This window comes from Lytechinus pictus, chromosome 4, assembly GCF_037042905.1.
Source record: "Lytechinus pictus isolate F3 Inbred chromosome 4, Lp3.0, whole genome shotgun sequence".
NCBI classification, from domain to species: Eukaryota; Metazoa; Echinodermata; class Echinoidea; order Temnopleuroida; family Toxopneustidae; genus Lytechinus; species Lytechinus pictus.
In genome coordinates, this window is record NC_087248.1 from 21,192,628 (window position 1) to 21,264,716 (window position 72,089).

The 72,089-nt window shown below is 37.1% G+C and overlaps 3 protein-coding genes across 3 annotated transcripts in view; 1 reads left to right on the forward strand and 2 right to left on the reverse strand.

The window, feature by feature from the left end:
* Positions 1-2,680, reverse strand: part of LOC129259375 (uncharacterized) — a 31,764-nt gene extending 29,084 nt beyond the window's left edge. The window contains exons 1-2 of the mRNA XM_064097985.1: positions 2,669-2,680; positions 2,255-2,350 (exon numbers count right to left, since the gene is read on the reverse strand). Coding sequence (XP_063954055.1) covers positions 2,255-2,350; positions 2,669-2,680 — 108 coding nt within the window. The remainder of the gene's footprint in view (positions 1-2,254; positions 2,351-2,668) is intronic.
* Positions 2,681-14,504: 11,824 nt separating this feature from the next.
* Positions 14,505-29,329, reverse strand: LOC135153894 (uncharacterized). Its single transcript, XM_064098626.1, has 5 exons — positions 28,918-29,329; positions 24,446-24,591; positions 22,052-22,182; positions 16,155-16,281; positions 14,505-15,206 (listed from the first exon to the last, which is right to left on the reverse strand). Exons 2-5 carry the CDS (start codon positions 24,572-24,574, stop codon positions 15,042-15,044), a joined length of 552 nt encoding a protein of 183 aa, XP_063954696.1. The 5' UTR covers positions 24,575-24,591; positions 28,918-29,329; the 3' UTR covers positions 14,505-15,041.
* Positions 29,330-32,565: 3,236 nt separating this feature from the next.
* On the forward strand, positions 32,566-37,232 carry LOC129258832 (uncharacterized). The gene is made up of 2 exons (XM_064098627.1): positions 32,566-33,160; positions 35,114-37,232. Exons 1-2 carry the CDS (start codon positions 32,833-32,835, stop codon positions 35,677-35,679), a joined length of 894 nt encoding a protein of 297 aa, XP_063954697.1. The 5' UTR covers positions 32,566-32,832; the 3' UTR covers positions 35,680-37,232.
* The last annotated feature ends 34,857 nt before the right edge of the window (positions 37,233-72,089 follow it).

The window sequence follows — 72,089 nt, forward strand, 5'->3', positions numbered from 1 at the left end:
ATCTTTGCAATTCATTACAAGTAGATGCTTCAATCAGCAGTGGACAGATATCCAGTTCTAACTGGACTTGACCACTTTACCTTTTATAAAGGGTTTAGAACTATTACATAGTCTTTATTAAAGTTCAATGACCTTTTCAATGCTGATGCAATGAATACGCTGTAGGCAAGTAGACCCGCCTTTATCTATTTGTTGAATCTGTGGGTCTCAAGAAATCTGATCAAGGGGGAAATTTGTATGAGGATGTGAACAGCACTATGCAATGCATATTCTAGTCTCAAAAATTGCATTTGACTTGGAATATTATTCACCTAACAAGTATGTATTATAACTGAACACGATGAACACATCCATCTAAAAAATAACTCAAATTTGATAAGCACTATACAGCAAAAAAAAAAATATCTTCTCACAAAGTCCAGGGGCAGCTGGATTTTTTTTAAAGTGCATTTACATGTATGTGGGGGGGGGGGGGGAAATAATCAGATGGTCATTTTTATGTTTTTGTACATCATTGTAATAACTGTGTGAGGGTGGAGGTGGGGGGGGGTTGAAGATAAAGGTTAAAAATATTATTCCACTTTCCCCATTGGAAAGATATTCTTGATCAAACTGTCTATCCCGAGCTCGTGCTCTCACATCCACTCATCTTGACGTCAGAGCAATCTGGGTTTAGGGATACTTTACACACTCTTGAATATTGATTCCCATTCCTTAATGTTGACACAGCATGCATGCATGCATCTACAGTGTCCTCATCAAACACAGTTTGGGTGTTTCTTATCAAGAGATTCGGGATCAAGGCATGTACATACATGTAGTGTACAGTTCAGAGCTGCCAACATTGGGATGATAGAATACAGTAGATTTCGCGGAGGTATGATTTTGTGAGGGAGCGGCGGAACGTTGTCCCACGGATGGGACTTTTGGGTAGCAAAACACATTAAGAAACAACATTTGATAGTAACCGACAGCTGTCTAAACCATAAAAAAAAATCTGATAGATTAAATGCACATTAGAGAGAATTCATGAATTGTCATTGACTAAATATACACTTCAGGCAATGCAGTAGATTTTTAAATAATTCATAAAAGAATGCATTCAACATGAAAATACCTTTAATTGGCCAGAGGGGGAAAGGGCTGCAGAAGTGGTAAACATGGTAAATGAGCTTTATATGTGGACTGTTTAAAGTCTCTGAGGGATTCCTGTGAAAATTGTCGCACAGTCCCATTCTGCTTGAAAATTATCTTTATATTTTGACAAGTATTTTGTCGTCTAGGTCTTGGATGACTCCATCTCCATGATCTCCATGGTCACTGGCGATGCGATTGTAGTGTGGATGAATTGGGACGGGGCGTGCTTCGCACAGCTCAGCCAGCCAGCGCCAGGCTAGCTCACTCACGAAAGAGAAAATGTTCGAATCCGATCAACCCAAGTGAAAGTAGGCGAAAAAATCTCCACTTAGCTTCTAATTCTTCAGGATTGTCAATAAAATTATTCCTGAAATTGAAAGTCGAGGTGTAAAAGTAATCCACTTGTTAATCCCATCGTTGATCCACAGTTTCAGCTCGAATAAGGCTCACGCAAGCTTACTAAAAATGCCTCGCAGTGCCCGTGAACTTTAATTCTCGGAGCTTCCTGGCGCAGCGCGGCCGGCTGGAGCCGCGCCGGGGCGCATCGGGGGCCATGTGCATGGAGTACCGCTGAAGAGTTTTCATCACACACATTGCAGAACCCGGAAATAAAATGGCATGTTAGACTACTTCACCAGTCGTTCAGTAAAATTATCTTCATTTACATGGGAAATCAATGTACGATTATACAAAAACTGGTAGAAGTTACTGGGTAAAATGAAAATGTGATAAGGAGGTTCCACGTGGGTGTTAGGGAGTTGAACATGCTAGACTCGTTAAACAGTCGTTTGTATGAATTTTACAATTTAACAGCTAAAAATCCTGATTATCCGGGAGATTTTGGCATGGGGTCGGGAGAATGGGAGATTGGATCGCAATCCAGTATTCTCCCGCAGGATCCGGGAGACTTGGAAGCTCTGACAGTTGCATACAGGCATGGCTAAATTATTAAAGTGAGGGAGGGGAGGTGCCCAAAATCACTTGGTACAAAAAAAGGATATTGGAGGGGTGGGGTCCACTGTATACAAATTAATGTTCTGTTTTGATGATAATCCTTTATATCAGGCACATCTTTAAAATTGTCATTCCGAATGATTTTCATGAATATTCCACATACCTTGTAAACGATGGACTTTGAGGAGAGAGAACAGATGTAGAAACGTAGATCCTTACTTGGAATGGTATGGGTAGCCCTTTTTCTCAAGGCAAAAACCTGTGGGGAAAAATAAGGACAAAGTTTTTTGTTTGAATAAAGAAAATGTAATATTAATCTGTATAGAAACATGATCAAAACATTCACTGCATGTGTGATTGCACTACGTGGCCTATTTGGACCAGAATACAGTTGGAGAAAATTGACAATTAAATGTTTCCATTTTAAAAATCATGTACAATGAAACCAAAATAAGAATTAAGTACACAGGTGTACATGTACAGGTAAAACATTATTTTATACAATACATGTTGGCCATGCATTTACAATTATTAAGAAAAAGAATATGAATATCTAATCATGCTTTTCATAACATACAGTGTATATCATTTTTATATTTTTGTTATATTTTTTCTTTTTATTCTACATTACATTCCAAGCATTGCCCTATTCCCAAGTACACAGAAAAACACATGCACTTAATTCAATAGCACATTTACATTTATTTATTTATTATCTTTTATTTATTCATAAATAATCACACGTACATCTTCTCAGATAACTGCATTTTCTCAAATTGATGAAGTATGCTGATTCTTTATTGTTACTTACTTTATTATGTTTATGTGACCTAAATAAAAAAAATGTATCGAATTGTTTTTATCACTTCTGTTTTTCTATAACATGGCTCTCATGTAGGACATCTTGGACTCTGTCTTTGACATATTTACGTTGACGTTTATCTTTTATAATTTGACCTTTATTACTGCATGTACATGTACAGTACATGTATCAAAGTCCTCATTATTCAATGAACAAAGAATTCCAGCATGCGCTTCTATCATGATACCCCTGGCTACTAGTCAATATCACAACAGATACTTCATAGTAGAGCGGATTAGCTCCAAAAATCACAACAATTGTGCAAATTTTGACTAAAGCATGAAACTTTCACAAGTATTAGTATATGCCGTAAGATTTATTTTAAAGGTGGGAGGTAAATTTCAAAGTGCCATTTTCGGCCGTTGCCATGGCAACGGATTAATTTCTCAAAAATGATATACATTCCCATGTAAATGGTAAATAAACATGACATAGATGACCAAAATGATAATTTTCAAGTTCCCAATTGAATATATATAAAATTTAGAAACATTCAAAATTAACAAGATAGTTCCAATTGGTCCGTTGCCATGGCAACGGCTTGTTTTTCCCCAGAAAAATAAAAAAACTGATTAAAAAAACGTTGTAGAATAGGATTTATCTTTAATTTCCCCTAATTTTACAGTGTAAAACAACGATATTTTGGTTGCTCAATGTATAAACTACATCTCAAGCCATTGCCATGGCAACCAAATAACATCTAATTTACAAAAATAACATGGTAAACTAGACAATGGACAGGTGGAAAATACAACTGGAAATGACTTAATCTGTATGCTTAAGTTTTGACCCCCTCATTTAAACAAAAAATACAGAATGTGTTCTGCAGGAGTTCTTTATAAAGATAAAACATTATGTTGCCTTGGTAATGCTTGAATTAAATAAAAAAAAACGAATGTTGCAAAGATCCCGTTGCCATGGCAACAGCATATTTCCCTCTAGAAAGGTAAAAATATTGATAAAAATATAGAATACATGTATGATCATCATTCCATTTTCAATATTTTTAAGGAACTAATCAAAATATGATTGTGACTACATTTATAAATATAACATCTTAAGCCATTGCCATGGCAACCAGATAACATCTAATTTAAAAAACAACAGCAGGGATGACAAGGTTATGGATAGGTGAAAAGTACAATGAAAATTAACTTATGTATATGCATAAGGTTTGACCTACTCAATTAATTTAGGGGAAATAATACAGTGAGTGTTCTGCATGAACTAATTGGAATGATACAGATTGATGTTGCCTTGGTAATACTTGAATTCAACGATAAATATCAATGTTGCAAATTGCCTGTTGCCATAGCAACGGATCATTTAGTACCAGTTTTTATTAAAAAAGGACTATAGAATCTGGTTTTTCTTGCATTTCCCCCAATCTTAGTGTGTTAAACATAGATATGTTTGATGCAAATTGTTTAAATAAAATCTAATGCTATTGCCATGGCAACCAAATAATATCTAATTCACAAAAAAATAATAATTTGGATGACAAGATTATGGACAGGTGGAAAATACAAATATCACTCAATATGCGAAAGGTTTGGCTAGTCATTTAATTTTAAACAAAAAATTCACTAAGTATTCTGCATGAGTTCATTAGAATAATAAATTGATGTTGCCTTGGTAATTCTTGAATTAAATGATAAATATTAATAATTCAAATGTTCTGTTGCCATGGCAACAGCTCATTTCCTCCAGAAAAGTATCAGCAGCTTTGATAAATAAAAACATGATAAAATCTGATTTTTCTTTCATTTCCCTTAAGTTAAGGTTGTTAGAAAATATATGTTTGCGGTTAATATGTAGATAACATCTTCAGCCATTGCCTTGGCAACCAATCAAGATGTAATTTATAAATACAAAAAAAAATTACTGTTGAAATGATAATGGTCAGGTGGGATGTAAAATAAAGGTTTACTTTTAAAAGCTCCATAATGTTTGACCAGTCATTAAAGGGGAATGAAACCTTTGGAACAAGTAGGCTTGTGTCGAAACAGAAAAATCAAAGAATAAGAACAAAGAAAGTTTGAGAAAAATCAGACAAATAATAAGAAAGTTATGAGCATTTGAATATTGCAATCTCTAATGCTATGGAGATCCTCCCATTGGCAACGCTACAAGGATGTGTGATGTCACACTTGAACAACTTTCCCTTTGATGGACCCTGAAAATGTGTCTTTTTGCTTTTTCGTATGGTGAAACAAACTCTTTATCCATGATGTATTCTTTAAAAATCTGTATAACATGCCCTCCTATAGAAAGAATACATGTTCTACTGATAGATGTAATAAAAGAGGCAATTTAAGTGAAATATATACTAAAGTAATGGGGAGAGTTGTTCAAGAGTGACATCACACATCTTTGTCGCATTGCCAATGTGAGGATCTCCATAGCATTAGTGATCGCAATATTCAAAAGCTCATAACTTTCTCATTATTTGTCCGATTTTTCTCAAACTTTCATTGATCTGTTTCTTAGATTTTTCTGTTTTCACACAAGCTATCTTGTTCCAAAGGTTTCATTCTCCTTTAAGTTTTGAACAAAAATTACAGTAAGTGTTCTGCATGAGTACAATATCATGATAAAAACTGATGCTGCCTTGGTAATGGTTGAATTTAATATCATTTTTTTGCAAATGTGTAACGGATCGTTTTTCCCCCAGAAAATACCATCTTTGATAAAAAAAATACCTAGTAGAATCTTATTTTTCATTCATTTCCACTAAGGTTAGGGTGTCAAACATACACGTACATGTTTGTTGTTAAATGTATAAATAACATTTTAAGGCCTTGAAATGGCAATAACATAACATTTCATTTACAAAAAAAACATAGCTGACAAGATAATGGACCGAAGGAAAATACAATAAAATTAACTGAATATGCGTAAGGTTTGACCTACTCTTTTAATTTTGAACAAAAGTTACATTAAGTGTTATGCATGATTTCATTAGGATGACAAAAATTACTTTTGTTTTGGTAATGCTTGAACATAATGATGAATATCAATGTTACAAATGGCTCCAGAAAAGTACAAATTTTGATAAAAATATGTTTATTTATTTCCTTTTCCCTTATAGGAGGTTGCTGAACATAAATATGCTACATGATAAGCACCATCTTATTTCATTATACATGGCATCGAAATAAGACCTACAAAAATCACATCAGACTTTTCAATTTTTGGGCTCAAATAAATTCCCGAAACTCTAATTTTGATGCTGGACAATTACGTTCAAAGTATTCGCAGGCGGCCATTTTGAAGAGAGCATTTTGGGGTGATTTGTGTTTTAAAGCTGTTCATCATATCAATATCTAAGGGGATTATAGGGGTTGATGAATCAAAATCGTAAGTCTATTTGAGGAGTAGACATGGTCTTGATATCCTAATCAAGGTAAATACAGTAAATCAACTTTTACATGGAGATCATGAAATCATGAAATCCTTCCTTGTTCGACTTTTTTAGCATACTTGGCTTGAAATATGATAGCAAAGCACTATTAAGCATCATCTGCCAGGATACACTCTTTAATTCCTGCATACAAATATCAGAAAATCGTTACTTTGTGAAAATTCCCATAATTTCTTTAAAAATTCATGAAAATTGCCGAAAATTAAAAAAAAAATCCCACAAAAGTCACGTTTATTCCCATGGAAAGTTTCCATCAAGAAAATTCCCGGGAATTTGCAACCCGTCTCCCCCCCCCCTCCCAAAAAAGAAAAAAAATCATTATCAAGAAAGAATACAGAGAAAGTGAAAGAGAGATGGATAAAATATGATTATTTTACGAATAATATACCAAAAAGGAAAAATTTGGAAATGTTTGCTCTGTCGCTGGCTCGGTGAGAACATTTTAAAGTAAATTTTGCTTGATATGTCATATCTGGCCCCCTCAAAATTGCACTGCTGATTTTGAAGAAGAAAATTTTGTAATACTGTGATAATTTTTAAAGTAACATATGAATCTATTCAACGCCAAGTGTAATCTATTCACTGGTTATTTTTCATGAAAAGTAGACAAATAAAATAAAAAATACCTTTACTGGTTGAAAGGTTAAAAATAATTTAAGCAAGGGTATTCCAAGATGGTGCCCTCAGTGGGTGCCATAGGATAAAAATCCACAATTCATCCATTACTTGATAAAATGGCTTTAATTTGGTTTCTATTCATTGGTTTTAAGGATCAAGTAGTACATTGGACCAAGTTACAGGGAAAGCCAGTGGTCTGGAATGTCCAAAAATCCAAGATGGCTTCAAAAAATTGAATCTAAAATGGTTGCTTATACCTAAAGCGGACATAGCTCATTTCATATTGGCCTGGAGGATAATATTTTGGTGTCTAAATCATTGGTTTCAAGAGTAAATCATTGGTTTCAAGAGTCTAACAATATTAGTACAAGTTACAATGACAGTCAGGTGTATTCGAAAATCCAATATGGCTTCCAAAAACTATTCTAAAATGGCTGCTGATACTTAAAAGTGGAATAACTCCTTTTATATTCACCTGTGAGATATGATTTTGGTGTCTAAACCATAGTTTCAAAAGTGAAATAATAAATTAGGACATAGTTTGTTCAATATCTGTCTGGGGAATATGATTTTGATGTCTAAACCATCATCATAAAACCATGGTTTAATGCATTAGAACAAGTTACAAGGACAACCAATGGACTGGTATGTTAAAAAAATCCAAGATGGCCTCCAAAATGGGGTCTAAATTGACTGTTGTTACTTCGAAATGGACATATAATTCATTAATAATGCACATTGGGGGTAGGATTTTGGTGTCTACACTAGTGTTTCAGGGGTCAACTAATACTGTACATTGTGTCAAGTTGAATGGACAGTCAGGTGTCAATATTGTGTCCAAAAATTCAAAGATTGTTTGAAAAATGGGGGTTTTAATGTTACTTAAAAGTGGACATAGTACATTAAAAAATACTCCTGGGGATGTTATTTTGGTGTCTACATTAGAATTTCAAGGATCAAATGATACGTTGGGACTGGTTACAATGATGTATAGATGTCCATTTTGCCTGAAAATCCAAGATGGCATCAATGAATGGGTTAAAAAATGACGACTGTTACGTTGAAGTGGATATGATATCCACTTGTGAGAATCTACCTTGGATTTTGGACAAAATTGAAAATTAACCATCCTTGTTACTTGTCCTAATGTAATAGTGGACCCTTCATACCACAGTGTAGACACCAAAGATGTTTCTCACAGGTTGTATGAACTCTGATAATTTTTTAGTGATAGAAGTCATTTTAGATTCCATTTTGGTCACCCTCTTGGATTTTTAGGCAATTTGGACAACTGGATATCATTGTAACAAGTAACACCAAAATCATTTTTCCTTGGTTGACTTTCAATGAACTATGTCAATTTTTAAGCAACAGACTCCAATTAAACCCCGATTGTTTGAAGCCATCTTAGATGTTTAGACATATTGGATTACTCACTGTCCTTGTAACTTGTTCCATGTCATGATGTATTTACTGACTTTTAAAACCATGGTTTAGATATCAAAATAATATGCCCTTGGCAGATATTACACGAAATATGTCAATTCTTTAGTAACAGGGCTATTCTATAATCCATTTTTTGAAGCCACCTTGGATTTTTGACATACTTGACCACTGAGTGTTCTTGTAACTTGTCCTAATGTATAGTTTGACACATTTCACCATGGCATAAACTTATTCCAGGCTATTAAACAATCTACGTTTTTTTAATGCAGCAACAACAATTTTAGACTGTATTTTCAAAGCCATCTTGGATTTTTTAAATATACTGGACAACTGACTGTCCGTGTAACTTGTCATAGTGTATTACTTGACCATTGAAACCATGGTCTAGACACCAAATCATATATCCCAGACGGATATGAAATAAGCTATGTCCATTTATATCTCAACAGCCATTTTAAACTCCATTTTTGGAAGCTGTCTCAGGGTCTTGGACACATCAGACCACTGGCTGTCCTTGTAACTAGTCACAATATACTACTTCACCCTTAAAACCATTGCATATAAACCACATTAAGCCACTGGAATTAGATGTAATTTGGTTGTCATGGCAATGACATAAGTTATTTGTATATCAACAGCAAACATAATGCTTTGCACTCTAAAATTAGGGGAAATTTATGACAAAATGCAGATTCTAAACTGTTTTTCGATCAAATTTGGTACTTTATTTGGGGAAAAAAGGAGTCATTGCCATGGCAACGGGCTATATGTAACAGTGATATTTATCATTAAATTCAAGCATTACCAAGGCAACCTCAAATTTTATCATTCTAATGAACTAATGCGAACCACTGTAATCTTTGTTCAAAATTAATTGACTGGGTCAAACCTTGAGTTAATGGATTGCATTTTCCACCTGTCCATTATCATGTCAACCATGTTATTTTTTTCAAATTAGATGTTATTTGGTTGCCATGACAATGGCTTGAACTATAATTTGAATGTTAACAGGAAACATATCCATTCTTACCCTAAAATTAGGGGAAATGAAAGGAAAAAATCAGATTCTACAGATTTTCTGATCAAAACTGGTACTTTTCTTGGGGAAATGAGTAGTTGCTATGGCAACAGGTCATTTGCAACGTTGATGTTTATCGAATTCAATTATTACCAAGGCAACTTCAATGTTTATCATTCTTAGAATGATAAATAGTTCATGCAGAACACTCATTGTATTGTTTCCCCTAGATTAATTGAGGTCAATCCTGATGCATACAGTGATGCACATCAAGTGAATTTTCATTGTATTTTTCACCTGTCCATATCCTTCTCATCCATGTTGTTTTTTTAATTAGATGTTATCTGGTTGCCATGGCAATGGTCTAAGATGTTATATTTATAAATTTAGTCACATATATATCTCGATTAGTACCTTAAAATTATTGAAAATGGAAAGATGATCATACATGTCTGTATTCTAAATTCTTATCAATATTTTTACCTTTCTAGAGGGAAATAAGCTGTTGCCATGGCAACGAGCCCTTTGTAACATTTTAAAAAGAATTTAATCCAAGTGTTACCAAGGCAACATAAGTTCATATCTTTTTAAAGAACTCCTGCAGAACATTTTAAGTACTTTTTGTTCAAATGAGGGGGTCAAAAGTTAAGCATACAGATTAAGTCAATTCTAATTGTATTTTCCACCTGTCCATTGTGTTGTCAACCATGTTATTTTTTTTTTCAAATTAGATTAATTTGGTTGCCATGACAATGGCTTCAGATATTGTTTGTATGTTAACAGCAAACATATCAATTCTTACCATTAAATTAGGGGAAATGAAAGAAAAATCAGAGTCCAAAGTCCTTTTTCTAATCAAAACTAGAACTTTTTTGCGTAAATGAGCCGTTGCTATGGCAACAGGTCATTTGCAACATTGATATTTATCGTTGAATTCAAGTGTTACTAAGGTAACATCAATGTTTATCATTCTAATTAGTTCATGAAGAACACTCACTGTATACTGTTTCCCCTAAATTAATTGAGTAGGTCAAAACTTATGCATAAAAGTTATTTTCATTGGATGTTTCACCTATCCATAACCCTGTCATCCCTGTCATTGATTTTTTTTAATTAGATGTTATTTGGTTGCCATGGCAATGGCTTAAGATGTTATATTTATAAATGTAGTCACAAACATATATTTTTATCAGTTCCTTAAAAATATTGAAAATGGAATGATGATCGTATTCTACATTTTTATCAATATTTTTACCTTTCTAGAGGGAAATATGCTGTTGCCATGGCAACGGGATCTTTGCAACATTTGTTTTTTTAATTTAATTCAAGCATTACCAAGGCAACATAATGTTTTATCTTTATAAAGAACTCCTGCAGAACACTTTCTGTATTTTTTGTTCAAATGAGGGGGTCAAAACTTAAGCATACAGATTAAGTCATTTCCAGTTGTATTTTCCACCTGTCCATTGTCTTGTTAACCATTTAATTTGTGTAAATTGATGTTATTTGGTTGCCATGGCAACGGCTTGAGATGTAGTTTATACATTGAGCAACCAAAATATCATTGTTCAACACTGTAAAATTCGGGAAAATTAAAGATAAATCCTATTCTACAACGTTTTTTTAATCAGTTTTTTTATTTTTCTGGGGAAAAACAAGTCGTTGCCATGGCAACGGACCAATTGGAACTATCTTGTTAATTTTGAATGTTTCTAAATTTTATATATATTCATTTGGGAGCTTAAAAATTATCATTTTGGTCATCTATATCATGTTTATTTAGCATTTACATGGGAATGTATGTCATTTTTGAGAAATTAATCCGTTGCCATGGCAACGGCCGAAAATGGCATTTTAAAATTTACCTCCCATCTTTAAAATAAATCTTAGGGCATATACTTATACTTGTGAAAGTTTCATGCTTTAGTCAAAATTTGCACAATTGTTCGGCTAATCCGCTCTACTATCATGAATGATGGGCAAAATATTGACTTAGATCCTGTCTTCATTACAATAATAATGACACATATGAATTATTTATCTATGCTAGAGGTGCTTCTGAGATAATACAGGTTTAAACTTTAAGGCCCGTATTCTGAAGTCGGGTTTAAATTAAACCCTGGTTTAAAGTTGTGGTTTAACTATGGATAGCCAATTGGGGCACAAATTCCTAACAGTACATATTCAGTTTATTACCCCATATGACAACCAAATTATTCATCATTGTTTGGGAATGATAACTGAAGTATTTTTCTTTATTATGAAAGCAAAAGGAAACAAAAAAGTAAACTTAAGAAATATACAATATAAACAGAAATCTTGAACTTTTGGCTCCCCATAATTTTAGCACAGAGTTAGACCGTGGTCTAAGTTAAACCTGACTTCAGAATATGGGCCTAAAGGTCAAGTCCACCCCAACAAAATGTTGATATGAATCAATAGAGAAAAATCAGACAAGCACAATGCTGAAAATTTCATCAAAATCGGATGTAAAATAAGAAAGTTATGACATTTCAAAGTTTCGCTTATTTTTAACAAAATAGTTATATGAACGAGCCAGTTACATCCAAATTAGAGAGTCGATGATGTCACTCACTCACTATTTCTTTAGTTTTTTATTGTTTGAATTATACAATATTTCAATTTTTACGAATTTGACGATTAGGACCTCCTTGCCTGAACCACAAAATGTTAAAATAATGGAATTCCACGTATTCAGGGAGGAATGAAACTTCATTTCACATGACAATGACGAGAAAATCAAAATATTTCAGAATTTATATAATAAAATACAAAAGAAATAGTGAGTGAGTGATGTCATCAGTTCCCTCATTTGCATACCGACCGGGATGTGCATATAACTCTTTTGTGAAATGAAGCGAAACTTTAAAATGTCATAACTTTCTTATTTTACATCCGATTTTGATGAAGTTTTCAGTGTTATGCTTGTTGAATTTTTCTCTTTTCATTCGAATCAAGTTTTTGTTGGGGTGGACTTGTCCTTTAACAATGAGTAATGAAACTGTTAAAGGGGAATGAATCCTTTGGAACGAGTAGGCTTGTGTTGAAACAGAAAAATCAAAGAATAAGATCAAAGAAAGTTTGAGAAAAATCGGACAAATAATGAGAAACTTATGAGCATTTGAATATTGCAATCACTATAAATGCTATGGAGATCCTCCCTTTGGCTATGCGACAAGGATGTGTGATGTCACATGTGAACAACTTTCCCTTTGATGAACTATAAAATACCTCAAAATGTCTCTTTCTGCTTTTTCTTATTGTGATACAAACTCTTTATCCATGGTGTATTCTTTAAGAATCTGTATTACATGCCCTCCTCTATAAAGAACACATGATCTACTGATAGATGTGATAAAAGAGGCAATTTAAGTGAAATATATACTTAAGTAATGGGGAGAGTTGTTCACAAGTGACATCACACAACTTTGTCGCATTGCCAATTTGAAGATCTCCATGGCATTAGTGATCGCAATATTCAAATGCTCATAACTTTCTCATTATTTGTCAGATTTTTCTCAAATTTTCGTTGATCTGTTTCTTTGATTTTTCTGTTTTCACACAAGCTATCTTGTTCCAAAAGTTTCATTCTCCTTTAGATATATGGTTCAGTATGAAATAGATAAGTTCAGAGTTAGACCACAGAAACAATCATATGGGGGGGGGGAGGGGGCGAGGGGTGGGCAAAAAGGGGACATTGAAGGGTGAAAGAAGGGAAATAAAAGATGTCAAAGTTATTTGGTATGTTCAGTGTTGCATCGCAGTAAACAGTGGCAAATAGGAGGGGGGGGGGGCTAAAGGGCACAAAGAGGGAAAATTGAGTAGAACTTTAAAGAAAAGAAAGGGGGTAAGAAATAGTTCACAGTTGGAACACAGTATCGGGTAGGGGGAGGGGTGGCAAGGAAGAAATAGACAAAGGAAGGGGGGAAGCAAAGCATGTATGTTGATATTGAAGATATCCTTACTGTATGTACATATAACTTGTATGTGTACTACACAAACATCTTTAGATTGTGATGCTAGTGATCACTGCTAAATATCAAATATTTGACTAACCTGATATTGATTTACTTTGTTTGAGAAGTCTGCCTTATAGTTATACATACATGTATGTTTAACCCATATTAAAACTACTTTTTCAAACAATCATAATCTGAAGAGTATGTGTTGTAGAATACAATTCTGATTGGAAAATCAGCCAAGAAACAAACTTTGGCAAAGTGTTATAGGGATGCCAGTTGGAATTGATCAGAGGGCCTGAAAATCACAGGCAATACAATATTTTGTACACAAAAATGATAAAACTATGGCCTGAAAATAAATTGCCAGATCCTGAATTCAGGCTTTTGCCTGAAAACTGGCATCCCTGGTGTTACAGTGAAATGGAGCATATGTTGAACAATGATAGCAAGAAACAATGATCGGTTATTGGCAATATGAGACTATTTGCAAACCTTCCAGAAAAGTTACACTCTGTAAGCACTCCATTAGAAATTAAAAAAGAAACTCTGATTGGTCACCAGTCAGGTTTGACATAATGCACATGCATCAATGATCTTGATCGGACAAGGGCCTTTTGCGATCGATTGCAAATCTTTGTGCTAGAAAACCCAACAGGCCCTCCCATCCCTGTTTTCTCTGACCCAAATAACAAATAAGGTCAACGGCACCATTCAAAACACATAACAGCCTTGGGGCTTTTCCTAAGGACCTACATGTAGTATTAAACAAGTTACTACTTCCTGTACATTCAAGTTCAGTATTACACTGACGAACGCTTATCTGGGACCTCTTACACCAATCTTAGCAATTGATCACAGGACTGCTCTTAAAATTTACTCCATTGAACGTAATGTGCAATCAGCTTTTAAATCAGTTGTACAATCAATGACAATGTTTTTTTTATACAAGACGGTGACCTATGCATCACTCCTACAGATGTAAATTCCATCAAGAAAAGGTATGTTTTCATTTATGTGTTTGTTTGTTCTTGTTATGTTTAACTTCCTTTTTTGCTTTGTTTTACATTGTTTGGTAGTTGGCTTTGATCCTGAAAGTTTATCGCTTTTCATCGGTTATGAGTAATTGAACAATGGCCTTGAAAAGGGCAAGTTCTTAAGATTGAAATGGTACAGGCAAATGATTTTCACATGAAAATAAAAGAACTGAACGAAATATTCAGCTTTACCGTTAGGAAATTCACTGTCCCTACAAAGGAATGAACTGCTTTATATGAGAAATTGTTGGATGGGAGGTTGAATAAATGTATCATTTCCAATACCGATTTTAGTAACTTATGATTTTTTGCTCCGCACCAGGCCAGCGCTGAAAATAGTCTGCACCATTGCGTTCAGTAACTATAGCAGAGCCGGCACTACTTTTACGATCACCCATTTAAAAACTTGGGCATGCGGGTCTGGTGCTGATAACAGCAGCATCAAAATAGCCCGCGCCATTCATAAACTCAAAGTTTTACGACTTTATTGCCCGAGACTGGTCCGGATCAGCGACTCACTAAAAATGGTATATGATCCCCCCCCCTTTCCCTCTCTTTATGCCTATCATTCAAACAAATCAACTTTTATCGCATTCATACTTACACGCTGTTCAAAAAGTTCCTTCTCCTGCTCGCCAGTCACGAAGACCTGACGTAGCAACGGTTCCCTCGCTCTGGCAGAGCGGCCGAGGACATTCGTATCATGTGGAACATTATGCCATGCTAGTACCTACATAAAGCAAAGAAAAATAGTCGATGGTTTAAGTTTTAATAGAAAAAAAGAAATCGGATTTATTCAGGGCACTGCGTGAGAAGAAAAAAAAGGAAGAAAATATCATATATATATATGTGACTGTTGGTTTTAGTTTTAATTGAATGCAGGGAATACAGGCATGATATTCCCCTGAAAAAAAAAATCTGAATAGTAGCCAAGGGTGGCTAAGTCCCCACCGAAGTCCAAGACGCCCCGGTCGGGGTTACAAGCTCTTGCATACAGCTGTAGTATAGAAATCGAAAGGGATTTTTCAAGGTGAGTCTGCTTAATAGATTTATTATCATTTGACTTTAAAAGGCAGTAAGAAACAGCATGAGAATGTTCTTGGGCAAATGAGTTCACTTAAAAAAAATTATTTAAAAAAAATTAAAAAAATAGAAAATAATAAAAAACAAATTCTGAAAAAAAGTTATTAAAAAAAAAATCGGAATTCTGATTTTAGTGGGAAGAATATCAATTATCATGCCTAGGAATAGAATGCATGAGGACTCAGGCCAATTTCACCCCTGATATGCTCAAAAGAGCCTTGAAAAATAAAGAATAGAGCCCTAGGAAAATGAAAAAAGAGCCAATAAGAACCCCCATTCACTGCTAATTTAAAGCTTAAATTCAATGTTGGAGAAAGACTGTTGTGAAAAGTACAACCCTGAAAAAATATGTATTTTGCCCGATTGACTGGTATCAGCATGAACATGTACACAACAGCATAAATATACTTCACATCCAGACAAATAATATAATACATGTTCCACAGAAAATTAAGAAAACTATAAATTAAAGTCCAAAATAATGGAGAAATTAGTTATCATCTACCCTTATAGTGGTGCAAATCATTCTTTAAAAGATCAATCTAGCCTTTTTTTGTGGGGGGGGGTTAATACTTAATACTGAAATTCCTTTTACCTTTAATTTACACTCAATGGCAAGTTCTTCAAACTTTTTCTCACAAAGGCTGGCAGTGTCTTGATCGAGGAAGAATATACCCGTTGCATAGCGACCAGGCTCTGGAAGCTCTACCTGCTGCTCGTCTCTGCATTAAAAAAATGAAGAAGCATTTTATATTTCCCCCTTTTTAAACATGAAGAAGTAAAAAGAGTCCATCCTTATTTTCACCATTTGGTTGGGAAAAGGAGGGGGGGGCGTTCAGGGCTAAAATATTATTTCTTGGTCTCAACTTATAGGAAGGGGGAGGGATAAACAATTAAGGCACCGAAAATGGAGTTTGATTATATAATGGCATACAGGGGGGGGGGGACTTTTTAACACATTGGAGGGGATGGAGAGGCCCAGAAGAAGAGGGCCGGAACGGATACCCCCTTTGAAACTCATGTACTGGGGAATTTGTGGAAATATTGAAAAAAGTATCCTGTGCACACTCCAGTATTTTGAGGGGGAGGGGCCGCGTACATGTATTGTAGGGCACAAGGAATTTTAATTTACATGTATGACGTATGGAGCTAATTTATCTGAGAAAAATTCCTATCAAAGGTCAAGTCCACCCCAGAAAATTGTTGATTTGAATCGATAGAGAAAAATCAAACAAACATAACGCTGCAAATTCCATCGAAATCGGATGTAAAATAAGAAAGTTATGACATTTTTAAGTTTCACTTATTTTTCACAAAACAGTTAAATGCACAACTCAGTGATATGCAAATGCGAGAGTCGATGATGTCCATCACTCACTATTTTTTTGTTTTTTATTGTTTGAATAATACAATATTTCAATTTTTACAGATTTGACAAGAAGGACCAACTTAACTTTGAAAAACCATAAACTGTTAACACAATGGTAATTCCACATGTTCAGGGAGAAATGAAACTTTGTTTCACTTGACAAGGGGAGAAAATTAGAATATTTCATATTTCATAAAATAAAATACAAAAGAAATAGTGAGTGGGTGACGTCATCAGTCTACCAATTTGCATACAGACCAAGATGTGCATATAACTGTTTTGTGAAATTAAGCGAAACTTTAAAATGTCATAACTTTCTTATTTTACATCCGATTTTGATGAAATTTTCAGTGTTTTGCTTGTTGGATTTTTCTCCTTTTTTTTCAAATCAACCTTTTGTTGGGGTGGACTTGTCCTTTAAAATTGCAAATGAGGGCCAACTCATTTGTACATGTTCATGGTTTGTACTACTATGGCTGCGTTTATGCGACCTCAAGCCAGAATCATGATTTGAATCATGATTTGAATCATGATTCAAAACACAAACATGAATCACAATATCACAGAATCAGCGTTTAGACGACCTTCATTCCAATGCTGTTTCTCCTCAGATTCGGGCCAATCCAGTGCGCATCACTAGTGCGCAGTTTGACAGAGGAAGTTTTTCGCACGTGTTTCGGCTCTCGAAAATTATTTTGCTTCCATCAGAATTTAGTCTATACCTCATTTTGTTTACTTCTATCATATAGGGTCCATATGCTTCTATTCATCTTGTTAGTTTATCCAAAATTGTGTTCGGAAGTGAATTTCAGCGTAGATCCAATTTAATATTGATACTGTATACTCAACAACAACTGAGATCATTGTCTGTCCAGTTAATTCATTTACTAGAACTTGAAGTTGAAGACATGACCAAAAAATGAAAAGTAGTGGACGATGCGATGACCAACACAGAACTTGAACAAGACAAGAAATGCATGCATCGTACATACAATGAGCATATAGAGCGCCTTGAGCTTGGCAAGAGTCAAACCGAAAGTAGCCCGACACAACAGTGAGGTAATATAATCATGATTGTAATCACGATATCGTTTATTCGAACATTTTCGTACGTGATTCTGCAGAAACGTCTTTCCAAACGCCCCTTTTTTCGTGTTTCATGTTTGTGATTCTAATCATGATTATATTCAATTTCGACTAAACGCAATCGTGATTCTGCAGAATCATGATTTGAATCATGATTCAAATCATGATTCTAGGGTAAAAAAGTGGCGGATAAACGCACCCTAGAACTACTGGAACCTTCAAAATCCCATTTCAAGTTTTTCCCTCAGGACAAAAAAATTGACCTCCGTTCATACTCTGTAAATGTACACATACATAGCACTAGAGCTTGAATGGAAATTTATTTGCATTTCACCTTCATGTATCATTCAAGACCCTAATGAATGACCAGCCTGGGTGATAGCATGGTGAGACATGGAAAGATGAAGAGAGAAAAGAAGAGAGAGGGAGAGATCAGAGGAAGAAAGGGGAGAGGGGGAAAAGAAGGAGAAAGAGAGGGGAGAGAAAGAAAGATAGAGAGGGAGAGAGGAGGATAGAGATAAAGAAAGAGGTAGAATCCCGGGGGGGGCACTCAGTATATAATGCATAGTGGGTATGTGCCGCGGAGGGGACCCCCATTTTTACACTCAAATTTCCGTTCCGAGGCATAGCATTTTTGTCTTATTGAGAAAAAGAACAAAGAAAGCCGCTCCAGTGCATAGCATTTTCTTCTTCTTGAGAAAAAAGAAGAAAAAAATCCGCTCCAGGGCTTCGCATATTTTCCGTTACGCCGTTCCGGTCGCAATTTTGGTGAAAAGCGGCCGCAGCTCGCTGTCCGACCATCGCCTCTGCGCTAGCGCGCCCGTCAGTCGTGCCGCCGGGCTACGTTCCATAGGGATGCATACGCACTCGCACGCAGGCGACCCGTTCCAAGGACCCCCGTTTTCACAAACATTTGTAGTTCCGAAGCCCGTTCCGAGGACCCTCCTTTTTACAATGAGCCCGCTCCAAGGCCCCCGTTTTTTGTCTCGCCCGCGGCACACCCCCACCACTTTTTTGGTCGAGTGCCCCCCCCGGGGGTAGAATGAAGCCAGGGAGTAGAGAGATAGGGTGACAAAGAGCAATAATATGGAAGAGAAGATATACATGTAGCTGAAATGGAGAAGAGGGGGTATTTTAATAGTTAATGTATGAAGAGGAAATATATAGATACATGTACATGTAGAAGTGAGCTAAAGAGGGGATGACAGGGGGAGGGAGAATACAGAAAAAAAGTAGAGAGATGGGGATAGATGAAGGGAAAGCAAATGGGATGGGTCTGAGGACAAACAAGATTTTACAGTAATAGTGAACAACACAAAAGAATGGGTATGATTAAGGGTATGAAGGGGGCATGGCCCACTGACTTTTATATACCCCCCCCCCCCCCATCCCGGGGAAGGATTAAAAGATGAATTAGGGGTAGGTCAGGGAAACTGGATAATACAGACAATTCACTGATTGCATAAATCAGTCATTTATCATGAATAAAAACTGCTTGTATGTAATTGGCAAACTTGAGTCTAATTCAGTGAATGGCCGACATTCAAAATCCTTCATGGGGTCCTTTTTGAGGGATCCCAATTTACAATGTTATTATCATTATTATTATTTTTTTTTTTTGGGGGGGGGGGTCCTATAGACTTGCTTTTTCTGGGGGAGAGGGGAGCCTGGGGGGGGTTATTACTACTTGGTATAAATGTATGATACATATGTGCCGCGGTTGAGACCCCCATTTTCAACCTAAATTTCTGTTCCAGAGCATCACCAATTCAGAAACTTCCAAAAAGCCATGTATATATTTCTATTTTCTCCTGTTCTGGAGACCCTCACATTTGTGATTTCACGTTCCAATGCACGCCCACTATGAACCACAGAGCCTGTCAGAGCAGCGAGCTCGATCGGTGCAGAGCCATAGCTGCGGGCACCCGAAGCTCCCCGCGCCCACAGCTAGCTTGCGCTCAAGCCCGATATGAATCCAGGACTGTATGAATCTAGCAAGATACGCGCACGTTTTTTCACGTAGCTGCTACCAATTACGCCTATGATCTACTGAGTTCTGGAGACCCCCCGGGGGGGCCACTTACATTGACGAGTGGATACCATGCTCGACCAGAAAAACACGTAAAAAGGATGTCTTTTTCAAGATAGGGCACGTTACGTACGTAACGTGATAAGGGTGTCAAAAACACAAAAATAATGCAAAAAGGGTATCTATTTCGCTAGGAAAGCTACTTGTTTAGGGTCAAATTTGCGGGGATGATAAAACAAAATTAAAATGTTTTATAAAGGATGTCCTTTTTGCCCCAACACTACGTGTTTAGAGTCCAATTAGCGCAAGGTGTGAAAGCTGGGGCCGTACTAAACCAAATGGTGTGTAAACTAAAGGTAAAACTGACGATCGACGGAACAAACAAAAAAATATCGCTGTACTTGTTTAGGGGTTCATTTCAGGGAATACTTGCCAAGAGTATTGTTTTGTTTCCAATACTTGTTAAGGGTAGGGTTTCAGACGCCAATACTTGTTAAGGGGTGCATTTTCAGAATATGGAAAATACGTGTTTAGGGTGCTTTTCGAGACCACATGGTCGCGCATGGTATCCACTCCGCTCGTCAATGGAAGTGGCCCCCCCCCGGGGGAGACCCCCTTTTTTATGTGGTCAGCTCAAGAGCATTGCATTTTTAGCAATAGTTGATCCAAGAGCCGTTCAAGAGACCCCCGTCTTAAGACTAAGATTTAGTTCCAGCACCCCCTATTTTCGACTTTGGCACGTCACATAGGTATCACGTTATAATTCGAGTACCCCCCCCCCCCCCAGAGGAGATGTTGAAAGCGACATGTTTATATATCACTGTTTTGAGTAGTGCACAGCTTAGTCTGTGACGTGGCAAAGGTGTCTGGTGGTAAAACTAGCTAGGGCAGGTCTTGAGCGCTCAGGAAGGATTTTATCCCTCAAGGGAGAGTGCTGGGAGCTTGCCAGGGTCCCGGGACTTCCCAATTGGTACTACCTACTCTGTATTGCGTTTATTACAGTATGGTTTTCAAATTATCAATATGTGAGATTAAAGTGAAACACCAACCTACTCCATAAATGAACAACATTATTAAAAGTCATATTGATTTTGGTAATTAGTAGCACAGTATTACCCAACAAATATTTGAAGAAAAAAAATTGGTGTGTTTGTTTCCTTCCCCGGGACCCAAGCTCGATATCTGCATGTATGTATTTCAAAATGTAGTTTCCCTTTCCAAGCCCTTTAAATCCCTCCCCCATTCTCTCTCTCCCCCCTCCCATCTCACCCCCCCCCCCCCTCCTCCTTATTAACACATTTTCTTCCTGGAAACCTTCAAGTTCAAAACTTGCTCATTAATGCCATGGTCATTTTTCCCTTTATTCTCTTCTTTCTCCACTGGGTTGACTTAAACTTTGGTGTTGAAAGCTGGTGTAATTTGGTGTTCACAACTCCATACTAGCCAACACTTGAAATAAGACTGGTGCTAAGATTGATATCACATGGTGCTGAGCTATCAAAACCTTGAGTACAAATTTTGGTAGAAAACCAACATTTAGAGTTTGTATCTCTCTTAACACATACACCATCATTAAAAGCACTTGACAGAAGGCCAGTGCTGTGATTGAGATCACTTGGTGTTAGGCTATCAACACCTTGTTTTTATTTTTAATAGAAAACCTACATTCTGAGTTGAAGCTCAGTTCAGCAAAGTGAAAGTCTCTCATTCTCACTCGCAACACAAAAACCAAACACCAACACTTGAAGTTGAAATACATGTAGGTGAAATAAGACTGGTACTGAGATTGATATCACTTGGTGCTGAGCTATCAACTCTTTGGTATAATTTTTTATAGCAAACCTCTTGTCCAGAGTAGAAGCTGAGTTAACCAACCTGATGTGATAGCATACTCTTGACATGAGCACCAAACATCAACACCAACACCTGACATAAGACTGGTGCTGAGAATGATATCATCCAACACCCAACACCAACACTTTAAACATTTATGTGCTCTTTGACCTACCTGAGTATACGTGCATATAGTTTGTGAGGTATGCCTGTCATAACACCAGCACCATCTCCAGTGTCATTGTCACCCCCTGTAGCCCCTCGATGCTTCATACGGCATAGGATAGTCTGGGCATCTTTTATGATCTACATGTACAAGGAAAAATGAAAACAGAAAGATTCCATTCAAGTATGATACAAGATGCAAGTACTGTATGTCGGTTATCTATCATAGATGATTATGTTTCAAATGAACCTAATACAGGCTTGACTATAGAACTGAACAAGCAAATATATGACATTTTTTGCTCTGTACATTTAAAAAAATATAAAAAAACCTCCATTTAAAAACAAAATGGAGAATCGTGTACATCAATGAACAAATCTACAGAATGAAACAAAAGTAGAATGGTATTGTTTGTTTGACGGTCAAATTTCAGTCTGTCAAGTACATCAATGAACAAATCTACAGAACAAAATAACAGTAGAATAGAATAGATATGGTATTGGGTATTTTTTACTGCCAAATTTGAGCCTGTCTTTGCAGACTACCCCTCCCCCCCCCCACCCTCCTTAAAAATGTTTGAAAATGTTTTTTTGTCAGAAAATGAGGACATTTGCCAAGTTTATAGCTGGACTTCCACATTGGACTTGACCGTGACTATAAAGCAATTAATATGCTGTTATCTGATATAGCTGTACATATACAATTACTGTTAGGCTGGATTGACCTTCTGTTAACCTCAGGAGGAAACACGTAGGCCTTTAATATTACCAACAGACAATAAGCACATTTGCACTGCCTTACTTCTGAATGGAACAATAGTTTAAATCACATTACGAACCAAACTCTAAAACAAAAATGAGTGCAGTTCAATACTCATTAATATTAATTGGCACTTTGGCAGTATGATGATCCTTAATTCACATTAGGTTCTATCTTTTGTTTCCCATCTTACCCCCCCCCCCCTTCCAAAAATAACCATTCTCATATTCATACATATTTTCTTGTCTTCATGTAGGCTACAGTGTATTTGTTTTTTAAGATTAATTTGTACTTTTGTAGATTATACAGGCCTTGCCATGTTTTAAGTCTTTACAAACTTTACATTTTGTTACTGTGTGCAGCGTTGTATACAGGCTACATTGGTTTTCGCAATTCACATTGTGCATAATGCAGAGTCAGAAGTATTGAGACGAAATTCACTATGTACAAATGTACTGTGGCTGCCTCTATCTACCGAGAGTCGTCACAGACACAGTCTTTGGAGTCTAGTTTTCACTCTAGACCTGGGGTCCCCGTTTCATAAAGGACCTGCAACTGTTGTAACTGCAATTATGGCAACAACCATGGTGACCTTGATTTTGATTGGCTGCTGAGCCATGTTACCAGGGTAGTTGCCATTATGGCAAAGTTACAACAGTTGCATGAAACAGGGCCCTGGTACTGGTCAAACTAGTGTCAAATATATGAGTCTACAGCAGTCTTCATTCTAGACCTGTTTTGGTCAAAGTGTCAAATAATATGAGTCTGTGGTTGCAGACTAGTAAGGATTGACATACAGAAAAAAATCCTCCCCAGGAGTCCTATTTGTAGCATGTGACAAGAACATGCTTTTTCAGAATGTTATCTACAATATGAATGACATCGTTTGTGCTGAGAAATCATGAGATACTGTACACATGTAAAAAGTTTTAGACCTGAAAGTGCTCTACAATTTTTATGCTGATTTATGACCAACATACATGTACGTATTGTATACAAAAAGACTTTAACTGAGCAATCGAGGGATAAGCCCGCAATGAATGTGCCAGAAGTCCTCATTACGTATTTCTATGATGAGCATTGTATGTAATGCAATCTACCGGTATGTTGTAACCTATGATCAAATCCTTAATACTGTAATCTATGCATGTTGGAAGTTTTCAAGGTCATTTTCGTATAATTTACGGCTATCAAAGTCACCAATTTGACAAAAATGGCATTAGGCAAGGGATTATGAGCCTTTGCCCCGCTTTCAAAATGCAAATTCAAACTCAAATTGCAACTGATCTAAAATTCCTATTGTGTAAATTCTTCATAATTTTCGGATTTAACTTGAGATTTGAGCCTACATGGATTGCAACTCCTGCATTACCAGGAGATGGGGGCTTTCCAGGGGCTGTGGAATGGTTTTGAAAGTGGGGGAGAGGGCTGCTGAACATGCAGGAAATCACATTAAGATGGTCATTTTATGTTCTTGTACATGGTTTTGAAAAAAAAACATGGGAGGGGGGCTGAACCCCCCAGCAGCCTCTCCCCCCATTCCCTGCCTTCGAACGCAAATATAAAAAAAAAACTCAAATTGTTGTGAAGACATTTGATAACATTTTTAACACCAATTGATATCAACACCATATTCTCACCCACCTTATTTGATTGTTCTCCCTTGATATTCACAATAAATCCAACCCCACACGCATCTTTCTCATATTCTGGGTTGTATAGACCCTGGGCTGGGGGAAGGCCTGTATTGGTGTCCAGATGAGGTAATGCCATGGTCAAGCAAGGCTGACCTGTAAAACAAGAAACAAATGCAATATATTACATGTACACATCATTCATCCAAATAGGCCTTTATATATGACAGACATTTTCCTGCAAAATGAAACCCACAGCAACCATTGATATCTTTTAATATTTTTGTTTTGATCATGAATAATCAGATCTTAGATGTAATGTACTAGTGGTTGAAATGTTCGGATTGTATGCTAAGATGAACAGAAATCAATAATGCCATTTCGCTGAAAGGTATTACCTTATATATTACCTTATATATTACATGACCAGGGGGGTCACAATCATAAGTATGCCTACTGCATGACTAGAGTCGCACTTACATATGTGCCTTGCTGTGTGCGGTATAAAAGACATTATGACTGCTTTGGTCATATCATGCTAAGACTAGAGGATGCACACTGTGTATTGATCAATAAGATTATGCGTTATGTCGTGTATGCATCTGCATTTAAGTGCGACTTTAAGTCATAAAAATACTTAAATCTTTTTGAACACCCACAGAGGTCTTCTGCATTAACTTGAGAAAGTAGGCATAAGACACCTAACAGGCCTAAGTGTACACAGACTTAATATCGATATTAATAATCCCAGCCATGGCGTAGTTTCCTTCAGCTAGAAATTGATCCACATAGTGCTGCACTCAACCCAGGTGAGGTGAATGGGTACCTGGCAGGAATTTATTCCTTGGAATGCCGAGCGCGTAACAGCTGCTTGAGCTACAGCCAGGGTAATAATATCCAAGTCCTTTGGAAGCGCATAGAGACGTTATTCATAATGTGTTATGCGCTATACAAGAACTGACTATTATAATTAATAATGCACTGTCTAATTAATTATTATCTACATTGCATAGGGGAGCGATTAAAAAATAACAAAAAAATAAAAACCCTGACAGTGTTCAATTACACATAAGTCAGCCAACAGACCTGACCCCTGTATATATTTCCACTGCAATCGAAGGTCATTTTCAGGACAAGCATTCAAGGACAGTCATTATCGGACAAGAATTTGGGGTGAATGAGGTCACAGGATACAGGTATCCATATAACAGAGAGCCAACATGTAGACCTACTTTCAAATTGTCAATCCGATCCCCCCTCCCCCCCCCCCCCAAAAAAAAAAAAAAGCTTGTATTTTGCCACTGGTACAGAAACAAATATTATCCTCCCCTCCCTCCCCCATATACAAAAAAAAAATTAGTAAGTACTTTTCAAATTAAAATTTACAGGGACGTAAGGTAACTCAAAGGCCTATGATGCAAACACTAAATTTAATAAAGCAGAACTTCAACCAAGACTGGAATATGCTGTTTATAATTAAAAATGTTTCTTGAATTTTACTAAACAATACAAAAACTATATGAAAACCTGCATCGGGGCCTACATGTACTCAACAGGATATCAAATAATAATGATTTTGCGTTCTTAAAGGTCAAGTACACCCCAGAAAAATGTTGATTTGAATCAGTAGAGAAAAATCCAACAAGCATAACGCTGAAAATTTCATCAAAATCGGATGTAAAATAAGAAAGTTATGACATTTTAAAGTTTCGCTTATTTTCACAACATCTACAAGTCAGTTACATGCAAATGAGAGAGTCAATGATGTCGCTCACTCACTATTTCTTTTGTTTCTTATTGTTTGAATTATACAATATTTCAATTTTTACAAATTTGACAATAGGGACCAACTTGATTGAACGATAAAATGTTAAAACAATGGTAATTCCACATGTTCAGACAGGAACGAAACTTTCTTTCACATGAAAATGAAGGGAAAATTAGAATATTTCATATAATAAAATACAAAAGAAATAGTGAGTTGATGATGTCATCAGTTCCCTCATTTGCATACAGCCCAGGATGTGCACATAACAATTTTGTGAACTAAAGGGAAATTTAAAAATGCCATAACTTTCTTATTTTACATCCGATTTTGATGAAATTTTCAGTGTTATGCTTGTTGGATTTTTATCTTTTTATTCAAAACAACATTTTGTCTGGATGGTCTTGTCCTTTTAATAACAGCATTTTACATTTTAATTGTTACCCCGGTTATTGGATCCTTGTATGCAGGCCTGCACACAATGTGCATCCATAAATGTACTATCTCCACTCCCTGGGGAGCATTCCAACAAGATGATAGACTTCCAATTCTATGACAGAAGGGGATTTGTTCAGATTACACTATGATTTGAAAACAGGAGTGGAAATTGCGCAAGACCCTGGGTTTGGACTTCATCCATCATCCAGGTCACAATTTGATCACATGATCAAAGTCATTGGTGCCAAAACAACAAAGGCATTAAAATCACAAAACAATCCCATGCCATGCCCTTCCATGCCCCTGAATGCAAAAACACATTTATTCTATTGACATTGCATGTGATTTGAGAATTTGCAGGGTGGATCAATACTAAACTTCACTTAAACTTATCTTAAACTTATCGAAAAGAAGCAAAAAATGTCGGGGCCAGGCTCATAAATTCAATTTAAAGAACAAAGAAAAAATAACATTTCAGACAACAGCTATATCAGATGAAAAATCAGATAAAATCTTATGATTTTATCAATGGCGGTCTCCTGCGTCCATTAATTAATATTTTAAAAACATTATCAAAAAATGAAGTTTATGTTCAGATCATCATTTTGTATTCATTATGTACTATGATTAGGTCAATATTGTTTATTATTTTTGATTATTTTGTATATTGCATATGTATACACATTATATTGTGATATTTTGAATGCAGTAATAAAAGCAAACAAACAATAAAAGAAAATTTTATCAAACGTGTACAGCAGTTCACAGAGAAAAATATTCCTTGTATCACAAAACAATTTGCTGTGCATATTGGAAGCATATTTTATTATCATCAGACTGTGCAGAACTTTGTGAAATTATTTCCCTAATAATCAATACTGCTTACTTGAGGAATGAATTATTCTGCGGTATACCTGTAGTCTTGATTATTCTTTTAATTAATATTTCAAATTAAACAATTTTAATGCGTATGGCAATATATAGTCTGACTTGGTACAGAAAATAGGGCAGAGTCTAGTTTGCACAAAATTATTATCTATTGATGAGAAAATACTGTAGATAGAGAGACCTTCTCTTGTCTGTTCAATCAAGAAAAATTCTGAAAGATTACATTCAGAAATCTTGGAGATAATATGCGACGTTTATATAGCGCTTTATTTGTCTCTATTAAGCGCTGCATACTAATACCCCGGCTTAAGCACGGCTATCCTGATCACACACTCGTGCATTCAAGGAAATCCTTCCTACCAGGTACCCATTTATTACACCTGGGTGGAGAGTGGCAAATGCAGATGAACACCTTGACAAAGGACGCAAGTGCTGTGTTGGGATTTGAACCCCTGACCTTGACTTTCAAAGTCCAAGGACTTATCCATAGTGCCACAACAATAAAAATGCCAGTGACAGTAAAGTCAGTAATGACAGAAATATTTCTTCTCCAATGGAGAATACAATGACCATATAAATGTAAAAGGTAAAATTAAATTAACAAAAGAGAAATAGATAACAAGAAAAAAAGATAAATGAAAAGATAACATCATAAAAAATTAAATTAACAAAAGAGAAATAGATAATAAACAAGAAAAAAAGATCAATGAAGAGATAACATCATAAATCAACAAGTAGATCTATTTATATAGGCTACTCGGTTGTTTTGTGTCCAGACAATTGATTTTAAACAGCCATTTGGAAAAATAAACAAGCAAAGTCTCATAAATTTGTAATACCATATAAACTGTTGTTAAGCAATATTAGAGAACAAAACTGAAGATTACAACTTTTCCAATAAATGTTTCTGTAAGTGCAATTCAAAGCCAAAAGGAAGGCTTCAAAATGTTAGTGTCCGGACAGTCGGACACCCCCCCCCCCCCCCCCCCTTTACATATTGAAGACTTTTACTAGCGGTACCTAATTTATTGATGATGATGCTTTGCCTTTGGTACGGTGGTGTTGGTTGGTGCATGGAGGTAGAATTTGGTGGTGGTTGTGCTGATGTGATGGAGCATGATGATGATGATGATGATGATGATAATGATGTGATTGAATGAGGATGATAATGACGATGATGATGATGATAATGATGCTAGTAGTAGTAGTACTACTAATGATGATGCTGGTGATGGTGATTGATGAATGATGGTGATGATGATGTTGTCGATGTTTGCCTCCTGGCATACAGTATATCTAAAGATGGTTCTATGAACATGGTAAACTTTATTTCTACTACAAAAATACCAAATAGAAACATGGAGGCGGAAGAGAAGTTAGTTAGAACTGACCTGACGACGCAGTTCGAGATTACAATGTGTGAATCGCTGATGCAGCAGCACCGGGCGGCCAGCGCAGACTCACACAACCGTTTCCAAAGTCAAAGAAGCAGCTGGAACTTGATGCCTGATGTTGCAACGTCTCAGGAGTCGACCATCAATAATGTGACTTTCACCTGATTTGACCAGTCTCGATCAGTCTCCAACTGCTTGACCCTGAGGACAAGTATTGTTTTGTTTTACTGGAACGTCCACTCGAATCGTCTTCAAATGTTTGCTGTTTTCATCTTTCTCTACGACACAAAGTTTAGCGCGCTGTATATACTGTGTGCTGCATGTGCGACGTGCATGAGCTCGGTTGATGCAGAATGGCCCTGCGCTAGCCTAGCCTGGGGACACACACGTGCAGGCTGCCGGCTAGTCTGTGATCTAAACAAATGAGCTGAGATAGCTGATATGACTGACCGAGACGAAATATTTTTAAAAAGAAATAAATTGATGAAAATTGTAAATAATTACTTATTTATAGGCATATATAACAAGGAGTACTGACATTGAGTGTTTTGCTTTGGTATTTTGTTTCTTCTTCTTTTCATTGACAAGTATTTGAGCCCCATTTGAGCCTGAGCTGCGAGCAAAATAATGGTTAAAAAAAGATCGGCTCTGAATATATACTTGGCATTCATTATAATAATCATCATTTGTCCTAAGTAGACGTCGTCATATAATTATGGACATATCATCTACATGTAATAAATATAGGATCGTTTCGAGCTCGCTGCACGATTCTGTCAATTTCTATCTTGCATAACAAATTATTAAAAATTATTCATGATTACCTTGCGCAACGACTAAAACGTGGGAAATAATTGAATAATCAAAACATTGCAGTTCATTCAGGTTCCACAATCACGCTCTCACACGATGCTCAGCTTGGTCAGCCAATCAACGCACGATATTATAATTGATTTCCTTATTTGGAAACAATACTTCCATATTGAGCCGAGCACCGTGTTATTCTAGCCAATCAGAAAACTCGATTTTCCAGACTCCTCCAAATGAGCATGCAGCCGAAGCCACGATACAAGCGTGATTTGTAAGTAATATTGAAAAACGCGTAGAAAGGTCGTCCATGAAGCGGCTTTTCCATGTCGAAAAAGACATGAGCCATCGACATGAAGAGTTTGTTGACCGTCATTCGTGTTTTGTTTTGAAATTTAAAGCACGTGTATTTGTTTACAATTATGAAAGGGAAGGGGGGGGGGGGGTACTCGACCACAAATGTCCTGACACGTGCACCAACCAGCCTGGAATCTGGAATTAAGATCGCAAATGACCCTTACGATATCTAACATCAGGGCATTGAGAGGTTAAAATATAATTTGAAATTTCAATATGGCCATACGTCTGGGCAGATCACAGCTAGATGGCCGGCGACCACCTGCATTTAGTAAATTACATGATAATAATATGTATATGTTAAAAAAATATGTATACTTTACATCATCATTCTGTATTCCTTATAATAGGACAATATTGCTGTTACTGCATGAGCAAGTATATTTTAGATGCATTTAATTCTATTATCAGTATACAGAAAGAGTATAGGCCTATGCCATTATTTTTTTCATGATAAAAATGGGAAGAGGTAGGCCTATAAAAAAAATCCTACCATACACGGTTAAAATAGAATGCCGCGTGCGTGAGGTATGCATTGTATGATTTGATCACGGAATGAAAATAAAAATAGGCCCCTATTCCTCGATGAGTTGACAAGCTTTATTTTATTTCACAAAGTTCTGACTCATTACTTTTATCATTGATAAGAAATAATAAAAATAACATCCCTATAACTCTAACACTAGTCTTCAGGCACAGACCCTGATTGAAGCTTTGATTAACAAGTGGGTCTCCACGCAAAGACTAGCACATAGGCCTACTAAACTTGCTACTTCAATTAGAGGGCCTTCAGTACTAAACTCATTGTAGGCTGCACATTCAGACCCTTAACTAGAGTGAATTAGGGTTTGTACACCAGACTACTCTAATAATATTGTATACATGCCCCTCTCTTTATGGTTACAGCCCCGCCCTCACCTTTCCCATCTCTCTCCGACTATCCCTCCACCCACTGGTCGCTCCATGTGTGTTTTCGCCCAGCGTCGTACGACGTAGAACGTAAGGGTCGTGTGCAAAAATTGCCAACTTCCATGGAAACAGAGGCCCAAGCGATCTTGAGCTCAAATCACGGACGGTTCTTCCGCAAATTAGCGGGCGTCCGCATTAGAACGTAGGATTTGTCAACAGCCGTCAACAGCCAATCAGATCGCTTGTAGAGTGAGCAAGCTGAGCCGATGTAAACATTCGCCCATCGCGTGCATATGCACATGTTGTACTCTACTCTGACTACACTGCACTGATAGCTGAAAGCTTCAAAACGATCCGGCCGCGATCAGCGATTTGCGAAACTGCTTACAAGCGAGAGTTGAGCGCGACGGACGCACGAACCAAGAGATCGTTCTACGTCGTTGATAGCGTCGTACGACGCTGGGCGAAAACACATCGTGGATCGCGCTTGTCATAACAGCAAAATTATATGGAGGTTGGTCGGGGGCCCCGTCGGGGGCAGATCGAAGGGTTTGGAAGGGCGTATTCCCCCCCCCCCCCCCCATTGGCGGCGGAAGCCAAAAAAATTAGGGGGGACCAATAAAAGATTTTGACAAGCAAAAAAAAAAGGTTATCAACCAAAATTATAGGGGGGAGGAAGGTCAACATTTTTTTGACAAGCAAAAAAAAAAAAGTTATCAACAAGAAATTTAGGGGGGATCGTCCCCCCACCTCAAATTTAGGGGGGACAGGTCCCCCCGCTTCCGCCGCCTATGCCCCCCACGTGATGGTTTCACCCCGTAGATAGAGATACATTGTATACTCACTATTGATCATCATGTCCTCTCCGATTTTGATACCACATTTTCGTGTACGTATAGGCTACTTTTTAAGTTTGCTAGATACTCCCGGTAGATACTACAATTGCAGTACCATATTATGAATGCACCGAGTGAACACCCTACTTTGGGTATAGGTCCAAGCTTTCACGAATATTGTATCCAAAATGAAATTGTATTTATGATCGATTTCATCTTTAAATATATAGGCATGTGATAATTAATCATATCTTTATGAGAGGGGTGGTGAAAAGAGACAGACTGATATGACACCATAATTTAATAGAAATGTGTAGACCTTGACTCATCTCTCCATATTTTTTTCCGTTTCCATCTCAAGCAGATACATGTACAAATTTTCCAACGAGTATCGAGTCTGAATTTGCCAGACTCGCGAGGCGTCATTACGAAACTAGCCAATCACCGCTAGTCTAAATTAGTGAGACATTGTTATTAAGAACGTTATTTTGCAAAGTTTATTTAAACATCTAAAAAGTAATACCTATTTCTTAAATCCCCGAAATGTATTCATAATTTTATATCCATTCATAATGAGATAGATTCATACTACTCATGCTTTAAAAATGCCCGGAAATTTAATTTGATGAAATTTCTGGGTTTGTGACTAAGCCTAAGTAAACATCTCCACGTGCGTTTTTTACTACGATTCGTGAAGGTCACTTTGTACTCCACGCGAGACGGATGCCGCATCTTTGTGTAAGCTTCGGGTACAGTGCAGTGACAGTGTATCGCAGATATCGGAGCCGCGCGCGCGGCGGGAATTGGAATCTAAGACAGTTTTCATTCCCGCTTCTCCATGATCCAGGGCGCAACACATACAGAAACTTCCTACCATTATCTCTTCTAGCTTACGGTCTTCTACTACTATTTATTTGCCAATCGTCGACAGTTTTCAATTTGGCTTTCAATCGGTGTTCTTCTCCCGGGACGGTTCTCCTGGACAAAGTGAACGTTGTTTCTGATGGCAAATTCTACCATGTCCATGCTTCAGTCTTGTCCGATCGCCATCCACCGCCAATCACCCGATAGCGAGGTTCTCGAAGAAGTGCCTACCCTCTTTACTAAGTCACCGGGTGTTGAGTTGGACAGTCTTTCCGGATTCAGTGTTGCCCGGGACATCAACGAAAATTTGGACTCCTTCGACACTGGATTTTCTCGCCTTTCGAACTCATTCACATCAGGGAAATCGTACCCACCATCATCTCAATGTTTGTGGAGAAAATATGGCGTTGGAATCAATTGCGAAGAAGGAGGGGAACAATTTGGACAACACGAGATGGCCGTTTGTGGTAAGTGATAAGATCGAGCATCATACTCATAGCCTAATCATGATATACCACTTTTCTAATCGTTTGTTAATATCTAGGCTTAGTACTTCAACTTGTATTTTGGGGTTTTTTTGGTATGTATCCTTAGGAGAATGAAACCCTTGAAACCAGCTGAATCCATATCAAAGAGAAAAATCAAAGAAACATATTGTTGAAAGTTTGAGGAAGATTGGATAAATAATAAGAAAGTTATGAGCATTTGAATATGGAGATCACTAATGCCATGTAGATCCTCCTATTGGCAATGCGACCAAGATCTGTGATGTCACCCACGTACAACTCCCTCATTACTTTAGTACTTATTTCACTTATATTCTCACTTTTATAGAGTCTATCACAAGGTGAGGTGTTCTCTTTATGAGAGGACAAGTACAGAGGTTTCACAACATTATATCATTGATGAATCGTTTGTCATATGATTAGAATGAGCAAAAAGAGATGTTTTGGGGTATATTTTCAGTGTCCAAAAGGGGAGAGTTGTTCATCTGTGACATCATAGATCTTGGTCGCATTGCCAACGGGAGGATCTCCATAGCATTAGTGATCTCGACATTCAAATGCTCATAACTCTTCTATTGCTAGTCCTATTATACTCAAACTTTTGTTGATCTTATTCTTTGATTTTTCTGCTTTCACAAAAGCTAACTTGCTCCAAGAGTTTCATTCTCCTTTTTTTAAATCAAATTTATTATGAGGATGTTCTTTATATTAGGTTTCTGGATACTCGATATTTTGTTTTCTAAACCAAAGTTGATGTTAATATTATCATATGGGAATCATTATCATGATTATATAGCTAGATCTAGTCGTCAATCACCATATCATTTCATCATCATCATCAAATATGAATCATCGATCCTCATTAGATCTATAAACAATCATCGTATTTACTATCAATTAACATCACATTAAAACATCATCACCCTCATCGTAATTAATCATCACCATCACTCATCATCATTCGATCAGCATCATCGTCATCATAATCCATCATCATCGTCATCATCATCATTGCTAATCACTACCAATTTAATACCACCATCACCATATCAGTTCCGGACCAATCATATCATATTTTTGTATTATCATTTTATGATTTATCTTTTGCCTATGTCATTCTACCATTAAGGTAGATCTATAATTTGAAATTTACCAGCCTTCAGCCCAGCCCCAGGGAAGAATCTTTGTCAAAATGAGGGGGGGGGGGTGGGTAAATTAGATTCACTTAATTGTTATAAATCATCGTGCGGCATATGAGTTCCATCTTCACTTTTTTTCCTTCTCTTCTAGTAGAATCAATTTTTTATGCATGGCTCCGATCCAGGGGGGGGGGGCACTCGACCCAAAAAGTAGTGGGTATGTGCCGCGGGCGAGACAAAAAACGGGGGCCTTGGAGCGGGCTTATTGTAAAAAGGAGGGTCCTCGGAACGGGCTTCGGAACAACAAATGTTTGTGAAAACGGGGGTCCTTGGAACGGTTCGCCTGCGTGTGATTGCGTATTCATCCCTATGGAACGGGCATACTTGCATGCAGCTAGCCCAGATGCAATGGTCGGACAGCGCTCTGCCGCTGCTTTTCACCAAAATTGCGGCTCATTGTAGTAGCAGATCAATTCGGCTAGAACGTCGTAACGGAAAATATGCGAAGCTTTGGAGCGGATTTCTTTCTTCTTTTTTCTCGATAAGAAGAAAATGCTATGCTTTGGAGCGGATTTCTTTGTTATTTTTCTCAATAAGACAATAATGCTATGCATTGCAATGGAACGGAAATTTGAGTGTAAAATGGGGGTCCCCTCCGCGGCACATACACACTATGCATTATATACTGAGTGCCCCCCCCCCCCCCCCGGGGGCTCCGATCTACATGGGATTGATTTTTAATAAGGATATTATTTTTTGTTTCCAATTCCCACAGGAACGCATGTAGATGAAAGAATACTTCCCGGGTTTAGATACCGCGTTCGCATCCCATCAAAGATGAGAGGGGACCGTTACCAGTTTGGAGGCAGGGCACTCCATCTCCTTCGCATCGGACAAGGCTACGGGAAGCGCCTAACCTTCGAGGACCAGTACGCCAACATCAACACAAACTTCTTCTGGTCAGACACCCTACCCAACGGCTATGCCTTCATCATCAGCGCCGTCGAGCCTGGAGATGAATTCGTGGTATGCCATCAGAACCGACGTCCATTCGGTCGCGCAACCGTCATCGCAACGAGCCAACGTCAAGTCGAGATCAGTTCCTCGATCACCGAAGACAAGGATATCATGAAAAGGGTGATCGTTGCGATGAAGATCTCGGTGCAATACACATGTGAGCCTCACGGCATGATGTCGCTGAGAGCAGATGAGATCGTGGACGTGATGGGAGTCGCTGTTGTGAAGAAAAGTGCCAAAAGATCGAGAGCGGTCACGAGATGTGTAGAAGAGGTCGAGATTCCAGGACACGGTGAATGTCTACTCTTTGACGAGAGTGAATAAACATAACTCTTGTTTCTAAAGTTAAATGGCGATATTTATAGAGACTATTATTAACAGTATCAGGCCCTGGGTGATATGAAAGTCTGAACACTTTATAAAGTTTAATTCGAAGACATTGCTTTTATCTATATTCCCATGGGATAAACATGTCTGCAAAGACAACAATACTAGATTGGATATCCCACCCCCCCCCCCCAAATAAAAAACATGATAAGACTCCCCTTCTGAGATATTATATCATCAGTATTAATCTATGAGGAGGGATTTTCTTGCAGGGTTATATTTTTGTGCAGTACCTTCCCCCCCCCCCCAAAAAAAAAAGCGAAGATTGAGTTGTTCGTTTGGGATGGTGTATTTCTAATACTTCTAATGATAATGTTATATCATTATGAACGAATATTTATGTGTGTGAATGTGAGCTACTTTTAGCTATAATAGTTGCTACAGCTACATTTATGATTGTGTGCAAAGCAAAGTGCTTTGTTTTTAAAACCAAAGTATATTACATGTATGTTTTACTGTATATATTCCATTGAGTCTAACTTTATAATGTACAGAAGTATTTCTTGTCACAACGTTTGCAGGAATAAGAGGTTTCGTAAAATATTCACATTTTATAATAATATTGACTACAGCATAAAACATTTTTTGTTATATTTAACAAAACTTCAGCTATGCAAAAAGCAAAAAAATATTTAGTACGGTGAATCCAAAGGTCATGTGGTTTCAATTAACATTACAACCGCATGGACATTATGATAGAAAAAAAATAGTTGAAATTTGAATTATAAATGTGAAATTAAATATCAATAACAGAAGAATACTACTGTTGAATTTTACCTGTAATCAAAGGAGGAATCCAAACTTTTATTCAACATTTTGATGTTAAAAAATCGGGTGACATTCATCTTAAAACATGAAAGGAATACATCCCGCCCCGCCCCCGCCTCACACCCACACCTTGAAGATAACTGCACAAATTAATGCAATAAATATCTTTTTTTTATTTTAGGACAATCCATTGTATTTTCCTTCTCAAACAATCTCAACCTTTCTCTTTCAAACAATCGCTCTACTGCATCTAAGATCTCTTGCCCTCTTTCATAATTTTCCTCTTCCTGTCAGATTTTGCAGTATTTCATATTTCATGATGTTTTGTTTTGTTTTCCTCTTTATACTTGTAAAGGTTTTTTTTTGTCTTGCCATTCGATTATTTCATTTAAGAAGTTTTAAAACAATAAATTTAGGGCATGTTTGCACCAACAAAATGCATTGTTGGGAATTGTATAAATTTTTAATGCAGTTCCACTTCCATCAATAGGTCACAGATATATGCATTATGATGATGACATATGATGAAAAGCCTGTTAGGATAGCATTTTCATTATTTTTTTCATAAAAAAAGTGCATTAACTTAGTATGCCTAACATGTACATATATGTATTTCGGTATTGGACTTCCATGATGACCGCACAAAGACAAGTTTAATGTATGGATATAAAGATTAATGTATTTGTGTGTTTTGCATAAAATAAAATGCATCTATAATGTAATATCGTTCATTTTCATGTATTTGTCATTTACTTCTCATTTTTCTTCAATTCATTGTTAAGATTTTAAATAATATATTACAGCATCATCTCTTTCTCGATGTAGGATTTATACTTAAATATTTTCTATAAAATTTAGGTACTTATTTCGAGAGCGAGAGAGAACGAGAGGGACAGAAGGAGAGAGGGAGGGCCAGTATATATAAGGGGAGAGAAAGAGTAAACGTGCATATCCCGTATGCAGATTTGGTGATGATTTTTTTTTGGGGGGGGTACTTTGCTTTTTAAGGCTCGAATTAGTTGAATATAATTAAATTTTCTTAAATCATGGAGCTACTAGTGGCTCCATGCTCGGATCAAAATACTTCTTGTAGATTTCTGGCCAGGGGTCTCGTAAGGGACGCACCATTTAGATACCGGAGGGGGGGGGGACTGGAAGTTTGGGTTGATGCAAATTTGTTTTTCATTTCTTCTTTGAGCAAAGTTTTTTTTCCTTACTCCATTAAGACAAAAAAAATTTTGACAGTGGATGAAATTTTTGTTTTTCCTCGGATGGTGAGTCAAGGTTTTTTTTGCTCATATAGCAAGTCAAGTTTGTTTTTTTGAGAAAAACTTCCAGCCCCCCCCCCCCCTGGATATCTAATGATGCGTCCCTAACATATAGGAGTAGAGTGATTGCATTGATTATTGTGTCATCAATCCCCGGGCATCAATCGTAAAAATCAGCCTCATGGTAACTGCTAAGCTTTACGTTACAAGGCCAGGGTCCCATAAAACCGAGCTTTTAAAGGACAAGTCCAGCCCAACAAAAACTTGATTTGAATAAAAAGAGAAAAATTCAACAAGCATAACACTGAAAATTTCATCAAAATCTGATGTAAAATAAGAAAGTTATGGCATTTTAAAGTTTAGCTTCATTTCACAAAACAGTTATATGCACATCTCGGTCGGTATGCAAATGAGGAAGTGATGACATCACTCACTATTTCTTTTGTATTTTATTATATGAAATATGAAATATTTTTATTTTCTCGTCATTGTCATGTGAAATGAAGCTTCATTCCTCCCTGAACACGTGGAATTCCATTATTTTAACATTTTGTGCTTCAGGCAAGGAGGTCCTAATCGTCAAATTCGTAAAAATTGAAATATTGTATAATTCAAACAATAAAAAACAAAAGAAATAGTGAGTGAGTGATATCATCGACTCTCTCATTTGGATGTAACTGGCTCGTTCATATAAATATTTTGTTAAAAATAAGCGAAACTTTGAAATGTCATAACTTTCTTATTTTACATCCGATTTTGATGACATTTTCAGCATTGTGCTTGTCTGATTTTTCTCTTTTGATTCAAATCAACATTTTCTGAGGTGGACTTGACCTTTAAATCTCTTAATATTAACACAATGGATGAAGGGGACAATTCGTTTGGTTTATGCTTGGAGTTAGTATACGTAATAATTCCATGCAGTCTTAAATACAATGAAAAATCCATGTTGTTGATTGATAGTCTCAGACTCTTCGTAGATGCTGGTCTCGTATATTTTTATTTCGTTTTCTTTTTTATTTTATTACTTTTTCCCCCTCTATCTTTTCACACTTACGATTATATAGGTCCTTTCTCTGGCACACAGACCTATACCCTTTTCTAAAACTGTCCACCAAGTTTCATTTATGTCTTTGTTTGATATCTAAATTGGTGAACAGGAACAGCCTCAATCACTATTTTGAGATGGAAGAGAGAGAGAGGGGGGGGGGGCATAATGGAGCCTTCTGGAGGTATCGATTGGATCATCACGAGGTTGCAGGCAAAAGATATTCATTCGACAGGCAAAAGATATTCATTCGACCCAACCCATTGCTCAATTTTTAAATTTGATATTGCTGATTGACTAAAATGAACGAATGACTGACAATCTAACACTGATTCTAGGGAGGGTACCTATACTGAACTTACTTTTTCCAAATTGGAAAGATATATCACCACTATGGAACTATATTTTTACTGGCGGAAGAATTAGGGTAATTTTACTCTATCAAGTGATGAATTTGATCCCGTCAGGTGTAGTCTTCATAAATGCTGATTTATTTTTAAAATGAGCCGGTCGAGGTACCCTTTTCTGGTCAGATATATGGAATGTCAGACATTAATCCTATCCACTGGTAGTAAACATTCAACCCTCGAATTTCCTCCTTATTTTTTATGAATTATTTTTAAGTGCCACTTTAACACACGAGTCTATGGGAAATGAATTAGGCCTGTGAGCCCACGAGTGTCGAGCATGCAGAGCGGATAAAACACGAGATCTTACGTAACATTTCTCTTACGTCATTCCGTGAAAGGTTTCTGCACGCCATCAGCAGGCGAAAGAAAGAGGAGCGCTCAAAGCAGAGGGATGAGGGAGGAGAGGGAGAGAGAAAAGGGGAAAACCAGAGAAGAAAGGAAGACTATATAGGGAAGGGGGAGAAAGCAAAACTAAAAACAAAGAAGGGGAAATGAAAGAAGAAATGGAGAGGGGGAAAGAAAATAAGGGGAAAAGATTAGGGAGAATGGGGAAGAAAATGAAATCAACCGGGAGGTCATTGAACTTGAAAAGGGTGCCAAATTGGTTTTGAAGTTCCTTTCAATCTTATGCATGGGCGGGCCGGATTTCGCTTCACGGGCCTAAAACATTAACCATACTTAAAAAAATAAACATAAAGAAGGATGAAATTCGGGGTTCGAATGTTACCAATGGACAGGATATCTGACAATCTATAACTGGCCAGAAAAGGGTCCCTAGCTCGACCGGCTCATTTTTAAATTAAAACGGCATTTATGAAGACATCTCCTGAGGGATCAAAATTCATTATAGGCCTACATGGAACGAGCCCTAATCCTTCCACCAGTCAAATATAGTTCCAAAGTTGTTGATATTTTCTTCCCAATTTGAGAAAAGGGTATCCTCCAGAGAAGCAGTGTTAGATGGACAATCATATTCATACACTTTGTCAATCAGCATGATCAGCAATATAAAAAAAAACGAAGTGGTTGGCTCGAAAGAATATCTTTTTTTCTTCCCATTGTTAATAGGTCCGTATGACCTGTAAATTTGATATTAGCGTGGATCAAATTGATGTTGAAATCATGAAGAAAATATCAAAATTGACCTGAAACCGAGATGGCGGCAAAATTATTGGTGTTAATGGGGGGGGGGTGCAAATTAACCATAGAGATATATACTAATTACTAAACTAGTGATATATCTCTATGAAATTAATTAACTGACATAAGATTAAGCTAGGGGTTGCCAATAAAGGGATCGCCAAATCGACTTAAAAATAACTTACGGGGAGTGAACTAAAAATCTAGGGGCGCTACTTTCATCTTCATTAAACTAAGGGGACGACAATCGGATCATAAACTTGGAGGAGCGTCATCTTGGTTTTAAACTTGTGAGGCGCCAAATTGATCACAAAGCAAACTCTAGTAGTCATTATTTTGTTTATTGAAATAATTATGCACCGACATTAAGTAATAAAGAAGATGGGAAACCAGTTACAGTAATAACACTTTTACTAACCCAACTTAGGGGCAAACCTCATTTACTAGTGCGCGGCCATCGTAAGGGGCGATAAGACATCATCCCTCGCAGAGGGCGACATTTCACAAGACACATCAAATACAATAACATATTGGCGCACCATTATATTGCTACGAATGCAAAAAGGGATTATTAATGCCTCTTTTCCGCTCTCAATCTCCAAACATTTCAGCTAGCTCTCTTCATGATTTGTCTACGTGATAAACAGTGATTAAAACGTCCCTTTTCGGTTATAGGCATATAGATATCAGCTCGCGCTTCGCGCCCACATCATGCCAATTTGATTAGTAAGATCACGTATCCCATTTATAAATTCCTACATTCTGTCCTTAAAATATAACCTTCTCTGCATCAGTTATTACAAAAAGAGCACATATCACGCTTCGAGCTCGAATTTGATTACTATAGATTCGCATCCTTTAAATGACTTTCAAAAAATTAAGTACGTCATCATGTACCACTAGCTTGAAGTGCCGCGTTGTTGGGTCATAATCTCCAAAAAAAATCAGCACGCTGTTTCTGCTCGCATTACACTGATCTACAAATACCTGGTACGAATCCTCTTCATTTTTTCCCTACATGTTTATTGCTGAAAATATTCCTCATCAGGTCAGTAATATTAACAAACTCAGCTCGCGTTTCCCGCTCTCCTTAGGGAGATACGGATCCTATTTATAATCGCAAAAATTGCTTTAAACTGTCCCGTTAACGGTTGCGGATAAGATTGTCAGTCCACGCTTCGTGCTCGGCTTATTTGATTAGTAAAATACGTATACTCTTCATTTTATTACCTGTAAACAGTAATTGAAATATCACTTCAGGTCCGTATATAATGATAATAAAGAATCAGCTCGCTTTTTGCGCTTTAGTTTAATAGATATCAGTCCGTTTCACATCTATGCATTATACATCATGTACAGTACATGTTATAATTATCCTAAAATTTCAGCCAGCTTACCCCATGCATTATTTTACTTCTCATGACTAGCCCCTTATAAACAAAACAATAGGCCTATGCTCAATCAGGCCGCATAATACGACTGTTAAAAAGTAACACGGCGCAAATGTCTCCTTTCACATACTCTTCTTCAATCTTATGGCTGTTTATCCCCGTGTTTTTCTTGTTTATAAACTTCTTTCGCTCTGTCTCTTCTTGAGAATACATAGGGGTAGTGGACCCATGCCTAAATCAATTTCTGTGTATGGGGTTAATGAATACACTCATTATTATTTTTTGTGGTATACAATTATAATCTTTGGTAATTATTCTCTGGTGTAATGAGCCATGATGGTGTAATGAGATTTTAAGGGGCCAGACATGGCGTACGGGGTGAAACTCTTTCAAAACTGCGAGCGAACATAACTTTTTTTTAACCCTTTGAAATACAAACATCGAATTTGCGATAGATTTTGGCCAGTATACTACTCAGAAAATGATATCATATTTCATATTTTCTTTGATTTTCTCCGTACCTTTTTTTCTTGATCATTAAACTTTTTTTGACCATACAGCCCCCTCCCATCTGAACGCCAGTGATTATTTTACCAATATTTTCAGGTATAGTGTATTTTGAGTGTATAGAGAATGAGTGAGAGGGAGAGAGAAAAAAACGATGTCAAATAATTTCCCGATATTTGTCGGCCAAGAAGTCTAGAATGACTTAAAATGGACCCATGCATGCCTATTTCCATTCCGGTGTCGCCTCTGGTTTAATAAACGTATTTATTTATTCTTTTTAATCAACTAGTTTTGTGGTATGCAATTATAATCTTTGATAATTATTCTCCTGCGTGATGAGCAAAACATTTGAAGGGGACAGACATGGCATATGGGGCGAATACCTTTCAAAACTGCGAGCGAGCGAAGCGTGCAGAATTTTTACCTTTTTAATAAAATATCCAATTTTGTGATAGATTTTAGTATATTACTCAGAAAATCGTATCATTTTCTTTTTACTTTTTCTTCTGTTTTTTCCTTCCTTGTTTTCTTGATCATGAAGCTTTTGTGGGACCATAGCCCCTCCTCTCTGTACGACAGGGATGATTCTATACCAAAACGTAAACAATATCTTTACAGTGTAAAGAAAAATATGTCAGAATTATGTCAGAGTATTTTAGTCGGCCAAGTAGACTAGGATGACTTAAGGTGGCGCTCTTCATCATTCTCCTCTAATCTCATCCAGTACCAGGCCGCAGCACTGTCAAGTCCTCTGTGCAGAAACTCCTCGATAAACGTTCGAATCTTATAATTATGGGGGGGGGGGGGGGATTTGACGATGAAATCTTGCGATCCTTGTTGTTAGACGGTATACAATTTGTTTTTGTTTGATGGAAGTGAAATAAATAAATTTGAATTTGAATTGAATTTGAAATTTAAATTTGAATGTACATGTACATGTAGGGATATGTGTAGGCCTATAAATTGCGGCCATCGCCGTGACCCAAGATTGGTAAGTTGAATTTAACTAACAAACAATAAGCAAATTGCTCGCAAATAAGAAATCGTTTTAATGTATTACTATTATCATCATTTTCAACCTTTCGAGAAACTTTTCATTTTTTAAAGGAGAATGAAACCCTTGAAACCAGCTGAATCCATATCAAAGAGAAAAATTAAAGAAACATATTGTTGAAAGTTTGAGGAAGATTGAATGAATAATAAGAAAGTTATGAGCATTTGAATATTGAGATCGCTAATGCCATGTAGATCCTCCCATTGGCAATGCGACCAAGATCTGTGATGTCACACACGTACAACTCCCTCATTACTTTAGTACTTATTTCACTTATATTCTCACTTTTATAGAGTCTATCACAAGGTGAGGTGTTCTCTTTCTGAGAGGACAAGTACAGAGGTTTCACAACATTATATCATTGATGAATCGTTTGTCATAATGATTAGAATGAGCAAAAAGAGATGTTTTGGGGTATATTTTCAGTGTCCAAAAGGGGAGAGTTGTTCATCTGTGACATCATAGATCTTGGTCGCATTGCCAATGGGAGGATCTCCATAGCATTAGTGATCTCGACATTCAAATGCTCATAACTCTTCTATTGCTAGTCCTATTTTACTCAAACTTTTGTTGATCTTATTCTTTGATTTTTCTGCTTTCACAAAAGCTAACTTGCTCCAAGAGTTTCATTCTCCTTTAATGAAGAATGGTGTAAAAGTCTGGGGACAATGAATGAGAGTAGAAATAAGGTGAAAAGGGTATATTGATGGAAAATAGTGAGTGAAAAGTCAGAGTATACAGAATTAAAGTATGAGGAGGAAGATGAGAACATTTCAGTGTGTGTAAAGAATGGTGTAAAAGTCTGAGGATGTGTGTGTGTGTGTATTTGAGTTTTGTCAGACGTGTATCAATCAGATATGATTATTTACGTCTGGGACCGACCTTTAACGTCACCATCCGAAAGACGTGACCAGGGCTCGAACCTCTGCATCAATTTGTAACTTCCCCACATAGCTTGGATTACAGGCGCACGCCACAACGCCCTGAGGATGATTAATGTAAGTGAAAATAAAGTGAAAATGGTAGTCATAAAAATAGTGAGTAAAAAGGTCAGAGTATAAAGAATGGTGTAAAGTCTAAAGTTGATGGTGATGATAAAAAGTCAGATTTTAGTGGACAAAAACAACAAAAACCAGAATCAACATGATATTTCCTAACTTTACCAAAACACCATAGAGATGTGTGTTATAAGACATATTTTAGTGGAAAAATAACGAAGTCCAGCTTCAACATGATATTTCCTGAGTAATATTCGATAATAGATTCGTTCATTCAGTCCATTTGAGAGGGTAGTAATAGATTTGTTTATTCAGTGAAATAGGCGATTCGTTTTGGAAATGATGTAATATTATTGATTCGTTTCATTCAGCATGTTCAGTGAAAGGAAAAGGTAAAACATTCGTTCATTCAGTGAGAGTTACAGGTGTAAGAGCACTAGCGTACCTACGGGGGGGGGGGCAGTCTGCCCCCCTGACGAGCCACAACCCATGCAAAGGACGTATCCTTGCCCCCCCCTGACGAGCTTGAAAGACCATTTTTGCCCCCCCCCTGACAAGCTTGAAGACCTTTATTGCCCCCCCTGACGATCTGGAAGACCTTTTTTTTTTTTTTTTTGCTTGTCAATTTTTTTTCTGGTACGAAATCCTTTATTTGTGATTGAAGACCTTTTTTTTATTTTTTTTATTATTTTTTTTTGCTTGTCATTTTTTTTTCTGGTACGAAATCCTTTATTTGTGATTGAAGACCTTTTTTTTTTATTTTTTTTTTTTTTCGCTTGTCAAATTTTTTGACGGACGGTTTTGCCCCCTCTGCGAAAAATCCTAGGTACGCCACTGTATAAGAGATTCGTTTTGAGACTAAAAGGTAATAGATTCATAATTCATTCATTTAGTGAGAGTGAACAGGAGATTTGTTTTGAGAGTAAAAGGTAATAATCATTCAGTGAGAGTAAAAGGTAATAGACTCATTCATTCATTGAAAGTAAAAGGTAATAGACTCATTCATTTAGTGATAGTGAAAAGGAGATTCGTTTTGAGAGTAAAAGGTAATAGCTTTTAAGAGGGGTAGTAATTGATCTAATAGATTCGTCATTCATTCTGTACACAACCTTAACTACACAATTTGTATTGACATTTTTTTTCTTCAAAAGTTTGAGAGATAAATTCCTCATAGACCCTGTAGTTAAGCCCTAAAAACGTACACAAAGTATATGGTAATTCTATTTGCACTACCTGTACTACAGACGAAATGGCTATGGTAAGAAGTGTCTATTAAACGAAGTGGCTCCCAGAAGAAGTGGCTATTGGACGAAATGATATTGGACCAAACGGCATTAGGCGCCATGGTCATTGGACGTAATGGCATTGGGCGGAGAGGCAAATCACCCCCTCCCCTACGCACAGACATACACTTTTAGACTTTGTCTCTAATCCAATACCATATCTTTACTCCATAATAACCGTCAAGTCTGATTTTTAAGTTGTTACCAAAATGTGCAGGTACACACGTTGTATCTGCACGAGTAACAAAATATCCTGTCAGGCATCGGTGCACTATCGGCACATTTTGGTATCAAACTTCTTGTACCGAAATGTGCCATAACAAGACATGCAGCGTCGACAGGGGGGGGGGGGGGGGGGGGGGGGGTGGTAAATGGTGGTGATTTTTTTACCTGGTGGCTAAGAAAAGCATGAATGCTTGTAAGCAAGCAGAGGATCAACGGCTTACGGTCCTCTCCGAGGGATCTGGTGATGAGGATTAATGCCTTACCAAAGGGCACCGAGTGGGAATCGAATCGAAAGACGATAACTCTGTAACCCGTAACAATTGTAACCCAAGCAAGGTGTCAAACAATGAGACATAGGCGGATCCAGGGGGCGCCCCCCCTATTGGCGGAGCCAAACAAAAAAGGAAAGAAAGAAATAAAAAAAAGAGGAAAGAGGAAAAGAGAGGAGAAAAAGAAGTGGAGGAAAACAAGTGAATAAAAAAAAGATTAAGATGAGGGGAAGACTTCGGAAGACTTGGAAAATAAAAAGGATCTTTCATGTCACAATACAAAATTTTCGCTCGCGCTTCGCGCTCGCATTGCCTGTTGGGTGATTTACATAAAAAAAAAACTGTCCAATAAATTCTCTTCGTTCTTTGAAGAAAAGATAAGAAAGATTCAAAGGAACCTAGATGATGTGCAGCCTCATTCCTATTCAGATCCAGCCACTGACATTTGTCAAAATAATTTTGAGCCACTGTCACGCTTTGATCTTGCTACAGAAGATGAAGTAATAAGAAGATCATTTTAGGATCACCATGCAAGTCGTGCAGTCTGGATCCGTTACCCACATGGTTCCTCAAAGAGAACTTACCATACCTTCTTCCTATTTTGACGAATATCATAAATTCGTCCCTTCAGTCTGGCGACTTTCAAAGTTCACTGAGGTCAGCAGTTATTTGGCCACTACTCAAGAAACCAAGCCATGACAAGAATTGCCTATCCAACTACCGGCCTGTATCCAACCTCAGTTTTCTTGGGAAGGTATTGGAGAAGATTGCTTGTCGTAGGCTCACGGATCATATGTCGGAAAATAGTTTATGGGATCCTCATCAGTCTGCCTATAGATCTCACCATAGTACAGAGAGCGCTCTTATCAAGGTGAAGAATTACATTATGTCTGCTATGGACAAGGGTCAAGTAACTTTGCTTTTGTCCTTAGACTTATCAGCAGCGTTTGACACGATAGATCGTCAGATTTTGATGACCCGGCCTTCGAAACGGATAAGAGTCCAGGGCACAGCTTTAAACTGGTTCCAGACCTACTTGGATGATTGGTCTACATGTGTGGAAATAAATGGAAAGCATTCACTAGTTTCTGTTAATTCAATTGGCCTTCCTCAAGGTTCTGTGTTCGGACCGATAGGTTATACTGTATACACCCTACCTATCGCAGACATTGCCAAAACTCATAATGTGTCTTATCATCTATATGCTGATGATACGCAACTTTATGTATCTTTTGACCCCAGGGCAGCACATGGCTTGGAGATTGCATTGAGAACCCTTTCGGTATGTGTTGCAGACATCAGCATATGGATGAATAATAACAGACTAAAGCTGAATGAAGCAAAAACTGAATTTCTGGTAGTAGGTTCACCATATAACCTTCGTGGGTTAGATAATATTTCTATTGATATTGGTACATCACAAGTCTTACCATCCGCTTCAATTAAGAGTCTTGGTGTATATTTGGATTGTAACATGTCTATGACAAAGCAAATTGATTTTTTATGTAAATCTGTTAGGTTTCAATTAAGAAATATATGTCGCATACGAAAGTACATAACAGTAGATGCATGTCATCATGCGGTACGTAGTCATGTACTATCTCGGATCGATTATTGTAATGCACTCCTTACAGAAGTTCCCCAAATGCACGTAAGGCGACTACAGATCGAGTCTGCAAAACTGGGCAGCACGTATTATTCACATAGTTGACCGTAGACATGCTATTGCACTAATAAGGGCATTACACTGGCTACCAGTTAAACAAAGAATATTATTTAAGATTCTTTTGTATGTATATAAATCATTTCATGATCATGTACCAATGTATATCAAGGGGGCACTTCAGGTTCATAATCCTAAACGAGGCGGTCAGGTGCATGAGATCATTTTAGACTAACCTATCAGACAACCCGGAGCAAGGCCGGTGAACGTAGTTTTACTGTTGCTGCGGCAAAAGAATGGAACAAGCTTCCCACTAAATTAAGATCTGAAACTTCTCTTCTTAGATTTAAGAAACAGTTGAAAACGTACTTGTATCTAGGATAGATGTAGCTTTTTTAAGTGTTGTAAATTGATCTACAGTGTAAACGCTATGATATAGTGAACTATGTATAGCGTTCCTAAATGCCTTATTATTATTATTTACATATCTTATTCAATATGGAGCTTAAATATCAAGTTTAGAAGTTAATATACAAAACATATTTCTCCTCGGAAATCGAACTTTCATTATTTTGTGTGATTTATAAATCTATTTTTATAAAGTGCTCTGTAAAAATGTCAGTTTTATGGTCTGAATATAAACATTTTCTGCTCGCGCTGCGCGCTCGCAAATTTTGATTTATCAGGTACTTTCGTGTATTCAGGTCCGATTGTCAAAACGTATCAGCTAGCGCTGCAGGCTCGCATTTTGATTGGCGAGTTGTGTATGCCGCAATATTAATTATACAACAAACTACTTAATATCCCCTTTTCATGACAGTTTATCAAACATTTCGGCTCGTGATTAGCACTGGCATTAATGGTTAAAATGTATTAACTGATCCATCGTATTCATAATGACAAAAGTGCTTAAAATTTCAATTGTCAGGCCATAATATCATCAGATTCTGTGCCCTCATTATGCATTAATAAATAAGATATAAATTTCATAATTAAATTTTGTTTAATCTCGCGCTTAGCCAGAGGAATATGAAGATAGTCATCATTTTTATAAGGATGTCCCGGTCCTAGGCTAATAATAATGAAAATATATCGGCTCTTTATTAAGTGCGATCCATATCCACCTCACAATTATTCTACAAAGTGCATGAAATATAGAGCTGAAATTGACCCTTTTATTTTAGATCAGAATATCAAATATTTTAAGCTCGAGCTTCGCGCTCGCTTTGATTTTCATGATAAAAGATGTATTTAGAATGCCTAGATTCTAGGGCCTGTATTCTGAAGTCGGGTTTAACTTAAACTCAGGTTTAAAGTTGTGGTTTAAGTATGATGGCCAATTGTTACCTAAATCACTAACAGTAGAGACATCATATTTCAGCTCATTTGGCTCTTAGATCATTCATAATTGTTTAGGAAGTATAAATAGATGATTGTCTTCACCATCGATGAATCAGGAAAGAGCACAGTAAACATAAGAAACATACAATGTAATAAAAATGTTGATACTTTTGGCTTCCCATAATTTTAGTACAGAGATAGACCATGGCCTAAATTAAACCGGGGGGGGGGGGGGGGTTTCAGATCTGACAACTTTTCTGGATTTTGATTGGCATTGGGCGGAGAGGCAAATCACCCCCTCCCCTACGCACAGACATACACTTTTAGACTTTGTCTCTAATCCAATACCATATCTTTACTCCATAATAACCGTCAAGTCTGATTTTTAAGTTGTTACCAAAATGTGCAGGTACAACACGTTGTATCTGCACGAGTAACAAAATATCCTGTCAGGCATAGGTGCACTATCTATGAAGCGCCGAATGTACCAATATTTTTGGTGAATTTTGTGATAATTTTCAATAGAAAAATAAGTTTTTAAAAATTTAGGGGTCATCATGCCCCCGTATTGTCGTTGCGAGCACTTTGGGGCCAGGGTGAAATCGCCCCAAACGCCTCAAACAGACACTCCAAAATGTATTTGAAGTGCATTATTAGAACTGAAACTTATCTCTACACCAGGAAAAATTAACTTAACAAAAAAAGTAAAAGGGCCTGTACAAGTACACTGATATTTCACTCTCTCAGCTCATATGCACTTGATCGACTCCGCCCGCCACTTCCGGGGACCAACCAACGTAGTATTTCGATGAAGAGCACTCCGTCGATTCACCGGTTGTCCCTACGATACACGCGCGCCTATGGGGATTGTGAACTGTAGGAAAAATCGTATAAAATTACACTTTTTGATATTTCTACGAAGACGAAGTTATATAGAAAATGAAGAATATTACAATCAGACCATATCCCTAGAAAATTGCTTCAAGAAATGTCAATATGAAGAGGAAATGGACAAAAATTTGTGAAGAAAAATCACGAAAAAGGAAATCGCATCATAAATATTCATATCATGGGCGGTCCCACATTTGCATGTTATAGCGAGTTTTCCATTATTTAATAAATAATGGCATTATTTAATAAATAATCGCATTATTTAATAAATAATGGTTATTTGTATATAAATAATGATTATTTGTATATAATGGCAAACTGTAAAAATTGTTTATAAATAATGATTATTTATAAATAATGGGATATTGAAACTAAATTATTATTTATAAATAATGAAGTAGATATTTCATTATTTAACAAATAATCTTTATTTATAAATAATGGAAAACTCGAACATTAAATAATGATTATTTATAAATAATGAGAATAATGGTGCACTCGAAAAAATTATTTATAAATAATGAAGTAGACGTTTTCATTATTTAACAAATAATCATTATTTATAAATAATGGAAAACTCAACAAATTATTTATAATTAAAGAAATGTGCACTGGTATTGATAATAAATAATTATTATTTATAAATAATAGAAAACTTATTTATAAATAACGGAAAAACGAATTGCAATTATTTATAAATAATGAGGTATGTAGTGTCATTATTTATAAATAATGAAGTATGTAGTGTCACTATTTATAAATAATATAAAAACAAATAATCATTAATTATAAATAATGAAAAACAAATAATCATTATTTATAAATAATGAAAAACAAATAATCATTATTTGTAAATAATAAAAAACAAATAATCATTATTTATAAATAATGAAAAACAAATAATCATTATTTATAAATAATGAAAAACAAATAATCATTATTTGTAAATAATAAAAAACAAATAATCATTATTTATAAATAATGAAAAACAAATAATCATTATTTATAAATAATGAAAAAAAAATAATCATTATTTATAAATAATGAAAAACAAATAATCATTATTTATAAATAATGGAATGTCGAACTATTATTATTTACAAATAATGAAGTATTACTTGGAATTATATATAAATAATTAGAAATGATATTTTATATAATAGTAGTTATTTACAAATAAAATGTAAATTATATATAAATAATAGTTATTATTTAATAAATAATGATTATATAACAAATAATTGTTCTATATAATATTGGTACATTCGGCGTCTCATACACTATCGGCACATTTTGGTATCAAACTTCTTGTACCGAAATATGCCATAACAAGAACAAGACATGCAGCGTCGACAGGGGGGGGGGGGGTGGTAAATGGTGGTGATTTTTTTACCTGGTGGCTAAGAAAAGCATGAATGCTTGTAAGCAAGCAGATGATCAACGGCTTACGGTCCTCTCCGAGGGATCTGGTGATGAGGATTGATGCCTTACCAAAGGGCACCGAGTGGGAATCGAATCCGAAAGACGATAACTCTGTAACCCGTAACAATTGTAACCCAAGCAAGGTGTCAAAAAATGAGACATAGGCGGATCCAGGGGGCGCCCCCCCCCCCCTATTGGCGGAGCCAAACAAAAAAGGAAAGAAAGAAATAAAAAAAAAAGAGGAAAGAGGATAAGAGAGGAGAAAAAGAAGTGGAGGAAAACAAGTGAATAAAAAAAAAGATTAAGATGAGGGGAAGACTTCGGAAGACTTGGAAAATAAAAAGGATCTTTCATGTCATAATACAAAATTTTCGCTCGCGCTTCGCGCTCGCATTGCCTGTTGGGTGATTTACATATCTTATTCAATATGGAGCTTAACTATCAAGTTTAGAAGTTAATATACAAAACATATTTCTCCTCGGAAATCGAACTTTCATTATTTTGTGTGATTTATAAATCTATTTTTATGAAGTGCTCTGTAAAAATGTCAGTTTTATGGTCTGAATATAAACATTTTCTGCTCGCGCTTCGCGCTCGCAAATTTTGATTTATCAGGTACTTTCGTGTATTCAGGTCCGATTGTCAAAACGTATCAGCTAGCGCTGCAGGCTCGCATTTTGATTGGCGAGTTGTGTATGCCGCAATATTAATTATACAACAAACTACTTAATATCCCCTTTTCATGACAGTTTATCAAACATTTCGGCTCGCGATTAGCACTGGCATTAATGGTTAAAATGTATTAACTGATCCATCGTATTCATAATGACAAAAGAGCTTAAAATTTCAATTTTCAGGCCATAATATCATCAAATTCTGTGCCCTCATTATGCATTAATAAATAAGATATCAATTTAATAATTAAATTTTGTTTAATCTCGCGCTTAGCCAGAGGAATATGAAGATAGTCATCATTTTTATAAGGATGACCCGGTCCTAGGCTAATAATAATGAAAAAATATCAGCTCTTAGTAAGTGCGATCCATATCCACCTCACAATTATCCTACAAAGTGCATGAAATATAGAGCTGAAATTGACCCTTTTATTTTAGATCAGAATATCAAATATTTTAAGCTCGCGCTTCGCGCTCGCTTTGATTTTCATGATAAAAGATGTATTTAGAATGCCTAGATTCTAGGGCCTGTATTCTGAAGTCGGGTTTAACTTAAACTCAGGTTTAAAGTTGTGGTTTAAGTATGATGGCCAGTTGTTACATAAAACACTTACAGTAGAGACATCATATTTCAGCTCATTTGGCTCTTAGATCATTCATAATTGTCTAGGAAGTATAAATAGATGATTGTCTTCACCATCGATGAATCAGGAAAGAGCACAGTAAACATAAGAAACATACAATGTAATAAAAATGTTGATACTTTTGGCTTCCCATAATTTTCGTACAGAGTTAGACCATGGCCTAAGTTAAACCGGGGGGGGGGGGGGCGTTTCATCAACATTTTTGTCCGACAAGTTGTCAGATCTGACAACTTTTCTGGATTTTGATGGCTGAGAAGCACTGTTACTATATGGTAACTGTCGGATAAAATGGGAGTTGTCTGATAAAACGTCTGACAAGTCCTTTCATGAAACGCTCCCCCGACTTCAGAATACGGGCCTATGTCTAATCTGAAACACGCGTGCGCATCTTCTTGCGCTTTGTGCTCGTATTATTAATGGAGGAAGATCCCCTATTACTCACCATGTTCATGATTTACAGAACATGAGGGCTAAATCTCGAATTTTTCCGCTCACGCTTCGCGTTCGCATATATAGCTATCCTGTTCACGATTATACAAGTTTATCAAAATTATCCATTCTTTATGTAGAAATGTAAAAAAATTTCAGCTCGCGCTTCGATCGCGCTCGCATTATTTGATTGTCGAAATATTTAACGTCTTCATGGCTAAGTGCAAGCAGTCCTTAACTGGTAGGGCCTACGTACTTTTCGATCAGTTCAATCGCATTTGAAAATTTTCTGCTCGCGCTTTGCGCTTGCATTACTAATATAAGAAAAATCCCAATTACTCATACTTTTCATGATTTACAAAACATTAATAGAGTGTCTCGTTTTTAGGTCTAAATCTCGAAACTTTCCGCTCGCGCTTCGCGTTCGCATCAATTGTAAAGTTATACCTATTCTGTTTAAGTTACAAAAAGTGCTTAGAATTTCCATTCCTTAGGTAAAAATGTCAAAAAATTTCATTGTTGAAATATGGCTAACTGCAAGCAGTAGGTAGGCCTACACAGTGGCGTACCTAGGATTTTCCACAGGGGGGGGGGGCAAAATCGGCCGCCAAAAAATTTGACAAGCAAAAAAAAAAAAAAAAAAAAAGGTCTTCAATAAAAAAATAAAGGTTTTCGTAAAAAAAAAAAAATTGACAAGCAAAAAAAAAAAAAAAAGTCTTCTAGCTCATCTTCGTCAGGGGGGGGGGGGCGCAATAATGGTCTTCAAGCTCGTCAGGGGGGGCAAAAAAAGGTCTTTTAAGCTGGTCAGGAGGGGCAGGTATATGTCTTATGTATGGGTTGTGGCTCGTCAGGGGGGGGGGGGGCAGACTGCCCCCCCGTAGGTACGCTAGTGGGCCTACATGTACCTTTACGATCAGTTCAAAACGTGTTTTAAAAATTGCATAAACATCTTTTTCAGGATGACAAACATTGCCTAGAATGTTCAAATTTTAGGAAAAATACATAAAATTTCAACAAAAAAAAATTGCGCGCGCTTCGTGCTCGCATTATATAAATAAGGATTATAATATTTACATGTATGTTTTTTAAAACAAAAGGCTATTTATAACAATAAAGCTAAGAAGTAACTATTAGGACTACCCCTTCAAAGAAACAAACAAAAATCATCTTCGAGCGGCCGACCGGGGAAAATATGGCTGAAAAAATATCCGCCCCCCTATTGGCGAAGGCTGGATCCGCCCCTTTGAGATACCCAATTATGTAAAATAAAAATCACATGGATAAAACATGTGTTCTTGGGGTAGCTGACCTTTGAATTTCGTTTAGAAATACCCTGTATAATTGTTCATAGGTAAATGTTGGTTGTTATCACACCTTCTTGATAAAGAAAATAGGTAATTGTAAGCACATGCATTCCCCAGAAGAATTCAAAATTCTTGATAAACTTTAAACCATGACTGAAATGTTCACCAAAGATACTAAACAGCGCATAATAGCAGAAAGACAGAGAGAGAAAGAGAGGGAGAGAGAGAAAGAGAGGGAGAGAGAGGGGGCGGCGATTGTGGCAGGGTGTGTGTGAGGGTGTGTGTGTGTGTAGGGGGTATAAACGGGCCGATCTAGCTTTTTTTACATGGTCGGGGGGGGGGGGGGGGTTAAACCAGAAAGACCCTCACCCGCGAAGCGGTGAGCTGATTTGTTGTAGTTGTTGCACGGAATTGAGACTATAAAAGGCAGTTCATGCTGTAGGAACATTTTGTGTGGGCCTGCAGATAATGATTGCGATTTTTAATGCACATTAGTTTTTTAATTGGCAAGGGGAGAGACCCCCCTGGGATCCCCCTCCCCCGTAGATCCGTCAATGTTATAACAATATAATTAGGTAAAAAATTCAAAGTAGCTGGAAAGCCATCAAAGTGTTCTGCCTCCCCCAGCTCAAGATCGGAGCTAGTGCCGCCAATGTCTTCCCATGACTATATAATTTATATAGCTCGAGTATTCCTCCTCCAGTGCTTACTATGCCCTACCCCCTTTGCACCAACGCAATGCCCATGCCGCGGCTATCGCTGCGCCTGAAAAAAATACCATGACGCAGTGGGAACTGATATAGCGTACCGAGAGCGAATGGTCTCTGGAGACCCATTTTCCGCTACGTGGACTTTGAACATGTACGAATCTACGTAGCTGGAGCGCCGTCCGAACAGTGCCTAGTAATGACGCGATACGGACCTTCTTATGACGTCCCTACAGCTCCATCGACGTAGCATAGACGGACACTGAAAGAACGTAGCAACAGCCCTATCCATGTCTGCTGTACTACACGGCCACTACGCGGCTACCAAAAAAGGATCCTACTAGAATGAACATGTTCGACTAATCGTAATCTGCTGGATATTTAGCGAGAACGTAGTGGCGACGCGACGGTTTACGACGAAGCATGGACCGAAACGTATTGAGAAAACTGCACACGCAACATAAGCTTCACGAAGACGTGGCTCAGCACCCGGACGTAGTATACGTGAACATTTTTCATTTTTTCGGGAAAATCTAACGAAGTAGGCGCCGCGACCTGGGTTTTCTTTTGATTTTCAACAACGTAGCGAGAATTTTATCTGGTGTAATTAAAAGAGACGTTAGGTATCACTTTTAGTATCTTAAGAAATAATTGTGGTACCCAATTACATTTTACTTTTGATCCATTCATTCACTTCAGGCAAAATATATTCTTCTGCTTTCACTTCATGCTTTCGTAAAAAAAAGAGATTACTGGGTCCTGTCATGAATCTCAAGTGGTTATTGTCGTATCCAATCAAAACAATCCAATACATATCCAGTGAAGCCTAACGTTGTAATATAGAAACACATTTTGTAAATGTATCTTTAGTGAACCATTAAACATTTAATGTTACACAATAGTCTTGTTGCTTTCAAAACTGCCTGCAATTTACGAAAAGGAAAGGCTTGAGAGTTGTCATTTCGCTAACTTGTTGTCATGCTGCATTGGAAATCAAATGCTTATGAAGTATTTGAACAGTGTTAAACATGAATGGTCATTATTTGATTGATTTAACTCTAATTTGTATGTTGCTTGCAACATCTATAGACGAAGCCATAACCGTCTGTGGTGGCCAACACTCACCGTCATTCAAATATCAACTGGAGGATACTTCGGTGCATTCGGGACAAAATGCTTCTTTTACTTGCGTGGTGTCCAATTTCAATAGGGACACCGATGAATTGCGTTGGCGAGTTGGACCCTACATATCTAACAAAAAGGATGTCGAAATATATGCTTCTAGTATCAATGAGTTTTCATCAACTATCACAGCGTTTGCCGTACCTCAAACAAATTTCTACTTTTCATGTCGTGTTGACTATCTTTCACGGTCAGATGAAAGTGGAGTAGATCAGTCTTCAGGTCAATGTCATATTTCTACCAGTGCCACATTGATTGTCGAGTATTTCCCTGATGCTGGTGATCTAGTCTGCAGTCCAACCAATCCGCTGGAGCTTCATGCAGGAGATGTTGTACCTGTACAGTGTCGGGTTTCGAGGTGTGAGCCAGCAGTAAGCATCGTCTGGAAATTCAATGACACCAGCAAGGGACGTCTACCGAGAACTAGGTTGAGGGACGTCGGTCTTACAAGAACTTTGAGCTATGACCTGGTTGTCCAGAAAGAGTATCATCTGAGCACTATCCTCTGCGTCGTTACCAGCGAGGTTTCCTTTCCTTCTAGGAAGTTGGAATGCCAGATTGGTCCACTGAGAGTCTTCCAGCCTCCGATCGTTAGTGTTCATCCGCAGCGCACCGTTGTCAACGAGTTCTTGCCTTTTGAACTTAGATGTCTAACATACAGTTTTCCCGTAGTGACTCTATTCTCCTGGTCTTGTTCACCTGGAGGCATTCTCCGGGGATGTAACGGCTCATTGGAAACTTTAAGTCTTGTGGCAAACACGATTGCATCTCCCATAAATGTTACTGTTGCATGCACTGCAACAAACCAAGAAGGAACCAACACAAGCGATGCCATTGTGTCAGTCGAGAAATTCGATAGTACTTTTTCAGATGAAGCGAAAACGAAATATTCTGTTGAGATGTATATGAAAGTAGATATTGAGGCAAATTGCTTGATGGTGACCTGTTTGCTTCATCCGAATAAAACGGACCATGCATACGACAATGTGAATTTTCAGTGGTCAATCGACAGTGTGCCAATCAATAGAAGTTCTCTTGTTAAACAAGGGCCACATGGCGTATCATCTTTAGAAGTATTTGACAGAGAAGGACTGCATGAAGATTCACAATTGACATGCCGGGTCAATTTCAGCGGGTTTATGATTGAAGAAACTAAGACTTTGTCAAATATCTCAATTTCTGTTTCCAAAATCACCGATGAAGCAAAAAGATGTGAACGGAAAGAAGCGAATAACCTACCAAACAATGTTCGAAACAAGACCTTAGCCATTGCTTCAAAGAGCGATACAGATGAAGTGCCTTTTACAACCAACATGAATAATGACATCACATCAAAGTCGTTTGGCCTTTCCCTGTCCACGAAGAAACTCTTGATGATAGTATTTGGCGTGATAGTGGGATTTCTGATAACTTTGCTCACTGTGACTCTAACAATTTCGTTCATTTTCAGATATTTCCGCCAAAAGAAAAACCGAAATCTTTCCATCAACGAGCCGGGCAAAACTGATAGTCCAAAGGAGAAGAGTGAAGAACACCCAGACTACTACGACGCCTATTCTGACTATGAACCAACGTATGAAATCCCAAATACGCCTACCGCGTTTTTGAACACGGACGTTCCCCTCCCTAACCAGGACCATTCCTATGAAACAGCGACCTTACCAGGAAACATTTCGTCAAGGACCTCATCAGAGATATCTTTCTGTAGCTCCTGCAGTAATAGCATTAGAGCGGTATCCCTTGTTCATGAGTATGCTGATTCCATCAAAGCTGTTGTCTATGGTAATGAATCTATTATCAACACTACAAGGTCGTGTGGTAAAGGATTACGCACCGCAAATACCAAAAGACAGGATATGGTCAAGAAATGCATGGAGGTTCCTATTCCTCGTTTCCCATCATCGTATAACCGATAAGGAGCTTGCGATCTACCACGCGGCATTTCATGGCAGTATAGGTTGGTGAAAATGGAACATTCTCTCCTCAGCCAAGACCTTCAAGAAATATAGCCACTATAGCTGGTTCACTAATGAAAGATTACATGCTCATGGAGAGGATGGGGACAGCTGCCCCTATCTCGTTCATAGAGCTCAGGCAATTTTACCTCAATTTTCATGAAAACCAGCAAGACGGAAAGTGGCCGAATGCAGCAACGTATTGTATTGTAACATTTTACAAGGTAAAACTCACATCCAGGAAACAGACTGCTATTCAGTAAGTCCGGCATGGTAATGGCATATTTTATTGTGCTTTCTGTGTTTTCGTCTCCAAATATACTCTGTTTCTGTTTCTGTTTGTGGTAACTCCCGTAGGAACCCGACAGGACAGCATTTTTTGCTGGTAAACGCCAAGCTGGTATTTAACCAATTACATTGGAAACATTTTACGTCTAGGTTAATCAGTCATAGAGGCTGACGTAATAGACGACAGATATCACTCTTGGGCCTTTTTATCAAAGTGGAGACAATGGCAGAGTTGGGATTCGAACTCTCAACCTGGCGATTATGAGTCTAATGCTCTATCCACTGGACCACACGATCTACTCTCGTAGATCTAAACTTCCTATTAATAATGTCACGAATATGAACAAAAAATGTGCCATTGGCCTTGTCCTTGGAATCTGTTGTATAGACCTTGCATAACCTTGTTCTAGCGGCTAGCTTGGGCCCGCTGTCCTTGAGCTCAGCAGGAGTGGTTTTAGAGGGGGAGGGGAGGGGGGGGGGGGGCATTGGGCACTGAAGCGGTCCTAATCTCTCAAGCTCCCCCCCCCCAAAAAAAAAAGAAGAAAGTTTTCGACCACAAAGAAAAAAAAAAGGATATATGTAGGCCCTATACATATGTATTGATTAATGCAGTATTCCATTCATGTCGTCGAGTGCTCTGACGTTTTTTCACTATTTTGATTTTCAAGGTCGGTCGCTAAACGCTACCGCGCAAAATAACATCTAAATGCTGAAAATTGTTTCTTTAAGTGCGAGTATAGGAAGTCAACGATCTCCTTCAATATAGTAGACTGCCTTGCAACCTCCCCCACCCTCAAATTACCCTTTCTATATACTTCACCTACCACAAATATAACAATACTAATGCCATAAAATTGAAGTTTTACTCTAAAAAATGTCTGTGCTTGGTCAAAAGCGCTCCGAATGATTATCATTCTTTAGGATATATATTTTAATGACTCTGTCTATGTACTCCCGAATTAACGCTAAACTTATTAAACAAGTAGTCGAACCATGCATCGAATGACGAGAGGGGTTAAGGACAATGTCCAAAATTTTAGGCGCGCTCTGCGCGCCATATTATAATGCAGAATTTGCATGTGAAGAACATACAAAAAATAGATAATTTTATATGTTTAATAGTATTTTTATGTCAAGTTTGATTGTTTTATAACGCTATTAGATGTTCTTCAAACACATTTTTGAAATGGATTCATAATTTTTTTACTTTGTAAAAATTATTGGGCAGTGCAAATCGGTGTTTGCCGCATCGACAATATTTTCATGGCGATCCCCCCAACCCCCCCCCCCCCGTAGGCCATTTACATTGTATTGAATAAACCAACATCGAAAAATTCTCAAGCCCCCAGAAGCCCCCCCCCCCCAATAAAAAAATTAAAAAAAAAAAAAAACTTAGTCTAGAACCGCGCCTGAGGCTCAGGGTAGGATGAGCCCGCACGACACCAGGGTTAAAAAATGTATGTAGAGAGATATGCTTGATATTTATGAGTACAACAATGTGACGACTCAAAACAGTCACTTGGCCAATTTGGCATTTATGGTTTGATATTTGATATATGGTTGCTACATGCATGACATAAGTCCATCTTTTGTGTGATTAATATTCCATGTATTCGGCGATGTCTTCCAAGAGTGCCCCCAAATGAATTAAAACTGACCGAATCGTTACTTTTTATACACAAATATCATTCCCTTTTCCTTGATGTCCTCAAAAAGAACTATCACGGACTCATATACATATATATTCAAGTAATTGTTAATTGTAACACATGGTTTGTTATACACTTGTGGTTAATTTAATGTCTTACATTCCTCAGGAAATATTTCAAGAGGAAGAAGGTAATATCAACAGATGTAACTATTTTGAAGGAAAATCTTTTGTAGTTATGCCTTATTAGCCTGTTGTTCGGTCTCGAGAACTTGTATATGTGGACTTGACCATGTTCTTGAGTTCGAACGCCTAGTCATTGACCTTAATTGATCTTGGCCTTGACGGTCTGAAATCTCTTGGTATTGGGCGCAGTCTGTATTATTGGGGTTTTATTTACGTCTGCATCTAGGTCATGTTTATTTAGGATCAGGTCCATACAGGTTTTGACAAAGGGCTCGATGGGGGTGATGATTAAAGGAGATATAAGTCGATATTTCTGTGCATAGACCTTGCATGTAGGCCCAATTACCTGTTTAATTCACAACACATTGCTAAACTTTAAAATTACACAACTTTCCTATTTTTCATCAGTGATTAAATTTTCATGATTTTTTGGTGATTTTTTACTCAATTACTTTATTAGATATGAATATTTTCAGCCCGCAGCATGCATCTCTTTAACTGGGCTTTTCACACCAGGTTTCTCCTGGAGTGTCAGTTTGCCAGACTGTTTGGCGAAAGTTTGCACACGCTTATAATGAAACTACAAGCGTTTAGAAAATTTTCAAAAAGTGAAAACTTCATATTTTAAAATAAATGATGCAAATTAGTGTATGAAAAAAACTTTTTTTTTGCTGTTAACTCATAGGGCCTATTGCTTGTAGAATGCTAAGTTTTGGTGAAAATGTTAAATTGACATTTTTAACAAACATCTACCACAAAACAATTGCCAAAACATGATTAATTTCTTATGTAGTTTATTGTAGGCCTGTTTTTAATTTCTAATGTGCTTTTTCAATTTGGTTTAGTCCTTTTTTCAATGTTTTTTTTTTTACAAAGCTTTTAATTGTGATAATAAACAGCATAGTATAAATGTATTTAAAACCAGCAAAAGTAAAAATAATCATGCATTTATGATTTTTGGTTGAAAAAAAAAGTTAGAAAGGTTAAAAGTTATTGATATTGAGACCGGAAAGGGAACATTTAAAAAGGCCCTTTTCAGGAATTCATAGAGATGATAGGTATCTTATAGAATAGGTCGACCTAGTACATGGGCGAAGCGCGAGCCTATTTTTTTTTCAATATCAAGTTCTTAAGACTGAATATTCGAACCACTTTTTGTAATCATTAACATTGATCACCTTCAGTGGTATTCCTTTTCTGCGCCTATATTCCTTGCTTTTCTCTTCATTTTTTTTCAAATTCTTTTTTTTTGCGCCCCTATTCCTTGAAGACTTTGGAACCCCCTTCCACAAAACATTGTGCCTCTCTTCACATCTTTAATTCAAACAATTAGATCTAAGAGCTAAAAAGTAGACCCATGCAGCTTCGTTAATAGGCCTATTGGTGGTTGTTTTACTTGCATGTTGTAGACCCTAACTAGTGTACATCTAGATCTATTGTTAGGCCTAGATTCTAAGCAAGTTTTTATCAGATGATGCAGGCCAAGACTCGAAGATCTCGATCTAGGCCTAGATCTAGACATTGGCCTGTACCGTCTTCTCAAGAATAAGAGAGTTTTAATAACTGGATCTAGATTATACTGCCAGGCCCTAACTTAGATCGAACATTTTTGTAGATGTAGACTTAACCTTACGTTAGGCGCATAGATCTAGCTATATGGTCTAGATCTAGTTTAACGTTAGACCTAGAATCTAAATCTAAGGTTAGACAAATTTACTAAGAGTCTAGATCTAGACCTAGATCTTCTAGAGCTTTCTCCGTTAATCGTTATACTTCTAATTAAACGTTAGACTCGACAACGTAAAGTATGTGCATGAACGATATCGCGATAGCGCAAGAACGAAATTTGCCGAAGATAATTGCCCTTTTTGGTACTGAATCCGCCGGATTGGAACACGAACCGCCTGCGGATTTCAGTGGTACCTATAGTACAGGATCTGCCAGGCACGAAATATGCCGCTACACCCGCAACGTTGGGCCCGTAATATATTATAAGGTCTTTGGTTGGGCTCCCTGAAAAAAAGTGTTTACTTTTTGACGGGGTCGGAGAGGCTTATCATATGTGGAAAGAAAATATACCTTTTACATTTCTGGTGGAGGTGATGCCATGTCCCCAAAATGAGTATTTTTTTCTTCAAAAAATAGATCATTTGTGTGCCTCCTCCCCATTCGATAATTCTTGATTCGCCACTGTTTAGATATGATTGTGTGATTGGATTTTACAAAGAAGAAGTGTGCTAATGAAGGTTCCCCAAAATGAACTTTATTTTGTGAGTACCATTTTAAATTAGGCAGAACTATCCAAAAGTGGCCACCTGTAAGGAGATGTGATAAAATGTAAATGTAAGTTGGACAATATGTACTAGCTTTAAGGTAAGTCTAAGTGTTTGGTGAACTAGTCAAATCAAAGATCTACATGTACCTAATCATATAAATATTACCCATTTGTGAACACCCGAAAAAAATAAAGCACGAACATGATAATAATCAGATGTTATTTCTTATTTGAAAAAAGTATCCGAAGGTATTGATTAAGGAATCGTTGTGGGTGTATGTGTTATCTGTGGGTATAACTAGGGTACGGATGAATGTGTGTGTGCGTGCTCGCTTGTGTATTTGCTAGTGTCTGTGTGCTGCACGTGCCGGTCTCAATTTTTAACCATATTGTGTCAATTTGTGTCGGCAAAGAGAAACCTAAAGAACCATAAATGTATGTGTGTCAGGTGTGCGTCGTTGTTTGTGGTAAGATTGTGTTAGAGGTGAGTGTTGTGTTGGTAGGGGTGGGTGTGTGCGTGTGTTTATGTGTGTATTGTTATTATTTTTATATTATTATTTTTTATTAGTTTTTGGGGGTTATATCCACTTGATATAGCAGTAGCAGTTGGTCAAACTCTCTGATCGTCTAATACCATACGAGCTAAAACCATTTGCTCTATTAACAGTTTGGTCTAATATAGGACCTGGTCGAATGTAAATGGTCGGTATACTTGCCGAAAAGTCGAACAGCCAAATAGTCTAATCACCTTTTCGTCTGAATACCAAATAAATATTTCTATTCTGTTACAGGGATTGACCAAGTGGTGTTAGACCAATTAGATATTAGACCAAATAGAAAATTTACGTAATGGATATTAGACGGAATGGTAAATAGGCAAAATGACGATTAGACCAAAGGCAAACAGGTTGTAGACGAAATGGAATTAGACCATGACGATGATGTTAAATGGACATTAGTCAAATCGGGTTAAGAACAACTGGCAATTTACCTTTGGGAGGATAAGATAGAGAACAGCAGCGCATGCAGAGCCAGTGGAAAATGCGGTTTTTATCCACTTGTTCTAACAACAGTTGGACTAATTCTCCGTTTGTCTGATAACACATGGCCTTTACCCATTTGATCTACTAATAATTTTGTCTAATTTGCAATTGGACTAGTATATACTTGGTCCAATTCTCATTTGGACTAATGACCAATTCGTCTATTAGCCAAATGGTCTGATTGCATTTGCAACTCTACATGAACTATTTTGTTTGTTTAGTGTTAAGTGAAATGGGGCGACAGTTTGTGGTGTCCCCTCCTCCACAAACTGTCGCCTAAATGAGGCCACACTAATGTACAGGGGTGGCAATTTGTGGTGTTGAATTTTGCACAAATTGTCGCCCCGCGACAATTTGTGGTAAAACATGGGGTTAAGGGTAGTCTGGGGTTACCTACGGGATTAAGGAAATGCAGTGTGAAATACATACACTCTTAAAATACTGGGATACTGTCCACACAACAGTTGGTTAAAAAATTGATCCTACTCTGGCAGGGACCTGGGAACGATTTTTTCAGTGGGGGTGCTGAAATCTCTCCTCAGAGGTGGGGGGGGGGCAGACACAATTGAGTTTAACATAATTACACACACACACATACCACACACACACACACACACACACATATATATATATATATATATATATATATATATATATATATATATATATATATATAGATATACATATATATGACAGTCACTTCTTGGCTTTCTTCTTATAAAAGAACATGAATATATAATTAGATAATTCGAGCGCGAAGCGCGAGCTATTTTTTGTGGAAATTTCATGTATTTTGTCCTGAAAATTGAACATTTTGAGCAATGTTTGTGGTCCAAGATGCGTATGTAACAAATAATAATTGTGAGCGCGAGCAGATATTTTTTTATATACGCTCTGGCCTGATCGAAAGGGACGTGTTATAAGGACTGTTTTGCAGTTACCCATGAAGACGATACATATATCAACAATCAAATAATGCAAGCGCGAAGCGCGAGCTGAAAAATTTGACATTCCGACCTAAATACTGGACATTCTAAGCACGTTTTTTAATTATGAGCAGGATAGGTATATTTACAATTGATGCGAGCGCGAAGCGCGAGCGGAAACAAAATTGAGATTTCAGACCAAAAAAACGAGAGATTCTAAGTACTTTTCTAATCATGATGAGTATAGGTATAAAACTATACAATTGATGCAAGCGCGAAGCGCGAGCAGAAATAAAAATGAGATTTCAAACCTAAAAAAGAGACATCTTATGCACTTTTCTAATCATGAACAGGATAGGTATATAACTATACAATTGATGCGAGCACAAAGCGCGAGCGGAAACAAAATTGAGATTTCAGACCTGAAAACGGGACATTCTATACATGTTTTGTAAATCAAGAAAATGATGGGTAATTGGATATATTCTTAAATTAATAATGTGAGCGCAAAGCGCGAGCAGGAATTTTTTGATATTCTGATCTGAAACTCTACACTGAATGTAAAATGGTTTGAACAGATAAAGAAAACTCAGACGAACATAAGAATAAAGATTTGATCAAAATAAGACAAGGAATCACAGTTATTGCATTTTAAAGATTAGCATTATTCCCCACTTGTTCTTTTGTATTTTACTATATAAAATTAGGTTTATTCAATATTTTCCTTTCAAGAGCCAAAACAGTTGAATTGACAACTGATTTAGTCAATTAGATATTCTTTGCTGCAACTTATTTCATTATAAGGGAGACATATCATTCATTCTGGTATGAAAAAATGAAACAATTTTGATTCCACAAGGAACAGCTAGGTAAGTGGGGATGTGACAGCATCAGCCCACCTATTAAATATTCATGACGACATGCATATCACCATTTTCATAAAATATTGCTAAACTTTAGAATTAAATAACTTAACTAATCGTTATCAGATTTTGATAAAATTTATTTATTTTGATAAAATGTATTTGATATAAATATTTTCAGCCCGGAGTACCCCCCCCCCCCAAATCAAGCTGCGTATCTGAATTAAACATGCGTGCGCGTGTTTAGAGTTAGACCTAGTATCTGGGCATTCTAAATACATTTTTTATGATAAAAATCAATAATGCGAGCGCGAAGCGCGAGCAGAAAACATTTGATATTCCGATCTGAAAGAGGGTGAATTTAAACACTATTTCAAGTAATGTGTCGGAAAATTCTGAAGTGGGGGGGGGGTTCTACAAAACGTCGTTCATTTTCATTACATTTCTGTCATTTATCATACCTACCACTAGATTTCCAGGAGGTGCGCTGCCTATATATATGGAAAATAACACACGCAGCACCCCCAAATTTTGGGGGTGCTTCACCCCGAACACCCCCGCTTCCCAGCCCGTAGGGCCATGGGGCAGGGCGAAGAAGACTGTGAAATTTGAATTCTATTACTTGTAATTTTTGTATACAATACACGGGCGGTCGGGCGCTCACTTGATTCGACATAAAACCTGGAAGTTTCAAGTCCAACCACCCCAGTGTGTATCACGTATTGCGCGCGACTACGTCTGTATCGGAGTGCTGCACCGCTGGAGCTTGATTGAGTCGCGTTATTGTTATTGGAATATGTGAAAGACTATATAAATGATTTGCGATTGTCTGATGTGATAATTATGTACATTATAACATATTAAAAAAAAATACAGGGGGAACCTGATTTCGTGGGGGTGCTGCCTATGGAAAATAATACACGCAGCACCCCCAGGATAATTTCTGGGGGTGCTTCAGCACCCCCAGCACCCCCGCTTCTCAGGTCCCTGTACTCTGGGTAGTTTTCACCCAAAACACACATTATTGGTTTAAAACTACCCAGAATTTGATAAAGTTTTAACCAATTGCTGTGTGGACATTATGTTGCCAAACATTTTAAAGAGTGTATAGGTATGCACTTGTGTTAAACAAAAATAGTGAGAGAGACGAAGACAGAGACTGAGAGACGGGGGAAGAGAGGGAGAGAGAGAGGAAGAGGGAGACAGAGAACGAAAAAGGGGGAAAAAACCTGATTCTTCCAATCGGTGGGGAATAAGCCAGTTCGTAGTTCCTTTCTGCGCATGATCAAAAGATTCTACGCATGACCAGAGGAAGGTCATTTGTACTCAAATGACATGGTAGTTCAAAATCTAATGACATAAGCACCAAATTTGATGTCTTGATTATTCATATATTCTTTTGAATTGTGGTTTTCTTTTACATCCACAAAAAACAACAATGCGTCCACGAACGACTGGTATTTCACAGTTTGCCAAGTACATTGTGCAACATTGTGCAACAAATACCTTGTTCATTGGTGTGCTATTCTAGTCACCTGGTCTATTCAATTTCTTCATCCTTCTATGTAAGGCAAGCTTACGTATTATGTTGCTTTGAAATCTGCCTATTATAATGAAATAAATTAAAGGTAATTTGACCAAAATTGTCCATGAAGTAACTACGAACTGGTTTATTCTTTTTCTTTCTTTGAGAACGCTGATTCATCGTATGTGAAGAAATTCCCTTCTGGTTGTCATAACCATATATAGATCATTACAAACTTTCTGCGTTCCCTCGTTTATGAATCACTGGATTCGTCCCTGCCCACGCTTTGATCTTTGATGTGAGAACAAAATATATCAAAAGAAAAAAAATGGAAAAGCAAGGTTGAAAAGGTTCGGAGTCAAATAGGGTGTAAATAATAAATGCATTTTTGTGGAATTCCATCATGTCGTTCTTTTGAAAAGTTGGCTCGTTGACTCTAAATCTTCAAGGGAAAAGCTCTGTTTGTACATGTCGTACACTTTGCATTCAAAAGTAGAAACGCTCAATTTAAATATTTGACAATTAAATTAACCTTCGAAATAACAAGCGTTAGGGGTCATTCACCCAATCCAATTCCCCTCCCTCTTTCTTTTCTGCCACTGAATTGTCACTAAAATGGATTTTATACCGAAACTGGAAATGTAGTCAATCGAATTGAAAGTTTCTTCCTATATTTTAGGCCAATTTTCTTTTAAAAACTGATTTGACCAGCCACCCCAGAATCACCAATAAGTCGCCCAAAATGATTTTTTAGGTTGTTATTGAGTTTGAAAAAGCACATCCTAAGCTTTAATATGATATAACATGTCAAAATGAATCAACAACAACCCATACAAGTGTGTGGAGCGTTGTGGCCCAGTGGATTAGTTTCCTGACTTTGAAACAGAGGGTCGTGGGTTCGAATCCCAGCCATTGTGTAATTTCCTTCAGCAAGAAATTCATCCACATTGTGCTGCACTCAACTCAGGTGAGATGAATGGGTACTCGGTAGGATCAATTCCTTGAATGCATGAGCGCTGAAAGGCAGCTCGAGCTAAAGCCGGGGTAATAATAATAATAACAATGTGCTTCGGAATAGAATATTTCTAGATAGATGGCGCTATATAAATGCCTATTATTATTATTATTACAAGTACTTGACTGAATGCAGAAGAAACTAAGCGAGAGTTTCATAGATTAAAAGGAGACCAAATTACTTTTAGGGCTACGTACAAAAAAACCTTCCCTGACAACTTATTGTTGGTTTTGAGGGGGCTGGTCACATACTGAAAGCTTAAGGGAAAGTTCATCTGACAAACTTTTTATTGTAAAAAAGCGTTAAAAATGTGACGTCATATACAAGCAGATTCCCGATATATCGTGTAGTATATATAGATATATCACTAAAATGTAATTTTCTTTAAAAAAAATGAAATGGGTTTAACTGTACCTTGAATATATCAACAGACAAAGTATTTCACACCCTCTCTGAAAAGAAAAAAAAAGTTATCATAAAACATAAAAAAGACAGCCACAATCATCTGCAACTATTAGTTAAAAAAGGATAACAGTAGACCAGTTATGAGAAATGAAATATTTATCGACTATCCAGGCTATTCATTCGCTGTTAATCGATGAGACTGTTTTCTGACACTCGATGGTATTTGAAAAGTCTGGGAAAATAAAAAATGTCTGTTTATTGCAAAACGAGATTGTTGGCACAAAAATATAGTCAAGGACACGCCCCTTGAGATAACTCTTCTTCTATTCATTTCTAAGTGTAAATCAAATAACAAAGTTCTCCGGCGATCTTTTGAGAATGCTCACCATCCATATCCATGTCAAACATTTCGATGCACATATTGGTCTAACATTTCGTCATATGATGACACTTGGCAAATGACATCATCAGATCACCGCAGTCGATTGTAGGCTGAAAGGTATTCTAACGGTACATGGTGAGTAAAGAAAGTACGGGTTTTTTTTATTTCCGGATAAATTCAAAGATAGCTTGAATTTTATTCATCTATATTGGTGACACATCGGCTACACGATGATCATGTTGATTATGCTTTAATGGTTTTAAAATCACAATTATATTATCATGGTTATTGTGAAATTGATTACAGTGACAGAAAAAACGACCCTATGATTGTGATCTTCTCCTGGCCAATAGCAAGGGTCAGGTTATAGGATAAAATTACGAGTTCTATTCTGTTATTTATTCAGCAAATGAGTGAAAGTAAATTATCTCTGATTTCAGGATTTTATTCATGAATACATATTGTTAGCTGTCCCTATACATGTGCAAGATATAATGCTTTCACCATCTCTGTCCCATTTAGGGAAAAATTTGCCAAACAATACACAATATTACATTACTTGGACATATACAATATTTAATTAATTTAATCGGCATTCATAGTATTGTACTATTACTATACGTGATGAAACTTAACCAGGTATTTTTATTTTTACACTAAATAGAAAGGGCCGATAGTGCAAGGAGAAGATTTTATTGAGATACAAAAACACATTTCTCCAATGAGTTTCCCTGTAATTTTTTGTACCAGGTATGGACTTCAGTGACTGAGGGAACACTACCATGCCCATGCAGCACATCATCATTTGGCTGTGCCAGTTACTGGTGTTATTGGTCAAGAGAACAGAAGGAACTCGATACGTGAGAAAGGCTGGTGATACTGTTCAAATCATTTTTCCCCAGCACGGACGTGGGTGTTCATTCCAGCTGCACTTCAATAAAGTCCTCTTCAACGTTGGTGAAACGCCTTTGAAAACGGAGGGATACAACTTAAGCAAACACCGGCGAACCACCGTGGAGAAGAATTCCTTCAACGCAACTTTGGCTGTTTCGCTGAGCATCCGTAACCTGACGGCTGACGATTCTGGCCATTACTCTTGCAGCTTCGTATGCAGAAAGAAGACCTCGACTCAGCATCATAACCTTCGGGTCTACCATCCTCCTGGGAGAGCGCACTGCTCCTGGGCTGAAGAAGATCCGATAACTACTTCATCCGGTAAAACCTTGTCACCACTGAACTGCACAGCGGAGGCAGGTAGTCCTCTAGGAAACTTTAACTGTATTCATAAGGGTATTCAAGAAACCATCCTTTATCGGCCGTTCCCGGTACATCTGGTCTCCAGTAACATCACTGCCCGACTGTGGATTGATAAAAAGCTATCTATCAGATGCTGCTCGCGGAGCTCTAATTTCCAAAGGGGCTTCACAAACTGTACTGACTTTATTTCCTATGTTAGACCAACAGTACGTCATCTGAAGTACTCTACCAGTCAGCGTCCATCTAACACTGTCACTTCACAAGCAAGTATATTTTCATTGGGGCATATAATTCAGTCAAGAATATTGCTAGTTTATTTAGTTGCTATCATTCCTTCAGTCTTTAACTTTTAGTTTTAGACTTCAAAATAAACTACTTAAAACATTAACATTGTTTCATTTTGAACACACCCCTTTTTAAATCATTGGCCAAGGTCTAATGCCATTCTAACACATGAATAGAGTTCGTAATTCTGTTTACTTTTCATTTTTAGAATATAATTATTTCTGATTTATTTAGAGGCTTTAGCTCCTCCCCCTCAAAAGAATGAGAAAATGAATACAGAGAAAATGGAAAGGTCTCTTGTTATAATTTGGCTACTTTTCGTGACTGCGAAGGGATGCCCATCAGATGTGACTGTTCTTGAAGGAGATAATGCGACTATACAATTCCAGTTTTTAAATGATGATATCAACATAAAGTTGAAGTTTGGGGGAGAAGATTCATACTTTTACAGCGACGGCCATTTTGTGCAAGAGGGGGAACTAGGTAACCAAGTCAAAACATATTCACTTTTTAGAGATATGGTGAAAACTTCTTACTTTGATATCAATTTCGTTATCACGAATGTGAGGAGGGAGGACGCTGGTACCTTCGAATGCGACGCTTTTGATAAAGTTGGGACCAAAATAGATTATCAGATGGTGACACTGGTTGTAAGGTATCCATCCGGACCTGTTACGTGCATGCCTACAGATGATCCTGGTTATTCAGCTGAATTGTTAAGCCTCGCTGATGCCGATAGTCCATGGATTCTTTTAAATTGCACGGCTGTTTTAGGTAATATCGGCTCGAAAATTATGTGCTTTCAAGATGGTAAGAGGGTTTTGCCATTTGAAAAAATTAATACAAGCCGAACACACATGATTCAAAGGTTTTGGGTGATGAAAGCAGCTCAGGTGTCGTGTTGCTCCTTTCCTATCAGCCGTGAACTTGAAGACCCCGTGAGTGTGCATGACTGTATCGAATTTGTTTGGAGGCCTCCCGAATCTCCGCAAAACAATCCATCCGACAAGTATAACATCCCAACGACTGCCTTTTTTGATCATTGTCCAAAATATCACTTTGAGGAGCATGATATATTACCTTATATTAAAACTATGAACATCTCGCTGATAATTCTTATAATCATTCTTTGTATAATTCTTGGATCGTTTGGATTGCTGATTGTTTTTTCTTTTTACAGATAGGATTTTCGTTTCATTTTAGATGTAATCCAGATAAGGTAATCAAATGTATATCCTTTTAGAAAAAATGCGTAAACGCCTTTTGATGCGAAACTGAAGCATAATATAAATTATGAACCGTCTGCATTTCTCTTGAATCCGTCTTGCAAATGGAAATAGATCACCCTTCATTTGGGTCTTTATATCACATTTAATTTAAATTTCCTTACCTTTTTCCCTAACGTAATTTCATTTTCTAGCGCCCGAGTTATCAAGGACAAACATTGCTATGAAAAACAATTTCGCGTAAATAAGCGATCATTGTCCGAGCCAAGCTATAGCTGTCTTCATTCAGTTACTAACTAACCGAGAAAACAACATTGCTGTTTTGGAATATATCAACTAAACATACGGAAACTTAATACTCTCTTTCAAAATAATAGGCCTATACATATTAATATATGTGAAATTATATATATATATATATATATATATATATATATATATATATATATA

Bases quoted from the DNA above. Each gene is read 5' to 3' on its own strand.
- LOC135153894 (XM_064098626.1), bottom strand. From the start codon at position 24,574: ATGGCATTACCTCATCTGGACACCAATACAGGCCTTCCCCCAGCCCAG. The intron at 22,183-24,445 runs GTGGGTGAGAAT...TTGTACATGTAG, and splicing joins AGGGAGAACAATCAAATAAG to ATCATAAAAGATGCCCAGAC. The intron at 16,282-22,051 runs GTAGGTCAAAGA...TTTTTAATGCAG, and splicing joins CTATATGCACGTATACTCAG to AGACGAGCAGCAGGTAGAGC.
- LOC129258832 (XM_064098627.1), top strand. From the start codon at position 32,833: ATGGCAAATTCTACCATGTCCATGCTTCAGTCTTGTCCGATCGCCATC. The intron at 33,161-35,113 runs GTAAGTGATAAG...CAATTCCCACAG, and splicing joins ACACGAGATGGCCGTTTGTG to GAACGCATGTAGATGAAAGA.